Source organism: Sarcophilus harrisii, chromosome 3 (assembly GCF_902635505.1).
Source record: "Sarcophilus harrisii chromosome 3, mSarHar1.11, whole genome shotgun sequence".
In the NCBI taxonomy this organism is placed as follows: Eukaryota; Metazoa; Chordata; class Mammalia; order Dasyuromorphia; family Dasyuridae; genus Sarcophilus; species Sarcophilus harrisii.
This window is the reverse complement of record NC_045428.1, coordinates 457389246-457461334: the sequence shown is the minus strand read 5'-3', so window position 1 is coordinate 457461334 and position 72089 is coordinate 457389246.

The following is a 72089-nucleotide window of genomic DNA, read 5'->3' as shown; positions in this document are numbered from 1 at the left end:
AGTTCAAGTTAAGAAGACAGGTGTAGCAATCATGATCTCAGACAAAACAAAAGCAAAAAGAGATCAATTCAAATGAGATGATCAGAGAAACTTCATTTTTGTTAGAAGAGCCTAAGAATAATGAAATATTTTTAAAAATTATAGTAAGTTTCTCTGATAAAAGCTTCATTTCTCAAATATATATTGAGTGTAGAACTGAGTCAGATTTGTAAAAACAAGAGCCATTTTGCAATTTACAAATGTTCAAAAGATGTAAAGTTTTCAGAAGAAAAAAATCAAAGGTATTTATAGTCATATAAAATGTCATAAATCACTATTGATTAGAGAAAAACAAATTAAAATAAATTCTGAGAGATCACCTCACATATATCAGAAATTAAAAATGTTGGAGTAGATGAGGAAAAATAAAATAGGTATACTAATGAATTGTTGATGGATTGATGAATTGGTCCAACCATACTGAGAACAATTTGGAACTAATCCAAAAGAGCTATAAAACTCTGCATACCTTTCAACTCAACAATACCCCTACTATGTCTGTAATTCAAAGAGATCAAAGGAAAAGGAAAAGAACCTACGTGTACCAAAAATATCTTTAGCAGCTGTTTTGCACTTACAAAGAACTGGAAATCAAAGGATTATTTATTAATTGAGCCATGGCTGAAAAAGTTGTGGCATATGATTATGATGGAGTATTATTGTACTATGAGAAATAATGGGGGAAGTGGTTTCAGAAGAAAAAGACATATATATGAATTGATTGATGCAAAGTGAAATCACTATGCTCAGTAATACACTGTTATGATTATCAAGATGTGAAAGAGTTGGTTATTCTGAGCAATACGATAAACTAAGACAGTCCTCAAGTAGTCATGATGAAAAATTGCTATCTACTTCAAAAGAAAGAACTAATGAATTCTGAGTTCAAATTGAAGTATTAATTTATTGCTTTATTTTTCTTGTTTTTTATGTAAATGTAACAAATATAAAATGTTTTGCTTGATTTCACATATATAATTGATAACATATTGTTTTTCTTCTCGGTGGGTGGGGGGAAGAAGTGGGAGGGAGAGAATTTGGAACTCAAAATTTAAATAGAAAAGAATGTAAAAAATAAATAAATAATAATTTAAAAAAAAAAAGAAATAGAGGGTGGGGTTAAGAATTAGAAGCTACAGCTGTCTGGGGCAGAAGAAGAGGACTTATGATTATCTTCATTGCAATTATTTCTATTACAGCCAAGAAAACGAAACAACAACAAAAAAAGGAATTTATGGGAAAATGTGTTATCTTAATCCAAGACCTCTGAAGGTCCTGAGTTCCAAGAATCTGTTCAAATCATTGTCTTCCTATGATTAGGAGTTGTTTGCTAAGGATGTAGAACTTGGGATAATTTCTTCATGCTGAATGAGTATAAATTTAGCATAGAGATAAAAAACTCTATTTGGAACAAGAGGACCTTAAATCTGAATATAATTTTTTATTTCTAGTGTCACCTTGAGCAAGGAAATTTGCACTCTTAAAGGCCTCATAGCCAGGTTTTCTAACAATTTTAAGTAAACAATTCTGACAATTGAATGATTACAACCCAATGAAACATTCATAATAGAAAAAGGGAAAATACTCAAGGGGTTTGTGCTTGTAGAATTTTATTGCTACTATTATTTAGCTTCTTTATCCATCTTAAAGCACTGGACATGGGGCCTGCATCAAGTTTGACATGGTCTTTATTCTTATTGGTCAGTCAGACGTGTCCTATTTGGTCAGTCATCAATGTGCTGCTGAGGTTTTTTTTTTTTTTTTTTTTTTTTTTTGTGCACAAAAAGTGAATAGAGAACACCATAGTGTCTAGTTGTTTGGAGTTAAGTAATCATTTTTACTTTAGACTTACCAATTAGTAATTGAAGATGAAGGTCAAAGGAGAGATGTAGATTTTTGCCCTTCGAGATATAAGCCCAGTGGAACTCATGGAATCACTAATTGAAAAGTGGTGTTTCTAATAGTATTCCATAGCCCAAGGTTGGATTTATAATAGGATTTATCAAAATACCAGGATATGTACTTTAGAAAAGCACTGAACTGCCAGGTCTGGTTATCCTATTTCTTTGGTCCCTAGAGTCATCATGTGGCCTCTGCCAGAGAAATGATTAAATTTCACACTGCTTGGATAGTAGTGACTTTCTTCTCTGCCTCTAAGGCTCGTCTTTCTTTTTCTAGGCATCAGCCAGACTGATCTTGGTTTGATTTGAGTATTCTCTCTGCTGTGCAATAGGCTCAAATTCATTCTTCATCACCTATGGAAGTTCATATCTAATATGGAGCAAGCCTGAGACTGAAGACCTCTAAATGTTATGTAGTGGGTGACATAGACATTAAAGTAAAGAACAAAAAATGCTTTTGGTGGAAACCCAGTGGGCAGCTTGTGGGTAGCTCAAAAAGATAAAAGAAAGACCACAGCTTTTTAACCTAAAGGGATCTCAAAGGTGCTCTAGTTCAACCTTTTCATTTCATAGATGAAGAAACTGGGGAATTAAGTGAATTTCCCAGTCTCACAAGATAATATCAAAAGTAGGTTGTGAATTCAATCCATGTCTTTCTGCTATCATACTATCATATCATACTGCTTTGGTGTGACACATTATAAAGAACATTGGACTTAGACTAGGGCATGTATCCTGGCTCCATAATAATTTGCTGTAAGATCTTACTCAAGCCATTTAATATCTTCTGAAGTTTTGTTTCTTTTTCTTTAAAGTAAGGATCATAAGAAACACCAACATTATGCTACCCATGTATGTTATGCTCTTGCAAGATAATTACCATGGGAATGTGAGGCATTATTCTGAAATATTTGTATATTAGCATTGGAGATGTGCATGGTGAGTGAACAAATAGTAGCATATGACCTATGAGGAACTATGTAGACTAGGAATAAGATGTGGTGTGGAAGAATTCTTGGATGGAAAGAGAAGATTGGCTGTTCAAATGGCAAAAGTCAGGGTGACAGGTAAATAATCAGAGAGCTCTATTAATTCTCTTACAATTACTGAAAAAAAATTAGGACTATCCTAGGTACATTGAGATACTCCTATGGAAAATTTATAGGAAGACAAAGTCAAGAACTATGCAGGATAAATGAGCGTGAATTGGCAATGATTTGTATTATTTGCTAATTGATGAAATCAGAAACCCATTTGAGTATATTAGCATCATATTCCATTTTCACATTCCTGCCTAGTGCCCATCTATTGACCACTATTGCCTCCCTGATATTCCTTGTTTACAATTAGTAGTAAAGAAAAGGAAGGGAATGGGGAAATGATGGAAATAGTGATGGACAGTAGTTGCCATAAACAACTCATCAATCCTTGGAGAATAATCCAATTCTAAGACAGAACTGGGAGCAAAAAAGATGTTGGAAGCACAGCCAAATGAAGTTATGGTTCCATTGGAGTCTTCTTGAATCCCAAGTATAAGTCCCAATTACTTACATTTTTGTTGATATAACTTTTTCTTGGGCACTATTACTACAACATCCCTGCAAAGGTTTCTTAAAAGTTCTCAAAAGGAATGTTTCTGATTGAGTGTTGATGAATACCATTGTGTGGCCACTACTGTTATAAGTAGAAAAAAATCCATGGGGTTCTAATTGGAGGTAAAAAGGAAATAGCAAAACTAATTTCTATTGCCTTTAGTCATAACTTCCCATTATAAATCCTGATATTATTACCTCAATCCTGATGATTCCTTAGAACTCATATCCTCTTGATTATAACCATTATTTCAATCTTTTCCATACCTTCAAAACTTACCATTCCCAAACAAATCTCCCAGGGTTAATCATCCCATTATGTCTGATGCTCCTAGTTTTAGGAAGTAGTAGTAAAAGGAAAGAATACAAAAGAGGAAGAGAAGACACAAAACAAGACAAAAAAGTGTAGAATAAGGAGATGGGAGGAGATTTATGGAGTAGGGTGCACTTGAAAAATATAATTTAAACAGTAATAATTAAATGAATCTATATCCTCCCTCTGATCACTTTGTTCCCATCCCATCTGTATAACAAAAAAAGTTGTTTAGGATCAAATCACATCTTTGACAAGATTTCCTATTGAATTTCTTTTGCTCTTCCCTCATCTACACGGTGTATCAATGTGGATAAAGTTCTGGACTTGGAAATAGGAAGACTCATCTCCCTGAATTCAAATTGCCTCAGACATTTATTAACTATGACCCTACTCAAGTAACTTAATCTTGTTTGCCTCAGTTCCTTTCTTTGTAAAAGGACTAGAAAAGGCAATGGGCCAAACCAGTCTATATTTCTACAGAGAAAGTTGAAAATGGGATCATAGTTGGACATAACATCCTACATTACAGTTGATCATTGTACATCATATTGTATAATGATTTATATTGATGTATACCAATTTTTCCATTTTTATAATTTTTTATAATGATTCTGAGAAAGTAGATTCTATCATTCCCATTTTAAAGATGACAGAAACTGAGGCTCAGGACGATATTTTAGCTCAGCACATCCCTTTGCTCAGCAATAAGAATGTCTTGGAGTGTTAGCTGAAGCTGACAGTTCTTACAAGATAAAAATACCTAACAAATAAAAACCGGAACTAGGGAAACAACACTAAGAGAAGAAAACATCTTGGCAAATCTGATGTGAAATAAAACTGACGCTTGGTGAATGTTACAGAATGAAAATATTAGCTGAATAAAAATGCTAACTACAGGCACAAATGTTAACAGCAGAACATAGTTGGTAATGCTCAGCAAATAATATTTGCCGAAAGAAAAATATATTAACTGCTGGAGAAAAGAAAGGCGCTGGAGTGATTTATAACAAACAAACATCTAGCGTGGAGGATGCTTCCTATGGTAATAGATTGTTGTAGCATTCCTAGCTCAAGTGTCAAAACTCCTCAACCTGACTTGGCAGCTTTTTCATTTTCAGCTCTTGCAAGATGCCTTCTCGTCCCAGCCACCAACAGCTTGTATTCATTTATAAAAGGATTGTTCCCCGTGCTACCCGGGATTGTTTGCCAAATTGCTCTCATGTAGCTCCCACACCTGGCATCACATACGTGGGTGACACTGCTTCTCACCTCGTGCACTAGCAAGCGGGCTGGAATCGTTGGCTCGGGGGTCCCCGGGTGAGGGGCAGCACACCTTGTCCTTTATTGGAGAGAGCAGAATTGAAACAAAGGCCCCCACACCTTGCAAGCAACTTATCTGATCACTGGGCTCAATGGAAATAAATTGAAAAAAAGGTAAGGCAGCAGTCCCCGTCTATGAGAGGTAATTGTTTTGACATGTTGGCTTAATTACATGAGTGAAATGTAGAGTTTGCAATGCTCCTCTACGGCAAGAGAAAAAAAGTCCTGTGCATGTCTACACAAATTGACTTTGCAGTGCATTGTGGGAAATGTCAACAGATATGGTCTGGTTGGATTTTTATTTATTTATTTATTTGGTTGGTTGGTCTTGTGCTTGTTTTTTGTTTTTTTGGCAGCAAAGCTCAGATTCTGCATGTCACTTGTAGAGATAATTTTTCTTCCAAACATTGCATTTGTTTCATTAATCTGTTTTTCTGACTCTGGGAGGCTTACTACGACTGAAAGGTGAAATATTCAAGTTTAGACAAAAATCTCAATGATTTCATATTTGAGATGGAATAAATCTTGAATGGTTCCACTTGTCATGGATAGAACATTTAGACCCAGGCCTGGAAATTCTTTCTTAGAGTTTTTAATTTCCTGTCATCAATCTTTTGAAAGACAGCTGACAAATTAAGTGGTGTTTAAACTTCCCATTATATTTTCTTCTTTTTTCTTAAAGCAGGGAATAATACTAGAACACTAGATGCAATGACAGCTGACATAGGACAGAAGATAACTAGGTCTCATGCCCTTGCCACTGTGCTTGTCTATTAGGGAATAAAGGAGTTAATTCCTGTAATGTGCTTGGAAAATGGCTAATGCTGTGAGGATACCAGGGTAAATAATTACGGCTCTGTCTTTATGGGATGTTTTTCAGGCAGAACAGAAAAGATATGCCAGAATTAGTATTTTTTTACTCTAGGCAAGGGTACTTTGGGGCAAGTAAACCAGGCTCCAGGACAGAGCTTTAACTCTTGGCATCTACTGTCCCAGGAAAACTGGATCCAAGTTGGGGAGGAAAAAATAAATAAATGTAGAAGAGAAGAAGAACATTTGCTGTTTGCAAACACAATAACCTTCATTTAAAACCTCATTCCACAATGACAGGATTCTTTAATCATAATTATATAATATCTCTCAAATATGCTTCCTACTCTCTTATGTAATTGCTACCACTCTGATTCAGATCCTTATCCACTAATAACTAGATTACTCTAATAGACTGGTGGTGGATAAGCCTGCCTCAAGTCTCTCCCCACTCCAATTCATCCTCCATTTAGTCACTTAAGTGATTTTTCTAAAGTTCAGGTCCAAATCTGTCACTTCCTTACTCAATAAAATACAGAACTACTATCTTTTACCTCTATAATCAAATACAAAATGCTCTGTTTGACATTCAAAGTCCTTCATGACCTAGCCTCCTTTTATCTTTGCAGTCTTTTTATACCTTCTACTTAATATATACTCTTCAATCAGTGGCAACAGTCTCCTGGCTATACCATGAGCAAAACACTCTATTTCTCATTTCATACTTTCTGATTTCCTTTGAGACCCAACTAAATTTTCCCATCCTTTGCTCCTACTTCCATGGTAAACCTTCTCTAATCTCTCTTAATTCTAGTGTCTTCCTTCTTTTAGTTATTTCTTATTTATCCTGTATATAGTTTACTTTACATATATTAATTTGCATGCTATCTCCCCTTTTACATTGGAAGCTCCTTGAAGGCAGAAACTTTTTTTGGTATGCGCAATGTTTGGCACAATGTTTTAATAAAGCAGGTACTTAACAAATGTTTATTGATTGAGTGATATGTAATTTTAATTTTCCAATATTTTTTTGAGGAAGAAATTAACTGATGGATTGATTTTATTTACCAGGCTAGGAAAATGTCTGCCTATGCCTGGAATGAACTAGAGTGGTGACAATTAAGCTCAAGTTAAAGTAGCGCTTTACCTTTTTCTTTCTCTTGTCTTATCTCCCAACAGATTTAAGTTTGTATTTTTAATTTCTGGTCTTTTTTGGGGATAAAATTGAAATTTATTTTCCCCCTGACCCCTTATTCTCATCACTCAGCCTCATATAGCTAGGGAATATTATGGGGCTATTGGAATCTTGCAAGAATTCCGGATTTTTGCCCCAAGAAAACTGAGTGGGTTCTAGTCTTGCTTCTTACTATTAATATTTAACTTAGTATATGACCTTGGCCATTACTTAAGTTATTTAAAATTACTCTGTCTCTTAGTTTCCTAATTTATAAAATGCAAATATTAACTTTCTCAGATATATCAAGGAATTGTTATGGGGGTTAAAGGAGAAAATTGCCATTTTGAAAGTGTTTTTGGATGTGAGTTTTGAACTGAGAGTCTAGAGCCCTGAGTACTAGTCCTGGATTAATTGTTAGCTATCACCTTCCCTCCCCGTCCCTTAGTTATCTCATAGACAAAATTAGAAATTCTTGGTTTGGAAATAGTCTCCACCGATCTAGAGAACTGTCTCATGGAAATAAGGTTGTGACTTGCTTATGGTGAAATAGGTAGAATGTGTCAGATAATTTGAATTCAGGTCTCCATAATGTCAAAGTCGATTCCTCTCTCCACAATCTCATGTGTAGAAGATACTGTTTACATTTTTATGCATCACCTGAATCATCCTGGCCCCACTCTACTGCTTGGAACAGGTTCCCAATGTGTTTTTGTTCCTCAAATTCTTTGATAACAACAAAAACTGGTGTGAACCCCCAGGCTACTTTAATATCCTACTCATAGCATTCTTTACAATCATTTGATGCTTAAATTATTGTTCAATAATTCTTTGTATAAACTCCTTGGATCCATCACTGCAAACCCCCAAGAGGTTGATGAACGACTAGATGGGAACCACTACCTGCAGGATTTTGGAGGGAATAAAGGGAAGAAAAAGAATTCCGTTACAATACTGTACTTGGGAAGAGACATGAATATCTCTGGTATATTTCAAATCTGTATGGACAAAGAAAATGGAAGACTGACTGGAAATAAATGAACAAAACCTCAAACCTTTTTCTCAAACTCAGCTACTTGAGATGGTTCACTCCCTTCCTGGATCTGTGATTTTATCAATGCAAGTATTCTCTTCCCCAGTGTAGATGGCCAGTTCATATCTTTTCATTCTGGGTGGTCATTTTCCTCTCAGGTCTTCTGCAAAGGATTTTCTTAGCATACTAAATGCTATCTTCCAGTTGCTTTTACTGTTTTCACCTGTTTATAAGTTCTGCATTCCCCCAATCTCACTATATGACTAACTAATCTGCTTTTCCTGTAATGCATGTCTTTGATTATATAATTTATGCCATTTCATGGGATTATCAAATCTTAGAGATATCTTCTAATCCAGTCCTTATATGACAATGGTAGTACACAGGACTGGAGTTTATGGACCTGGATTCAAATCTCAGCATTGCCACTGTAGAACCTGTCTGCCTTGTTTAGGCAAATAATTTAACATCTCCAGGTCTCCATTTCCTCATTTATAAATTGAGAGTATTGTAATAGATTATCTGCAAACCCTCCTGAGGCTCTAAGTCTATTAATTATGAACAGGATTTTTATCTATAACATCAACTAGACTTTCTTTGAGGATCTTTAGTGAAAAAATTCGCTACCTCTTGAGGTATTCTACTCTCTTATGTTTACATTTTTATCCCCTTTCTTTATCTAACAGACTGCTGTTACTTGTTAAGCAACTGACAATGAGTGCTGAGGTTGAGAGTATCTTGCTCAGTTCAGTCATGAACTGTGTGGAACATGCTGTAATTCTTAACTCCACTGTTTTGAAATGTCCCTGCAATGGCTATAATAATCATCTTACAAACAACCAAGAAAAAGATCTAATTGCTTCTAATGTATGACGACTGGGATATGGGGAGAGCAGAGAAATGCTGACAGTCACAGTGCTGCTCTGATTATATGATAAGGGTTAAACTTGCTATGGTTCTTAGTAAACCACCTAGTCTCACTGTCTACTTGCTCTGCTTCATTGAGTATAATCATGTTCATTTCATTAGGCTTAAGGTACCATTCTTATAGATTTAGCCTATCAGACTCTTGGCTCAGTCTCCACTAATTGGAGACTGTTCTATTCCTTAGTATATTTCATTAGGCTAAAATAGGAATATATTATAATGAAATCAAACAGAAAACATGGCTGAAATGTATATAATGCTTTACTCATGGCAATAGAGACAAAAGAAATAATGTCAAAACTATTCAGATGATCATTTTGCAAGTTAAACACTTCTACCCCCAACCCTCAGGTTGCTTCAAACTGCATACAAATGACTTAAATAATAAATTTAAAAACAGTCATAACATGTGCTTGGTCTTCGATCTGCCCCTATTATTAGGGCAAAGAGTAAGAAGTATTAGTTATTCTTAGGATTGAGTTTACCTAGACACTGTAAACCCCTATAATTTTCTGATTCCATTGCTTTTAATCACATAGTTATCTAAATCAGAGATTTCAATATATGTTCTCCACTCCCATGAGTGGACTCTCACCAGCGTAGATTTCACAGTACCATTTAGTGATCAGGACAAAACAGTTACTTTGATGATATCAACATATCTCCCCAAATCACCAAATTTTCCTGTTTTTGATCCTTAATCTCACAAAGTTCACTTTCTAATTTTATATTACAGTATGCTGCTTCTAAAACTTGGCTAGTCCTGTCCTCTTCTCTGCTATGTATATATATATATATATATATATATATATATATATATATATACATTTTTTCATTGTTCCTCAGCACATAAAATTTGATGCATGTACTCACTTTTGGACAAAACCAAGGAGCAAAGTAAGCAGATGGTTCCAAGTATATTGAGTCTTAATCTGCTTTTCCTATTATTCTTATGTCCTTTAGGTTTAATTGGTATACTTCTAATCTATTTCCTGTATGACAAAATTTCAAACTCTTTAAGATAACTATTATGTGTCCTCCTCTCTAAACTTTGTTTTTCCAAGCTAAGGAAATGTATCTCTTTCAATCAAACTTAATGCGGTATCTGGTCCTCCTCACCATTCTCTTTGCTCTCATCTGAATATGTCTCAATTTGCCTATTCCAGCAGAGAACACTCAGAACTCATGGTTAAATGCTTGATGTTTGAAAATATATAAATCCATTACATGTCTCTTTATTACCCTTTGTTTCACCAGTAATGTTTATTCTTCTTTGATTATAGCTTTTCATGATTTGTAGCTACATGGATATTCCAAGAGAATATTACTTTTTAATGGATTTTTGTGGCAGCCAACAGCCTAAAAATATGCATGTTTTCCTAAATTCTCATCTTTGCAACTGAAGACTTAGCTCACTCTCTATCTGGAGTCCTTGGCCAAGATGTAGAGATAGATAGATATACAGATAGATAGGGAGGTAGGTAGATGATGGATGGATAGGTAGATTAACTCAGTGGGCTGTCCATTAAGTCTTTTGAGAGTATTTTCGTCACAACCACCATTGATAGTTGAGGAGATGACAGTCCCTCATGATGCTTCATCCTATTTTGGAGACAAAGATGTTCTTCCCTTCTCTGTTGCTTTAGGGGAGGGCTCCTGTGAACAGGGTTTAGCCACAAAGAGATTAAAAAATAGACTTACTGCCTTTTACTACTTGAAAATGCTCCCAGAGGTACCATATAATCAGAGCAGCACTGTGACTGTCAGCATGTCTCTGCTCTCCCCATATCCCAGTCGTAATACAACATTAAAAGCAATTAGAGCTTGTTCTCGGTTGTTTGTAAGATGATTATTATAGCCATTGCAGGGACATTTCAAAACAGCGGAGTTAAGAATTACAGCATGTTCCACACTTCCAAAGCTGTTAATGGGGGTGGTTCAGAGAAAAGCGTGAGAAATTGGGAAAGACAAGAATCAGATTGTCCACCTTTGTCAACCATACCAGCAGCCTATATATTGTTCTTTTGTGATATGCAAGAGCCAGAATGTCACCAACAATTCTTGCCTTTTAGTATTGCATAGTCAATGAATGTCTGAAACTGGGAGGAAGGGGGGACCTAGTTTATCTTTGAAAACTAGTTCTTATTCTTTATCCTCTCCTTTATCCTAACACCCCTAAACTGTCCCTCCATATTTCAGTATCAGACAGTCAAAACATATTAGAATTCAAAATAGGCTCTGCTTTAAGGCAACTTCATCTTCAATTCCTATGAGAACTTTGCCTGAATTTTTAGTGATCCCTATCTATTTAGTTATTCAAATACTTAATAGTACTTACACTAAATATTATCTTTGCCTAATTAATTGCATTTCAACAAATATTTATTGAGCATCTACTGTGTGCAAAGTATATAAATGAGTGGCAGTACTGTACAGTGGATAGGGTCTTTGAGTTAGGAGAACTAAGTCTAAAATTTAATTTTTATATGTGTTAAAATACTAAACCTGCCTAATACTCCCAGATAACCCTGTTTTAAGGGACAAACTGATGATCTCTATTAGTGAAAGAAATTTCCACAATTGAAGCTCCTTACAGAGATGAAAACATGGTTCTATTCCACTCCTCTCTCCCTCCAAATTGGAAGTTAATAGGGATTCAAACATTTATCATATGTCCAAATTAAGATCACTTCCTTTTACTTAGAGGACAACTGGTCACAAAAGCCATTGTTTATGTCTTAAAAGTTCATTATTAATGAAATCATTCCTTAGCCAATTTTTCTCTAAACTAAACCATCTCCATAACTTTAACCTGTCAATCTTATCAGTCAGTCCTCCAATCATCTTCCAGAGCTCACTACAAAGTTTTCACATCCATCTGTGGAGTCCAGAACTCTGTACTCTAATCTTGGTCTCAGTAATTTTACTTATTCATGTCTTTATTGTATTTCTTCTCTTTGCCTCTGTTCTGATTTTAGTGTCCATTGGTGGACACTATTTCTGTCTTAGAGGTTGAGAACGCTGCAGGCAAGGAATTGGGACTGACTGAGTGATTGAAAGAGCTTGGAACAAATCAGGAAAGTGGTGTTCTCTTCAACCTTCTTATATTAACTCAGTATGTGACTCTGAGCAAGTGATTATTTTCTTTACTTGCACAATATTTTTTACTATTTTCTCTTCCTTTATATTTCCATCAACATTCCCACTGGAGAAGGTTCTTCTCCAGTCTCTCCACTCTCCGATACAACTTTTATACATAAGGAAGTCATGTTCCCAGACTGTGGGTCCACTACTGACATTGATCTGATGAAAAATCATCAGTACCTCTCAATGATCTTAAGGAGAAAATTCATTTACCTTACTTTGGCAGCAGAAAACCAAGCCTACTTTTCTATCTTTATTTCATTCTCCTTATTTCATAACTCTACATTCCAGCCTCACTGGACAATTAGCCATTCTCCAATATGACTTCACCCTTTGCATATTTGTGTAGTCGAATTTCAGTAATGGACTTCCTCCACATCTCCATCTGTTGAAGAAAACATTCCTTTAACTTCAAGATAGAACTTAGGGGCAATATCTCCTTTGAGTGTTTTTCCAGTTTACCCAACTTAGGTGTGATACTTCCATTCTGGATTGGGCTTTTACCTATATTTTTCCTTTTCATTTTAAATTTTTCAGTACTTTTGAACATCTATCTTCCCTTTGTTTTAGCTCCTACATTTTAGAGACTGATGCTTTTCATTTTTCTATCTCTAATACTGACCACAGTATTTTTGCATGAAATAATAGTTATTATTGTTATATATTATATAATGTTATATAAATACAACATTATTATGTTTCTCAAATTGAAAACCTATGTATAATTCTCTCTTTGTAGTATTAATATATGCTTTTAGATGCTGAAGTTGAAACATACTTGATGTGTTGCTTTGAGATGTTTTCTATCGGTGACAGGTAAAGGTGACATTTAGATGTGAATCTAACCTAGACTTGATAAAACATTGCCAATATGATTTGAGAAAAATTAGGATTTAGTGCCAATTAGTTTCAAGCTTGATTTCTATTATATTAATACTTTATATATTTTTTCAACTTTGGGAAAATATTTTAGCTTCTTCATCTGTAGAATGGGATGATTACATTATTTCTATGATTCTTTCTAGCTCTCGATTATAATATAATAATAATAAAATAATGCTTGATCAGAAGAGCATCTTTTCCTCTCTTGGTAGCTTCACTTAGCTTGCATTACCTAGTGGCACAGTGTAGTTAAGTAATATTTTCTAAAACCAGACCTGACTTATACGGCCAGATGAAAGGAAAATTAGCTCTAGGACCCCAATATCTATAGATTCTGTAACCATCTTAGGAAATAGTATGGAGTTTGGAGGCAGGATCAGTACTAGTCACTTATATACACAAGTTTCATTTCCTCATGTGCTTTCTTTCTTTCTTTTCTTTTCTTTTTTTTTTTTCCTTTTGGGAAGGAGAGAGGCAAGGAAGTTGCGATTAAACACCTGTCACACAGCTAGTGAGTGTTAAGTGTCTGAGACTGCATTTGACCTCAAGTCCTCCTGACTTCAGGGCTGGTGGCCTATCCACTGCAAAATCTAGTTGCTCTCTCATGTGCTCTCAAAGTGCTTAAGGCTTATCTCTTAACTGGAGGGGCTGCTTTTAGGTCAGGGACTCTACAAAAGTTTTGCTTAGTAGTTAGTGAGCTAGATTTATAATCATGAGACCTACGTGTAAATCCTGGCCTTTTTATTTAATAATTGTGTGACAAAGAGCAAACCATTTGCACATTGTAGGTACTTAATGAATGTTTGATGAAATGAACTAAATTGCATCTGAGTCTCAGTTTCCTTATCTGTAAAAGGGAGTTAATAGTACATACTCTGCTCACTGACTGGTTTTGGAAAAAAAGTGTTTTGCAAACTTTAAAGGATTCTAGAAATCTGGGTTGTTATTATACCTGCCTCATATTCCAGTCATAAGAATTTATGTCTCCGTTTGCCCATCTGGTCATAAGAGTTTACATCTCCAAACAACCATCCGGGGAATCTGATAGATTTCCATTCTTTTCTACTCTGTCTGTATGCACCACACCATGAAAAGCCACCAGTGGCCATGTGGCCCCAATTTCAACCCTGCAGATGGGACTTTTGGTAAGGGGGACGAGTTGCTAAATAAATAGAACGCATTGTAAGTGTTGATAGATTTTCTGTTTTATCCTGGCATTGTGCTCAGTGGAGGATTACTGCTGTGTGTGTTTAAATGTGACAGCTGTTTCATTCACTCCCTGGTGTGTTGGAGAAGCCATGATAAAGCCAGTGATATGCCTTCAGAATCCTTAAAGTAAAATACTCTGGAAGGGTTGTGTGTGTGTGTGTGTGTGTGCTTCTATATGCATATGTGAGCATGTGTATCCCCCCCCCCCATCTTCCCCATCTTCCTTGTCTCTATTTTCCATCAGATTCCTTATACACACTTTATTTCTTCATGCCTTTGTTTTCTGTCTGTCCTGCATTAGAAACATATATAGAAGGACCTTAAACCTTTGGTTACTGGGTATCCCTGAAGCTATCGGCTTTATTTTGGTATCCTGGCCCCAGAGGAAGTACAGAAGCATTTATAAACCTTAATTAAAGGACATTTAGGAAGACAGACTGATGAGAGGCAAGATTAGCAATAGATTTCCTTGCTGCCTGCATACTCTTTCTGTTTAATTATTACCGAAGGAACAGTGGTAGCTGAAGTTGTTAAGTCTGATGGTGAACTACATTGACCCGGATTTCTGTTTCATTAGATTCCACTTAATTCCAACAAGGAAGGCAATTTCTTTCTTTCTTTTTAGAAAAAAAAATCATACCTCATATGTGATTCTTTTATTTTATAGTTTTTTTTAATTTTATTTTCCTCAACTACATGCAAAATTTTAAGAAAAAAAATTGTTTTATAAAATTTTGAATTCCAAATTTTCTTCCTCTCTCCCTGACCTCTCCTAACTTTAAAAGGCAAGAAATTTTAAATATATTAACCATGTGAAGTAATGAAAAACATTTCCATATTTGCCATGTTACAAAAGAAAACATATCTAAAAAGGGAGAAAAGGAAATTTAATAAAAGTGTACTTCAGTCTGCATTCAGACTTTATCAATTCTTTCTCTGAAGGTTGATAGCATTTTTCATAATAAGTCCTTTGGAATAGTTTTGAATCATTGTTTTGCTCAGAAGAGCTGTCATTCACAGATGATCATTATACAACATTACTATTGCTGTGGATAATGTTCTCTTGGTTCTACTCACTTCATTTTGCTTCAATTCATAGGACTATCCCCACATTTTCTTGAAACCATTTTGCTTGTCATTTCTTATAACACACTAGTATTCCATAACAATCACAGACCACAACTTGTTTAGCTAATTCCTAACTGATGGGCATTGCCTCAATTTTCAAATCTTTTTCACTATTAAAAAAAAAAAGAGCTGCTATAAATATTTTTGGTATGTAACATCTTTTTCTTTGGTTTCTTTATCTTAGAGAACTAGTACTAACATTGTGAGTGAAAGACTATGCACAATTCAATAGTCCTTTGGAACTAATTACAAATTGCTCTCAAGAATAGTTTAATCCATTCATACATCCACCAAGAGTACATTAGAGCCCCAATGTTCCTACATCCTCTTCAATATTTATCAATTTCTTTTTCTGTCATATTAGTCAGTTTAATAGGTTTGAGATCATAAATCAGCATTGTTTTAATTTGCTTTCTCTAATCAATAGTGATTCCAAGTATTTTTTCTTATAATTGTGGATAACATTGATTGCTTCTGAAAATGACTATCCAAATCTTTTGACAATTTATCAATTGAGGAATGACTCATACTAATATAAATTTGACTAACTTTTCTAGATACTGGAGAAATGAAGCCTACCTCAGAATCTTACCATAAAATATTTCTCTAGTTTTCTTGTTTCCTTCTCATTTTGACTGCATTGGTTTTATTTGTGAAAACCCTTTTTAATCGAATATAATCAACATTTTCCATATGATAATGTTCTTTATCACATTTTTGGTCACAAATTACTTTTTCATCCACAAAACTGGCAAGTGAGATTTTCTTTGCTCCCCTGATTTGTGATTTGTTTATGATATCATTCTTTTTATCTAAATCAAGTATACATTTTGACCTTATCCTATTAAATATTATGAGATGTCATTCTATATTTAGATTCTGATAGACTGCTTTCTAGCAATTTTTGGTAAATACTGACTACTAGTCCCCAAAGCTTGGATCTTTGGGTTTATTAAATATTGGATTGGTAAGTTATTAATTACAGTGCATTGTGTATTTAATCTATTCCATTGATACCTCCCTCTATTTTTAGCCAGCATCAGATTTCTTTGATGATTATTGCTTTATAACACAATTTGAAATCTGATAATAGTAGGCCTTCCTTTTATTTTTTTTCATCGATTCCCTGATATTCTTGACCTTCAGTTGTTCCAAATTAATTTTATTATTTTTCTCACTTTATAAAATAATTTTTGGTAGTTTGCTTTATAAGGCACTAAATAAATTAATTTACTTAGAATTATAAATTTTTATTATATTGGCTTGGCCTCACCAAAAGCAACTGATATTTCTCTAAATTTTTGATCTGTCTTTATTTGTATGAAATGTATTTTGTGGTTATTTTTATATAGTTCCTAGGTTTGTCTTGGAATATAAACTCCCAAGTATTTTATATTTTCCATAGTTATTTTAAATGGAATTTCTTTTTATTTTTTTTACCATTTTACTTTATTGATTATGTTGAAATGCTGATGATTTATGCAAGCTTATTTTATATGCTGCAAATTTGCTGGTTGTTAATTATTTCAATTAGTTTTTAATTGATTCCCTAGAGTTCTGTAAGTATATCATTTGCAAAGAATAATAGTTTTGTTTCCTCACTGCCTTGTCTTATTGATTCAATTTCTCTTTCTTTTCTTATTGCAATAGCTAAAATTTCTATTACAATATTGGATTAAAATTGTGATAATGGGCATCCTTGAATTACTACTGACTTTATCGGGAAGATTTCTAGCTTGGTTCCAGTACAGAGAAAGCTTGTTGATGGTTTTAAATATATACTAGTTATCATTTTAAGAAAAAGTCTGTTTATTCTTATGTTTTCTAGTTTTTTTTGTATGTATTTTGTCAAAAGTCTTTTCTGCATCTATTGAAATATTCCTATGATTTTTATTGATTTTGTTATTGATATGGTCAATTCTATTGAGATTTTTCTTAATTTTGAACCAGCCCTGATTTCTTGGCATAAATCTTCCCTAGTCCCAAAGTAAGCTCTTTGTGAAATAATGTTTTAATCTCCTTGGTAGTATTCTATTTAAAATCTTTGCATTAATATTTGTCAGGGAAATTCGTCTATAAATTTTATTTCTCTGTTTTTGCCATTTCTGGTTTAGTTATTAGCACTGTATTTGTGTCATAAAACAATTTGGTAGGATACTTTTGTTTATTTTTTTTCAAATAGTTCATGTAATATTTGAATTAATTGTTCTTTAAATGTTTGTTAGAATATGCATGTGAATCCATTTAAGTCCCTGGAATTTTTTCTTCATTTTGTTTTTCTAAGATAGGGTTATTTAAGCATTCTATTTCCCTATTTCCCTTTTTGATCATTTGGGATAAATAGATAGATCCATTTTACTTAACATTTCAGATTTTTGACATATAATTACACAAAATAGCTTCCATTAATGGCTTTAATTTCATTTTAATTTACTCTTTTTTATTGCTGCATCCCATAAATTTTAGTATGATGACTCATTATTGTTATTTTCTTTAAAAAATAATTTTTTTTGAGAAATAACAGGGCAAAAGGAGAGAAGAAGTGAGAGAAGGATAAATGGGGAGAATATATAATGGTGTACACAGTTGGTACTTATAACAGTGATTATAACATGAAAAACAGCATAAGCATTCAAAATTGTGAATAAGATGAACTCACTAATAAAAATGGAAATGGATAGCAGAATGATTTAAAAACCAGAAATGAACAACATATTGTTTATAAGAAAATGTACTTGAAACATTCCATAATTTGTTCTTTGGCTGACTCATTCTTATATTACTATAATTATTACACAAGATTATTATTAAATTATAATAGGATTATACTATTTAGTTTCCATTTAATTTTAATCTGTTTCCAAAGTCCTTTATTAAATATAATTTATTTTTGCTTTATGTTCTCTGAAAAGGATTCATTTAATATCTATTTCTTTGCATTTTGTTGTGAGGTTTTTATGGTCAATTTTTATTGAAGTGCCAACTATAGCTGAGAAAAGTTGTATTTCTTTGTATTTCCATTCAATTTCCCCCACAGGTTTATTATATCTAGCTTTTCTAAAATTTTATTTGTCTCTTTCATTTCTTCCTAATTTTATGATTATATTTATTTAACGCTGAGAGGGGAAATTTAAGGTCTTCCACTAGTTTAGTTTTACTATTTCCTTCTGTAACTCATAACTTTTGCCTTAAGAATTTGGATGCTATCCATCTTGATGCATATATGTTTAGCATTCATTGCTTCTGGTACCTTTTAACAAAATGTGGTTTACCTGCTTATATCTTTTAATTAGCTTTTTAAAATTTTATTTTATTTTGATTTGCTGAGTTCATGATTACTACTATCCTTTTTTCTTTCTTTTTTAATCCCACTTAATGCATATTAGATGGGCTCCTGCCCCTTATTTTTATTCTCTGTTTGTTATCCAGTTTCAAGTACATTTCCTTTTGCTTTTGACTACATTTTTTTAAAATCTGCTTTCCCTTGTAGCACCCCCATTCCATCTATAATTACCTCCCCCCCCCACTTAGCTTTAGGGTAATATAGATTCCTATATCTGACTTAGTATATATGTTATTCTGGATTTGAACCAATTCTGATGGTTCAAGCGTTTACTCCTGTCTTTCCTTCTATTTTAAAAGCTCTTCCTTTTGAAGCTCTTCTCTGTAGGATAAATTTTCCTTATTCTTTCACTTCCCTTTGCTTTCTCCCAGTTCATCTTACTTTCTAATCCCTTAATATTATTTTATTTTTGTAACGTCCTATTATAATCAATTCACACCTGTGACCTCTGTCTATGTAGACTCCTTCAAATTGCCCTAATAATGATAAAGTTCTTAAAAGTAAAAATTGTCATTTTATCATATAGGAATATAATTTGTTTTCCTTATGGAATTCTTTATGATTTTTCTTTCTTGTTTATCTTTTTATGCTCCCTTTGAGTCTTGTATTTGAAAGTCATTTTTTTTTTTTATTCAGGTCTGATCTTTTCATCAGGAATGTTTGAAAGTACTCTATTTCATTAAATATGCATTTTTCTTCTTGAAGGAGTATACTCAGTTTTTCTAGGTAGTTTATATTTGATTGTTACCTCACCTCTTTCGCTTTCTCAAATATGTTATTCCAAGCTTGCAGAGAAACTTAACATAGAGACTGCTAAATCTTATGTGATCCTGACTATGATTCCACAGAATTTAAATTGTTTCCCTCTAGTTGCTTGCAATATTTTCTTTTTGACCTAGGGAGTTCTTGAACTTGTCTTTTAATTTCCTTGTATTTTTTAATTTATTTATTTTTATTTTGGTAATCTCTTTCACAAAGTGATCTATTGATTCTTTCAATTTCTAGAATCCTATGGTTCTTGTCAGAGAGTTTTCTTGATAATTTATTGAAATATAGTGTGTATGTGTATGTGTGTATGTCTGGGTCTCTCTAAATTTATGGTTTTAGCTTAGACTATTTTTTTTGATAATGGCTTTCTGGTAATTCAATAATTTTAAAATCATCTCTCCTGGATCTATTTTCCTGATCAATTGTTCTTTCAATGAAATATTTCACATTTTCTTCTTTTTTTCTTCTTTTGACTTCTAAAAAAAATATTATTAATGTCTCATGGAGTCATTGATTTCCACTTGCCCAATGCTGAATTTTAAAGTATTATTTTATTTGGTGAGCTTTTGTATCTATTTTTTCCATTTCACCAATTCTGCTTTTTAAGTAGTTCTTTTCAGTAAATTTTTGTGCCTCTTTTACCATTTCAATAATTCTGTTTCTTTGCTATGTGTGTGTGTGTACCTATTCTATCATACTGTTGACAATCCTTTTCATAATTTTCATACATAACTCTCATTTCCCGCCCCCCCCCCCAGTTTTTCCTCTACTTCACTTACTTGATTTTTGAAAGGCCTTTTAAAAATTTTTTTCCAGGAATTCTTGTTGAATTTGCATCTAATTCACTTTTCTTCTCTTTGGGATTTTGTTTGTAATTGTTGTTATTATCATTGTCTTTTTTTCTGAATTTATATCTTGATCTTCTCTATCATCATAGAAACTTTTTGTGCTCAGGTTCTTTTGTTGTTGTTGTTTATTCATTTTTTTTTTAGAAATACTTCATTCCTGATGATCCAGAATTGCATATGAGCAATGGAATAGGGTGCTAAACCCAGCTTCCAGCAAAGTGTCAGCCTCTACAATATCTTTTTGACCAATTATATGGCCTTTTACCATTTGTAGAGTTCTAGAATCTGTAGGTGCTACTCTGTAGCTACTTCCGAAGTCTGTTGCTTCAATTGCTGGGCTCAGCCTGCACTACACTCTAGGTATAGCATTACACCAGTGTAATGGACCTTTCCTGCTGATCTCCTAAATTATCTTAGACTTAGACTTAGAGTTTAATTTTTGATTCTATTACTTCAAATCAATGTAAGTTGTTATTTTAAAGACTTTTGGAGAATTTGGAAGAATTCAGATAAGTTCTTTTCTTTACTCTGCCATCTTGACTGCCCCTTCAGGCAATTTTTTAGACTCCATAACTGTTGGAATGTCAACCTTAAGGAATATACCTTGGGAAAATAAGTAAAATCTATACCTGAACTCTGCCTATACCCCACAAAATATCCAAACTAAAATGAATCCTTGTCCCTTTTCCTAATTTCCCATTTTCTCTGGAAAAGATAGAATGTTTACTTTGGCTGCTAGAGCCTTAAAAGCTCTCTATATAACTTCCCCAACTAGGTTGATAGAAAATCCTATGGGATTTATCCTTCAAATAGTATCATTCCAATTTTACAAATAAAGAAGTTGAGATCACAATGAGGGAATGGAACTTAGCTAAAACTACTAGTCAGAGAATTTAAAGCTGAGAGAGATCATCCACTTTCATACCTTTAGATTACAAATGAGTATACTGAAATGTAGAGGGAAGTGAATTGTGCAAGGATACACAGGCTTAAGTTTCAGGGGCAGGATTCAAGCCTATATTTCCTTCCTTCAGGCTTCATATTCTTGGCAAAATTCTTCATATTGTAGATTTAACTGACCAGATTAGAATCTAGATTAGAATCTGGGATTTATTTTAGTTTGTGAAGGAACAAAAAGAAAAATTCCTCCTCACTGGATGTGGAGATAGGAGAGGAAGTAAATTCATCCCTTCTCCCCTTCATTTTTCTTCTGCCTCCTCTGAAATGAGTAGATTTATTTCCATTCACCCCCTGGGAATTCCTTATCCTCTAGGTAGTGTGAAGGCTGAAAAATACCCGTGCTGCATTTTTATTTACATCCTAAAGGAATCCAGATGGGATAGGGGTGAGAAGGGGGACTTAGAAGCCTACAGCAAAATTTCTATTGTCTTTGCTTCTCAATTTGGCCTCTTTCTCCTCTGTAGAGCATAGCATCAAACTAACTGGGCTGAGCAACACTAAGAAAACATTAAGAGAACACGGGGTTATTCATCCATTGAGTTATTTCAGTCTTATTTAAAGGGAAGGCAAAAAGATGCTGTACCCTTGATGAATGCAATGCAAGGAAGATTCTTTAAGTACACTGCATCACCCTAAGACAGAGAAATAGAACAAGATCAAAGGCAATACATCCTGCATTTGTTTCCAGGAAAGTAATCTGTTGATTTTTAAAATGGAACTTGTGTCTCTTAGCTGGTGTTGAGAATTCTATAGCAAGAACCCCAAGGGAAAAGAGCCAAAACAATTGTTCAATAAATAACATTTATTAAACAAGAACCTCCCATGTATCAAGACTGCTCTAAATATTAAGGATATAAAGAAGTAAAAAAAAAAAAGAATCAGTTCCTACCCTCAAGGAACTTATAATTTAAAACAGATATGATTATTAAAATTTGATATTATTGAGCTAGAATCTTAGAATTGTTCTTGTAATCATGTAATCATAATCTTTCATTTTATAGTCAAGAAAGAAGCTAAGAATGAGGGAAACAGATAAGTTGAGATGGCAGCTAAGTAAGTAGAGACCTGAAATTAGGAAGACCCTACTAAAAATCTGTCCCTAGATATCAAGTAGTTATATAACTCTGGGCAAATCATTAACTTTTGTTTTCCTGTTTCCTCATCAGTAAAATGGGGATAATAAATAACATTTACCTCCCAGGATTGTTGTGAAGATCAAATGAGATAAAAATTGTAAAGCACTTAGCATAGTACTTGACACATAGCATGTGTTATGTAAATATTAGCTAATATTATTATCATTATAACTCTGGTCTTCTGACTTTGCATTCCACATTCTTCCCACTATATCACACTGTGTCAATTTGCTAAGAGTTCAATTCAGGTATGTTCTTAAATTAATAGCACCTACCTCCAAAGGTTGTTTTAAGAATCAAATGAAAAAATATTTGCAGAGCACTTTGCAAATGTTAAAATATTATATAAACATTAGTTATCATCAATGTTTTGAGCATCACCATAATTGTTGTTGCTTATTATTGTTGTTATTTTATTATTGATCTTTGGCACTGAACTTCAAGAAGGTGAGTTGATACTAGATTAAGGACAAACCTTGCCTCATAAAATAAAGCTGGTAGAAGTAGCTATTTATTCTGCATATTGAAAAGAATTAATTAGCTTTCATTCACATGTTAATGTTTATATAGTTATAATACTATTCAAACCTGTTGAAAGAATGAAATTTGTGATTCCCTTATAGTCTCTCAGACCCAGACCATTTTGTAGGATCCCTGTGAAGAGATCTTGTAAATAAGGAAGGGAGGGCACCTCTGGAAAATAGGATGCTGAGTGCTGTTTTATGGAATCATTTTTATTAATACAATATGTATATTCATGACCTTTTTTAGTTTAGAAAGATTCATTCCACTGCACTTGCTTGGAGAATCCAAGTTACTTACTAGCTCATTTCAAAAGCTTGAGGGTTGGGGGTTACTAGCTCAGACCATCCCAGTGTGCCTCTGAAAATAAAATTGCTCAGCAGCAATCTGGTGACCTCAGGTCACCCAGGTTTGGCAGAGTTTTCCTGTCACCCAGAGACAGACTCAGAGACTTCTCATAGACTAGGAGAAAGCCTGAAAGAACATTTTGTTGTCTTATACTGTACATCACAGGCTTCCAGATGGGGCAATCACACCATGCCTCAGAGATTGGGGATGCTCAGTAAATATGAGATGATGATGGTGATGGCAATGATTATATGTGTGCATTGCAATAACAAGGCCTCCTGCCGAGGCAGGGAGATGGGGTAATATGGGCAAGTCATTCCATATGGGGAGAAAGAGGCCTGACATTACAAGCACCAGAAGTCTGGCTTTTGTTTGTAAAATGACCATCAGTGATTGGAAATAAAATAGACATGGCTATAAAAATGTCATTTTAATGCTGTCTCTTCTGAGTTATTGACATGCATGCTCTTAAGAGAGACTGTGCAAAGGATTAGATAGAGGCCTTGTCTTAGAGTCAGAAAGATAGGGGTTTAAGTCCTACACAGGACATATATTGTGTGACCATAAGCAAGTGGTTTGACTATTGTGAGCCCCAGGCCACACTTTAAGACAAGTAGGGAAGAAGTCAAGGATCTAAATATGTTTGATTTTTTTTTCTTTTTTTAATGGAAGCTTTTTATTTTAGAAACATATGAATGGATAATTTTCAACATTCACCCTTGCAAAACCTTGTGTTGCAAATTTTCTCTCATTTCCCCCCACCTCCTCTCCTAAATGGCAAGTAATCCAATATATGTTAAACATGTGCAATTCTTGCATAAATGTTTCCATAATTATCTTGCTACACAAGAAAAATAAGATCAAAAAGTAAAGAAAAATAAGAAAGAAAACAAAAGGCAAGCAAACAGTAACAAAAAGAGTGAAAATACTATGTTGTGATTCACATTAAGTTTCCACAGTTCTCTTTCTGGGTATGGCTGGCTGTCTCCATCACAAGAACATTGGAATTGTTCTGAATCACCTTGCTATTGAAAAGAACCACATGCATCAGAATCAATCTTTGTATAATCTTGTTGCCATGTACAGTGATCTCCTGGTTCTGCTTATTTCACTTAGCATCAGTTCATGTAAGTGTTTCCAGGCCTCATCTATCATAACTTATTCAGCCATTCTCCAACTGATGGGCATCCACTTAGTTTCCAATTTCTTGCCACAAAAAAGGGCTGCCACAAACATTTTTGCACATGTGAGTCCCTTTCCCTCCTTTAAGATCTCTTTGGGATAAAAGCCCAGTAGAAACACTGTTGGATCAAAGAAAGTGACCTTATTTTTGTACATGGTGTTAGGTGTGGGTCAATGCCTAGTTTTTGTCATCACTAATTTCCAATTTTCCCAGGATTTTTTGTCAAATAGTGAGTTCTTAGCCCAAATGCTGGGGTCTTTAAGTTTGTCAAACACTAAATTACCATAGTCATTGACTATTTTTTTCTATTCTATTACTGATCAACCTCTCTATTTCTTAGCTGGTTTTGATGACTGCTACTTTATAATATAGTTTTAGGTCTGACATAGCTAGGCCATCTTTATTTACATTTTTTCATTAATTCCCTTGAAATTCTTGACCTCGACATATTTAACATGTATAGGACTGCTTGCCATCTTGGGGAGGTGGTGGAGGGAGGGAGGAGAAAAGTCAGAACAGAAGTGAGTGCAAGGGATAATGTTGTAAAAAAATTACCCAGGCATAGGTTCTGTCAATAAAAAGTTATAATTATGAAAAAAAAAAAAAAAGAAATTCTTGACCTCTTGTTCTTCCAGATGAACTTTATAATTATTTTTTATAGCTCTGTAACTTCTTGGGAGTTTGATTGGTATGGCACTGAATAAATAGATCAATTTACGTAGCATTGTCATTTTTATTATATTTTATTATGACATTTATTATATTATTGGTAGACTCAACCTACCAATGAGCACTTGATATTTTCCCAGTTGTTTACCTGTGTGGCAAGTGTTTTGTAATTGCGTTGATATAGTTCCTTACTTAGCCTTGACAGGTAGACTCCCAAATATTTTATATTATCTACAGTTATTTTAAATGGAATTTTTCTTTGTATCACTTGTTGTTGGATTTTGTTGGTAATATATAAAAATGCTTATGAATTGCTGTGGATTTATTTTGTATCCTACAACTTTGCTAAAGTTGTGAATTATTTTTAGTAGTTTTTAGTTGATTCTCTAGGATTTTCTAAGTATATCATCATATCATCTGCAAAGATTGAAAATTTAATTTCCTCATTACCTACTCTAATTCCTTTAATCTCTTTCTTCTCTTATTGCCAAAGTAATATTTCTAATACAATATTGAATATAGTAAGTTTGACAGTGGGCAACTTTGTTTCACCCCTTAACTTATTAGGAATGGTTCTAGCTTATCCCCATTACAAATGATGTTTGTTAATGGTTTTATATAGATGCTACTCATAATTTTAAGGAAAACTCCATTTATTCTTATATCCTTTAGTGTTTTTAATACAATGGGTGGTAAATTTTGTCAAATACTTTTTCTGCATCTATTAAAAAAATCATATGATTTTTGTTAGTTTAGTTATTGATATAGTCAATTATGCTAATAGTTTTCCCAATATTGAACCAGCCCTGCATCCCTGGTATAACTCCAACTTGGTCATGGTTGATTATCCTGAAAATAACTTGCTGTAATCTCTTTACCTACATTTTATTTAAGATTTTTGCATCAATATTCTTTAGGGAAGTTTGTTTATAATTTTCTTTCTCTGTTTTGACTCTACCTAGTTTGCATATCAGCACCATATCTGTGTCATAGAAGGAATTTAATTGGACTTCTTCTTTCCCTATTTTTCCAAATAATTTGCCAAGTGCTGGGATTGATTGTTCTTTAAATATATGGTATAATTGACATTTAAATCCATCTGGTGCTGGAAATTTTTCTTAGGGAGCTGATTAATAGCTTGTTCAATTTCTTTTTCTAAAATGGGACTAACTTATTTCCTCTTCTGTTAATCTGGGCAATCTATATATTTGTAAGTACTCCTCCATTTCTCTTAGATTATCAAATTTATTGACATATACTTGGGCAAAATAACTCTTAATTATTGCTCTAATTTCCTTTTCATTTGTGGAAAGTTCTCTCCATTTATGAGATAGTTTGATTTTCTTCTTTTTTTTTCTAATCATATTAACAAAAGGTTTATCTATTTTATAGGTTTTTCCATAAAACCAACTCTTACTTTTGTTTATTAATTCAAAACTTTTCTTGCTTTCAATTTTATTAATCTCCCCTTTTATTTTCAGAATTTCAAATTCAGCATTTAATTGGGGGTTTTAAATGAAGGTTCTTGGTCCTATGTTCTGGTGCCAAAATATAATATTCTTCTCTAAAAATGTAATCTTTTTTTGTTGAGGTTACCTTGGGGTCTCTGGAGGCAGCCTTAGATTCAGTTCAGTAATCACTCCAAATGCAGCTGGATATTAAAGTCCAAATCCTTTATAGTCTCTTTCCAAGTCTTGTCTCCTTTCCTGCAACCCAGTTAGCTTTCTTAGAGGCCTTCTATAGTCTTGGTTCTAAGAGCTTGAGCTCTGGCTTCTGAATCTACCCAACTGATTCCTGATTGAGGTTCCTAGCTTATATATGCTCTCTTAAAGATATGAATCTTGTGGAACTATAGTAAGTACTAAGCACATGTACTGAACTAGAGAATTGTCAAGCATTATGCTAAACAACCATTGTCTCTATCAATTCCACTGACTTAACACCTTGTTTTAAGGTCTGGCCTATAACATCTTTCCAACTTGTGTCTTCAACTAGAGTACTTAACTAAAGTGCTACTTTCTTCTGTTTAGAGAAGTGAGAGATGTTATTGCTTTTTTTGGCTTTTCTTCTATAGTTCTTTTAGAAAGACAAAAGCCCAACATGCTCATTCATTGGATATGGGACAAAGAAAAGTAAGGAAGGGGGAGAGAAATAGCTTCCAATGATTATTCTTATTGAAAGAAGGTCTCCTTCTCCAAATATTGGTTAGAAATGGAAGATTTTCTTCAGAAAAAGATTATTTATCCAAGATGTTAACCTATTTGAAACAGAAAGTAGAACTTTCCCAATTAACAAGTACCTTCAGGAATAATCTTGGGGTTTTTTGTATCCTTATTTTTTGGTTGCTAAGGACTATGTAGTTGTTAGGGACCTCTGACTTTAGATTAGAAAGTCTAGGTAATTTACTACTTAATTTGCATTTATTAAACTGCTTTACATCAACATCAATTTTGACTTTACTCTTGTGGTAAACTTTCAAGAACTCTTGGGATTCAGGGGAACATTTTTTTCAAACTCAAAACTCATTTATTTTACATATAATTGAAAGGAATAAGGAGTGAAAGGCATAGGAGCTCATATGTGTCCAGGCAACAGGTTTTTATTGAACTATATACATTTCCAGGTTTTTATTCTACCTTATATGATTTTAAGAAAAGAGTGAGTAGGCAACAAATTATTTATTATTTATAGTTATGACTAACATCAGGGAGATATTCAAAGATTCCAGTCTAAATGTGTAATATATGAAGCAAGAAGTCATTTTAAAACTGAAAAAGGTTAGACCTCCTTTTCTTATCATCAGAACCTTTCTTATTTCTTTCCCTGTTACATTGAGACAGAAGAGAATGATAGACTAAGGATCTATAAAAGACATGACACTTCTTGGAGACTAATCACTGTCCCTGTGAATGCTTCTGAGCAGTAAGTGCTGCTTACTTTCCATCAATTTAACCTGAAGCCCCTCATGTAGGAATGCTTAGAATGGAAAAATCTATTTATACTAAAGCTTGGGTACAGCTTGACGTACAGATTGTGCAGAGCATGCAACCATAGTTCCCTGTTTCTTTAGTTTTCTAACTTTTAATCTGTTAAAGACACACAAAAGGTATAAGGAAAGAATTTCTTTAGTTTGCTTTTAGAATTGATGTTGTCAACTCCCCTGTCCCTGTCAAGAAATAAAGGCTTAATTTGTTTCTAGAGGAAGTATGCAGAATGATGGGTTCTGGTGGGTATACAGATACTGGATCTCATTGAATACAGTTGAATCTGGAAAGATTTCTTGTTACTCTTTGCTGAATGAAATGTAAAAGGCATGGAGTAAAGTGTGCTTGCCTTAAGCAGAGCTCTATGACTTGGGCATTAACTAAGAGAACTGTTCACAAAACTTACCTCATGGCATTTATTTTTGCAATTATGATATAATAGTAAGAGTTCTGGACTTTGAGAAATGGTTATTCAAGTCCAAGCTCAATCACCAATATGGGAGCTTATGTTTAGCCTATTTGAGTCGCACTTTTACAGTATCACTTTTAAAATTATAGTCATGGAATCATGGGAATGCTGAGTTTGAAAGTATGCAAGATAAGTCATGAGGGGAAAGAATTTGACCAAGCATAGAGATGATCATAAAAGAGAAAATGGATCAAAGCTGATTAGGTAAAATTGAAAAAGTTTTGACACAAAAAAAATCAATACAGTTAGAAGGGAATAGCTAAGTAGGAAAAATCATTGCAGGAAATTTCTCAGCTAAAGATTTCATACCCAATATATGAAGAGAATTGATAAAAACATATAAAGACAAGTTGCTATTCAGCAGGTAAAATATAAAATATAATTTTAAAAAGAAGTAATATGGTTATTGACAACATGTGAAAAATTGTTCCATATCACAAATAATAAAAGAAATGTAAATTAAAGCAAGTCTGAGGTTCTACCTCACCCAGCCATCAGAATGGCAGAAAAAGAAAATGGCATTTGTTGGAAAGAATTTGGAAGGAGAAGCACACTATTATTGGTGGAACTATAATTTCTAAGTTCTAAAGAGGAATTTGGAAGCTCCCACCAAGCTCCAAATCACTAAATGGTTCAAAACTTTTGACTGAGCAATTATGTAGCATGTGTATCCAAACATCAAATTTATAATTATAAATTGACTTTCTTCAATTTATAACAGCCTTTTTTGTTGTAGCAAAGACCTAGAAATAAAGTTGTTCCCATTAATTAAGAACAAATTCTATTGTATAGAGGTATATAATTGCAACATAAGAAATTACGAAAGAGGCAGATTCAGAGGACTGGAAGAATTTGTGTGAACTGATTAGGAAAGGCATAAATAGAATAAGGAGAACAACCTATAATTTGAATATAATAATGTAAATGAACGAACTTTGAAATGCCTAAGACTCTGACAAAGGCATTGACCATTGGGACTCCAGAAGGTTAATGATGACGGATCCTTCTCTTGTTTTGACAAAAAGATGATGGACTAGAAATACAGAATTCAGCATATATTTTTAAAATGAACATTTATTTCATTATTACAAGAGATATCATTTTTAAAGGGGAGGAAAAAGAATTGTGGTCAATGTTGATAGTAATAAAAAAAAAAAACAAAAACAAAATATTATCAATGAAAACCACAGTACTATTGAGAGTTAAATGCTAGGTTTGAGCTCAGGCTTCCTTGATCCAAGTCTAGTACTCTATACACTGGTTCTATAACATGAAACATGTTCTAAAGTCCAACTGCAAGGTCTCTCTTTTGTCTAAGACAGAGGAGGACTGGGTAGAATGATAATAGCAATGTCAATAGCTAGTCACCCTTATATAATAGTTTAAGGTTTGCAAAGCCCTTTTTTCACTCCAACTCTGGAAGTAAGGAAGGAAGATTTAGTAAAATAGTGCTTTGCCTGAGTTCACTTGTATTTAAGCAGGGATTTTGTGTATATTATTCATATAAAAATAGATCTCTTTATTCAAATAAATTTAAGTAAATGCTAAACAGATATTTAATGCAAACAGACTCTACAACAACACTATCAACTTTTACTTAGATTTTACTTTTTCTATAAAAGCTTTTTCAAACTTTAATGTTATACTCAGATTCTGAATAGCCCATCTTATTTATTGCACTATGAATTTAACTTGATTTCAAAACACGACCAAGATCCTATTCTGGTCTGCCTTGATGATGAAGTCATTCATCTATGAATTCTTCATGACAAAGAAATATAGAATTATATTTCTATTACATAAATACACATGAAAACATCACACAAAATGTGTATATACATGTGTGTACATATGTCCATACATAAATATGGATGTATATACATATGTATATGCACATTCATATATAAGCATATATACATATGCATATACAATTCACATACACAGATGTACACATAGATATAGATATAAATGAACATACATATGTTTTGAAAGTTATCTTTCCCCCACAAAGATTTGAGAAAATTTTAGGATCCTGGATTTGAAAACCACCTCAGAAATCATCCACTAGAACATCTTACTACTATTTCTTGCATATTCTCTATGAGTTTCCTGACAGATGGAAATCAAGTCTTTATTTGAATGTTTTCAGTAAGAGAGAAGGTGTGATAGGAAATTCAAAATACAGGTCATTCTCCTTTTGGGTTGTTCTAATTTTAGAATGTCCTCTTTTTTTATATCTTCCTACTGCTAACTTCTCTCCATTGGTTCATGTTTTTTTTTCCCTATGGAACTATAAAAGTAAGGCTTTTTGTTCTTCCATGTGACAGTATTTCAAGTACATGAAGACAGCTATCATGGCTTAATAATGGCTTCTCTTGTCCAAGTTAAACATCACAGTTACTTCAAACATTCCCCATAGACCATGTTTATTAGACTCTTTACCACTCTGGCTGTTTCGCTTTAAGTCATCAACGACTTGTCAATGTCCCTCTCAAAATATAGTGCTCAATCCTAGAAGCAAGCCTTCAGATGTGACCTATGGAATGTACTCTACAAAAACAAATGCTTCCTTTGTTCTTTCTCATTGTTCTTGGTCCTCTTGCTCTATCAGTGCAAATTAGGAACACAGCTGTATGAGTAGCCACAACATCAGTTTAATTAATTCCATAGGAGCTATTGTTGTCATACTTTCCATCTTATGTTGATACAGCTGAATATTTGACCATTCATTCTATTTTTCATTTATTGTGTTCAGTTTAGCTCGCCTTTCTTCCCCATCAATATTTTTTAATAGCTAAAATATAAAAGTATAATACCTCATATCTATTCAGTGGGTGGAATAGTATTTTGTGTATTATCTCATCAGATTCATTCAATAACTCTAAAACCTAGACATTCTAAGTATCATTATTTCTATTTTACAGATGAATAAACTGAGACTCAAAGATGATAAGTAATTTGTCTGTTATCTTGATTGCCAGGTAACATAGGAGGTATTAGTTGAACCCAGTCTTCTCTTAAAAATGAATCCCACATTTTCCACTAGCTATGTGATCTAATTTTGTCATCTAAGATACTGAGTATTAACTCAGCTTTGTGTTATTTGCAAATTTAATAACTTTGCCTCCTATCTCTATATTCAAGTATTTGATAAAAATTTTGAATAGGATAAGGTCAGAGACAAAACCCTTTAACGTATCATGGGAGAATTTTCACTCTTTGGGTGGTTATCCAGATAGCTATAAATCTACCAAATTATGTTGTCTTTCATCTCACATTTTTTCAATTTTTCATCAGCATATGTAGTGGGAAGAAAAAATAATGCAAAATTTGAGTGAGGTACAACCATGGCTCCAGAACAACTTTCCAACTTTTGGTATTAATTATCATTACCCTTTATATATCCCATGATCCAGACAAACTAGCCTATGCCTAACACAGAATATTCCGTATCTTAACTCCATGATTTTACCAGCTGTTCCCTTAAAGGGAATGAATTCCCTAATAATTCCATTTCTGAGAAATCTTAGCAACCTTGAAAACACAGATCATTTGCTATCTCTTATATCTATATTCCCTGATCTCCCAGTTCCTGGGGCTTTCTCCTGCAAACAACAGCAAGCAACAACAGCAAGCAACAACTCTTGTCTTTACTTTACATATACTTATCTGTAAACACATTTTTCCCAATGGAATATAGACTTTTTGAAAACAGGGAATGTATGGAATTTTTCCTTGTCTTTTCAGTGCTTAGCCCAGTGCCTGGTACATAATAGTGTAGATGTACCTTATAAATTCAACACCAATTTAGAATTTTTCTAAGACTCAACATTAAAATCATTGGTCTAAGGAGTTTTTGTTTGTTTGCTTGTTTTGTTTTGTTTGGGCTTACTAGTCCCCAATTTTTAAGCTTTGAGAATTTTAAATATTAAAATTTTTACCCAACTATAGTATATTCTGGTAATTCTTCTATTCTCCACAATTTTTGTAATATTACTGATGGTGGTTTTTTTTATCATTTATGCAAGTTCTTTCAGTAACCTAGGAAGACTTAAAAAAAATCATTTTCAAGAAGTTAGGTAACTTTTTACTATGCTCTCAATGATGTGGAGCTTTAATTACTGATCAACTATTATTGTTCTCATTGTCCTGTTTTGGAGATTATCCCCCTTGCAATATGAGACCTGACATTTTCTTTTATGATGTCAAGGTATTGGATTTCATTGATTGATTGATTGATTGATTCATAAATACTTCTTCTGCCAGTTCAAAATATATCCATTCAGTCTCCCATCCAACTCTTGTCTAATAATACATAGAGTTTCTATGCCATTCATGAAAGGTCTTCCTTCTGTTTTTTTTTCCATTTTTATTTTTATAGATATGAATATGACACTCAGGCCACCTCTCTGTTATCTAGCATTCTTCCTATAGGAAAGGTTTACCTTCTTTCTTACTTCTGCATGGTTTTGGAATTTGAGAACTTGTATCTAAATTCTTCCCATAGGAAACTGGGCAACTCACAAAATTCAGTCAATCAGCAACTATTTACTAAAAGTACCTACTATTGTCAGGTACTGTGCTCTGCACCAAGCATAAAATCTCCTACTTGTATTTCTATTCTGATGAGGAGACAGCAATTACATATATAAGCATATACAAATTAAATACAAAAAGAATAAATACATATAAGTTAAATAAAAACCATTTAAGAGGAAGAGCATCAGAGTTTAAGGGAATGAGGAAAGATAATACAAGAATTTTTCCTTAAATAAAGAGATTCTTTGAAGCAAAATGAGGAAAGAGTGCATTCTAGGTATTGGGGACAATGGATATGAGTGCAAAGGCATAGATATGAGAGAGAGAGAGAGAGAGAGAGAGAGAGAGAGAGGTATTATATGTGAGAAACATAAAGAAGTCCAGTTTGGCTGGATTGCAGAGTACAGGAAGGTGGTATTGATGATGGTGGCTTGGGGGATGAAGTAGAGTAGTATAATAACACTTGAAAAATAGGTTGGTGCAAGGTTAAAGAGAGCTTTGGTTTTCAAAGCTTTATAAGCTAAACAAAAGAGTCTATATTTGATCATAGAGTCAATAGGGAGCCTCTGGAATTTATTTAGTGGGAAGAGTCACTTGGTGAGATCTGTATTTAAGGAAAATTGTTTTGACAGCAGCATGAGGGATGGAGTTGAGGGGGAGAGATTTAAGGCACAGAGACGCATGAAAAGACTTTTCTAATAGTCTAGGTGAGAGGTGATGAGAATCTGAGCTAAAGATAGAAGTGTATAGAGATAGGGTTGGATGGGAGAGATGTTGTGAAGGTAGAAGTGGTTATAAACCTGAGAGAGTAGAAGAATGGTAATGTTTTCAAGAGGAATTGCTAAGTTGAGAAGAGGAGTTTGTTTTTGGGATGTGTTGAGTTTGAGATGTCTATGGGATATCTAGCTTAAAATAACCATTAGGTAATACATGATACATGATTGAAGCAGCCTGAGTTTGGATCTTTGACTCATGGAGTCTATTTGAATAGAAATTTGATAGTTAATATGGGGTTTAGATCTTATCCCAGAAAATTACTGGCTGTGTTATGCTAGACAGGCCACTTAACCCCTTTCTGCCTCCGTTTCCTCATCCATAAAAGAGGGGGTTAGGTTAGTTTCTGAAGTCCCTTATAATTTTAATTCTATATTCTTATGAATCCATAGGAGCTAATTAGGTCACAAAGAAAATATCAAGAGTAGGGGTCCTGGGATAGAAGTGTCAAAAACATCCAGTTAGTTTTCATGACCTCTTTGATGAATGCACAAAGAAAATTAAAAAGTGGTTAAACATAAAGTGAGGAACCAAGAGAAAATGGTGTCCAAAAAACCTAGAGAGAAAAGAACACATAGGAGACAAAATGGTCAATAGCAAAAAATGTGATAGGTCAAGAAGCATGAAGATTGAGAGAAAAAATGCATGTTAATGAATGGTTGGTAACTTTGGAGTAAGTAATTTTATTTGAGTGGTGAGTGAGCAGAAAACTATAGTGAAAAGGGCTGAATGAAAATTAAGTTTAAATCAGGTCTCAATTACTGGCTTTGTGATACCAGTTAGACCACTTAACCCCTTTCAGCCACTGTTTTCTTATCTATGAAATTGATGGTTGGATTAGATGCTTTCCAAGATCCCTTACAACTTGAAATCTATAATTCTATGAAATCCATAGGATCAAAAGATGTCACCAAGAGAGTGTCAAGAGGGAAGAATAGTGATTCTACAATAGAGCTTTGGAAAGCTTTTAGTTTAGTTGCATAATGTGGATGATGAACTAGCAAGGGAAGAAAAGAAAAGTTAGTTAGAAGGTGAGGAGTTAGTGAGAGAAGAACTAGAAGTAAATATAGAAAGTATTTCTAGGAATTTAGCTGAGAAAAGGAGGAAAAATTTGGGATGCTTTCTTGGGTTGGATCTAATCAGTCAGTCTGAGTGATTAGTTAAGCATTTAAGTTTTTAGTTTAGTTTAGTGTTTAGTATCTAATATATACCAGATACTATGCTAAATGCTATTGATACAAAGAAAGCTAAAAAACGGCCCCTGGAGAATGCAATGGAGAGTGCAAAATGCAAAAAAGTATCTGCAAACTAGATCAATACAGGAAAAAATGAAAAAAGATCAAAAAAAGAAAAAGTCCTAGAACTAAGGAAAATCAAGAAAGCTTCATGTAGGAGATGAGATTTTAGCTGAGACTTGTGAGAAACCAGGGAAACCAGGCAATAGAGATGAGGGGAGAGATATTTAAGAGGGGAGACAAGTGAAAATGTTCATAGAAAGTGAGGCAGAAAGTTACCACTGAATTATGGAGCACATGGGAGAGGAGGTTGAAGATATAAGAAGACCGAAATAGTACCTATGATTATGAATTATCATTATAAAGGGCTTTGAATTCCAAAAACAGAATTATATATTTGATCTTAGAAATGATGGGGAGCTACTGATGTTTATATAATTGTACAAAATGATCACTTTAGGTGGATCACTTTGACAGCTGAGTGGAGGATATGTTGGGATGGAGGGAGAGAGACTTGTGGAAAACAGGCTAAACAATGGGCTATTATTTTTAATTCAAAAGAATTGAGCATGTTTGGGTCAGTAGAGAAGGAATCAGCATATAGGGTGAATTGTTATGCCATAGTCTCCTTGAACTGTTCTACCTCAGTTTCCTTGCATTAATTTCCCTGAATTATATCTCCATTGTCCTGAGTGCTGGTATGCAACCCTCCTTTTTCCTGTCACTTAGGTCTGCACTACCCCCTCTAAACATTCCAAAAGATAAGACTATCTGGGATACCTAATTGACATCTTTACTTCTGTTTGTTCAGACATCCCGACTCTGGCTTCCTAGTAAGAATTTAAAGTTTCCCCTCCATCCTGCTAGAACCAAATTTATGGTCCTGAAACTTCCTGCTCTTTGATTCCTGCCTTTGTTTCTCTTCTTACTAGAGTCCTATTAAAAAACCTGGAATTCTCACATTCAACACTGGATACTTTGAGACGAGTCCTGTCCAGTCAATCAATTAAACTCTCCAATAAATAAAATATTGAAACTCTCTAATCTCTATCTTGCCTCAGTTTCTCCGGCATTACAAAGTTAAAGATTAGAGGTAGGAGGAAGGAATGAATAAAGTTGAAATCTACTAGAGAAGATGGGAAAGGACAAAATTGAGGGTACATATAGTCAGATTGGATATGACAAAGAAAAGAGTCATCTTATTGTCAGAGACTGGAGGAAAGGAGACAATTGTGATTTACATCAAAGACTTTTGAGATGAAGGAAAGGGACAAAGAGAGGAATTATATAGAATTGTTTAAATTTTCTCAGCAAAGATTCCAACTTCTTTAGTTGAGGAGGAGGGAGCCCCAAGGAATGTTTGAGGGCAAAAGAGAAGTTTTGGAAAAGCTTTATGGGAGAATGAGATCAATTAGGTGTGAAATGAATCTAGATGACCTTTGAATTCCTTTTATGCTCTAGATTTGTGATACTCTGTGTGTATATGTCTGTGTGTATGATTTCTTACATGTAAATCACTGTTGCTAGAATGATGCTTTCAACTCATATCTACCAGTTATCTCACCATTGTTCTCAGGGTCACCTCCAGTTGTGACTGTCCTGAATCAATTAGGGTGAAATGAAATGATTGCTTTGCTATAATGAGACCACAGTTGCATTTGTATAATATAAATTGATAATATATCTACTCAGTATGGTTATATGCTACCTCGAGCTTCATTTAGCAGCACAGCTATGAAGCAGAGAAAGTATCTGGTAAGAGTAATCAGGCTAATATTCATCAACAGATGAACAACAATAGCACAAAGGAGCAAGGAATTCAAAAGTAGAGAGTGGTACAGAATTGAATTGAGCAACTCGGGGTTTAAGGAGGAGGAGAGAGATTTTAGAGCAGGACTAAGAAAAAAATTGAGTTCAGGGATTGTAGGTGTTAGTGAGGGAGAGGAACAAGTTTAGGAGTGGATAGTCAAAAGGGTGATAGTAATGCAGTAAATTATCATATAGTGAAATATCAAACATGTTCTAATAAAGGAAATACAATATTTATGGATAAATATGAGATTTAATGTGTGTACAGTTCTATATGAGGTTAAGATGGAGAGAAAGAATTGGTCATAAGATTGTAAGCGACTAAAGAATTGAGAGGATAGGGAATTTAAGAGAACATTAGCATGGATATTGAAGAATTTTAATATAATGGCAGAATTTAAAGAGGAAAAGAAGACAAGGAAACTGGTGTTGAATTCATTGAATTCAACAACGTTCATTAAATACTTAGCTCTGTTCTAGGAACTATGTTAAGCACAGAGGATAGAAAGAGGAGAGATATTGGGAATTCCCTGTTCTCAAGAAGCTCACAGTTTTAAAGGGGAGACATGTCAACAACTATGAACAACTTACATAGATACACATATGTATGCATATTTTGTGTATGTATGTGTACATGTGTGCATATGAAAGTATATACATATAATGAATTGAAGATAATTGCAGAGTAAAAACATTAGTATTAAGAAGATAGGGAAAGGTTCCTTGTAGTAGGCAGGGTTTCATCTAGGACTAGAAGAAGGCAGAAATGAAGGAGAAAATTCCAGGCACGGGGAATAGACTGTAAAAATTCAGTCAGGAGTTGAAGAGTCTTGTTGGAGGAACATCAAAGAAGTGCATGACATTATATCACGGAGTTATTTAGGGGAGGGAAAATAAATCAGAAGCTTTAATGGCATCTAAAGTCCCTAATGATGCTAGCTGGTGATATAGTACAGTGGAAAGCGTATGGCTTCAGAGCTGAGAGCTATGGGTTCAAAATCTATCTAAAGTGCTTATTAATTATATGATTATGGCTTGTTAGTTATCAGTTTCCTCAGATGAGAAGTTGTGAATTAGACTAGATGACCTTTGAATTCCTTTTATGCTCTAGATTTGTGATATTCTGTGTGTATGTATGTGTATGATTTCTTACATGTGAATCACTGTTGATAGTTTGGTGCTTTCAACTTACACCTGACAATTATCTCACTATTGTTCTCAGGGGCACTTCCAGTTGGGACTGTCCTGAAATCATGTTTTCCTATAATAGGAAGAATGTCACTAGGAGGATATTAGTATGAAAAAAGATGGATTTATTGAGCAGAAAACAGCTTTGGACAATAGATAACCATTTCTATGAAGAAAAAAAAATGGAGTAGGGTCAACTAGTGTCTTTCTCCTAGGTACTATGATCTCCTTGTGATTCATTTCTCTCCAAATACATGTTTTCCTTTTCCTTTACTATTTGGTTAAAAAGTACAACAGGACCCTTTTTATCTCACCTATTTCAATTTTTTAACCCCTGACTCAGTATGCAGATAATAGTGAAATTACTTATCTAACCCCTTTTTGTTAGGTTGCCCCTAGCAACAGCTAGAGATACTGACAGCTTATAGTCAGTTTAAAGTGACTGTATCCTACAACACATAACAGAATATTTTGAACAGAAAATAAGGTGGTTGTATCATAGGTACTCACAGCAACTTTCAGTTTGATTCTAATGAAGTTTAAAGAGATATCAGAATACGGTCCTGTCATATTATCAGGTGAAATGGAAAAGTTTTTTTTTCCTCACAACTAATTTGCAGCAATATGTGTGTGTATGTATGTATGTATGTATGTATAATTTTTGAAATTATCTGTAGCTTATGAAAAGATTTAGGTCATCCAGGTAGTCATCCATCCTAAAGCTTATTCTGAAATGATTTTTTATAGATGGCAGCTCGGTGGCATTGTAGATAGTTATTTTTGTAGGTAGGAAAAAATGAGTTAAATCCTACCTCTGACACATGTTCTATTAACCCCTAACAGCTTCAGTCACATAATTTGTAAAATGAGGATAATCACAGTAATTAATGTCACAGAAATGTTACTGGAATTAAAGCAAATAACATAAAGCATAAAGTGCTTTGTAAACCTTAAACAACTCTATGTATGTATATATATGTGTGTGTGTGTATGTGTGTGCTATTATTACTATCCTCATTTTGCAGATAAGGAAACTGAGGCAGATAGAAGTTAATAGCTTTTGAGATTCATACAGCTAGTAAGTATTGAAAACAAATTTGAACATAAGCTCTTATGACTCCATCCATTGTGCTATCTACATGTCCAAAAAGGTAGGCTAGAAAAGTAGGAAGAGATCAGATGGTGATGTTCTTCAAATGCCAAATAGAAAGATTCATATTGAATTCTAAAGGCAATAGGAAATCAAGGAGTTCTTTGAGTTGGGGGAATAACATAGGTAGGCCTGTTCTTTAGGAAAATCACTTTGATAGTTGTGTGAAGGATGTTGTAGATAGGGAAGAGTCTCTAGAAAGTTAGAGCAATCCAGATTATAGAATTTATAATCTACTATAACAATAATCTAGTAGTAGTACTAGTATAAAGGCCTTGAGAATAAAGAAATAGAAGTATAATTGATAAATGGTCTAAGGATATGAATAGGCAGTTTTCAGGAGAAGAAATCCAGGCTATCTTTGGACATAGGGAAAATGACAAATGTTGGAGGGCTCTTTGGGCACATTGAAACATTCCTAATAGACCTGTGAATTTGTACAAGCATCCTGGCAAGCAATTTGCAATTATACATAAAAAATTACTAAACATTGCATATACTTTTTGATTTAGCTAGGTCTCTTCTCTACCTATACCCAATGGAGAATAAATAATTAGTGAAAGGTCTCATATGTGATTATTTAAAAAAAAATTATAGCAACTCTTTTTGTGGGGAAAAAAGAAAAAAAAGGTGGAAATCAGGATGGCTACAAAGAAATGTTATAATATAATGAATGTAATACAGTATTTTTGTGCTGAAAGAAATGAAGAAATAGGTAATTTCAAAGAGACACAGCAAAGTTTGGATAGAAGCAAGTAAGTGGCATAGTAGATAGATCATCAAGTTTGGAGCAGGAAGAACAAAGTTCAAATCCAGCCCCAGATTTGTTAACTGTGACTCTGAACAAGTCATTAAATCTGATTCAGTTTCCTTATCTATAAAGTGAGGATAATAAAGAGGTTATTGTGAGGATTAAATAAACAATTCCTGGCACAAAGTAAGTGTTATATAAATGTTTCATATCATTGTTATTATTATTATTATTTATATGAACATACAGAATGAAGTAAGAACTAGAAGGATAATTCATAAGATGACATTAATATTGTAAAATTTAACAAAATTGAGGACTTTTATAAATTGATAAAGAATGAAATTACCACAATTAAGAGAACAGTTTATACATTAGTGTCACTGTTTAAAAAACAATAAAAACAACAAATTTTTAAAGCTAGAAGAACTCGTAAGTAGAATAACCATTCATGATTCCAGAGGATCAGTGATGATCCTATTCACCTATTGGCATACTATAAACATACTATTCACTTATTGACAAAGAAGTGATAGATTTAGTTTAGAATGAAATATACATATTTCTTAGACATACTCAATGTGAGAATTTATTTTGCTTGATTATGTATATTTAGTATGAGAAATTTAATGTTTCTTTTTAATAGCATGGTTATGGGAGAGAAAATAAATTTATGTTAACTGTTTTATTACAGCTATCATTTTTTTTGTTTGTTTGGAGAGGTTAGGGGATTACAGTATGGAGAGTGGCATAAACTTTCAGATGAAGTCACCATATTTTTTATTTTTCTTATTTCATTTTGTTATGAGTCCTTTTATAGAGTGAAGGTAACATGAAAATGTCTATGGTGTATAAACAAAGTACATCAATACAATTTACAGATATGAAGAGATAGAGTAGAAGTAAAAGATATTGTAGAGGTTGAATTCTCAATTATTATAAACTTATTGAATATGTAAAGTATAAACATATGAGATTGAATTTGGAATTGAAAATGACTCAGTTTGCAAAATTGACAAACTGGAAAGATATTGATTCCCCCAATAAAAATAAAGAAATTTGAGAAAGGGATAAATTTTGGGGAAAAATAATAAGCCCTGTTTTAGACATATTGAGTCTTTAAAATGTCTTTAGTATATCCAGTTCAAAATGTCCACTGGGAAGACAAAGTGTCTCTGTAGATGCTTGGTAAAATTCCATTCAGGGATTTCATATCATTCCAGGTTTGGGCAAAGAGGTCAACGCTAAAGAAATCCTGTTGCTCTGTTCTTTTTCTTTTTCCAGGGTGTGAGTTGCCAGAAGAGTTATGTCAACTCTGGGATGCCAGCGTTCCCAAGGGCTCCTGGCATTATGCTTCTTCTCTAATTGTCCCTGATGACAGCAGATTGCCCTCTCCCAAGTCATCCCAAGAATATCGTGGCATAATGAGGCAAGTGCCAGAAGTGATTAGGACGAATGACACTGCAGTCCCCCAAAGGTGGACAGGCAAGGGGAGGTAGCAGGAGCAATCAGCTCCTCTTAAATGCAGCCCAATTTTGAATAATATAGCTGCTTACCCAATAGCTGCCTGAACGCAAACCTTTGGCAGCTAGTCACCCTTCAGTGCCTCTGGGATGGGGTCACCAAGGGCTGGAACACACTTTCTGAATTGAAGCAGTGGACTGTGAAATAGGAATTACTGACAGCTCTTAAGTATATCAAGAGAACAGCCCTATTCCTTAATACAGAGCCACTAATAGACATCCAGAAACCTATAAAACAGACAATTCCTCTATATCATCCTAGTTAAATCAATGTAGTTATATTACCCTCATCATTTTCCCTTTAACGTTTATTACATTTTGCCACAGTAATTTATTTTTTCATATCCATCAGCCGATTAAAGACTTTATTCTGAAGATACACACAGCCTTGTGACCTAGTTGAAACTGACCTGAACTGTTAAGTAAAAGCAATTTGGTGGAGGAGGTTATATTCTCTCTTTGTCTCTGTCTCTCTGTCTCTGTCTGTCTCTCTCTTTGTCTCTGTCTTTCTCTCTGTCTCTGTCTGTCTCTTTCTCTCTCTCCTCCTTTTCTCTGTCTCCTCCCTTCCTTTATCACCCCTCAAGAGTTTTCTGAAAAGGCATTTCATCTAGTATCAGTGGATGCTATCTGTATGCGGTTTATGTTGTGTGAGCATATTTTTTTTTTTACAAACTTCTTTTATAAGAAATCTGACAATTTTCCTGACTTTACTGAATTTTTTGAAGTCAGTCCTCTTAAGATTATCTTTATCTCACTCTTTTTGTTCTCCTCATCCTCATCCTCCTTGTCCTCATCATCGTGGTCATGATCCTGGTCCTGGTCATGGCATGGTCATGGTCATGGTTGTCATTATTGTCATCTTCTTCTTCTTCCTCCTCCTCCCCTCTTCCTTTTCCTCTTTCTTCTTGTCCTCTTTCCCCTTCTCCTCCTCCTCCTCTTTTCCCCTTCTTTCTCCTCATCTCCCTCCTCCTCTTTCTTTTCTTTCTCCTTCTCTTCCTCATCCTTTCTCCTCCTCTTTCTTCTCCTCCTCCTTCTCCTTTTCTTCCTCCCCTCCTCCTCCTGCTCTTCCTCTTCCTCCTCTCTCCCCCCTTCCTGCTCCTTCTCCCCTTCTTCCTTCTCCTTCTTCTACTCCTCTTCTTTCTCCTCCTCCTTCATTTCTTCCTCCTTTCCTCCTCCCCCTCCTCTTCCTCTTCATATTTCTTCTCCTCTCTGTTCCTCCTCCTCTTCCTTTTCCTTTCTTCTTCCTCCTCCTCCTCTCTGCCCTTCCTTCTCCTACTCTTTATCTTCCTCCTTCTTCTTCTACTCCTCTCTCTTCTTCCTCCTCCTTCTCTTCTTCCTCCTCCTTCTCCATTTCCTCCTCCTTTTCTTCCTTTTCTTTTCCTCCTCCTCCTCCTCTTCCTCCTCCTTCTTTTTCACCTACCCCCTTCCTCCTTCTCCTTTTCTTCTTCCTCCTTCTTCTCCTTCTCTCTCTTTTCTCCTCCTCCTCCTCCTTTCCTAGACATTTTCTCCAGCTCTTCCTTATATCTGGAATACCCATTCTCCTTTACTGCAACTACTGGCCTACCCAGCTTCCTTAAAGTCCAAAATGAAACCCCACCTTCTAGAGGGCACCTTCCCTAACTCTTCTTAATTCTAATACTTTTCTACTTATTTCCTAATTATTCCAAATATAGCTTGCTTTGTTTCTATTTGGTTGCATGGTGTCTCCCCTACTAAATTGTGAGTATCTTAAGGATAAGGGCTGTCTTTTTACTCTTTTTTTGGTATGCCCATTATTTAGTCCAGGGCCTGCACATAGTAGGCATTTAACAAATGTTTATGGAATGTATTGATGATTGTCAATCTTAAAATATGTTTATGGGACATCCAGGAGGCAGTATCCCCTATTAGAATCACATACTTTGTTGCACCATTTCCCCTCTCCCTCCCCTTCCTGCTAAAGGTTCTTTCTCAGTAGAATGCCTCCTTCACTCTGTTCTATGAAACTCCGCTCTCCCTAGGGTAAATACATTGACTGGTGATGTTTGTCCTCAATTTTCTGTGGCATTTACTTATATTCCAACTGGCGCATGTGTGTTGTGTAAACATTTCTTTCGTCATGGGCTGTGCACGGAGCTAGCCTTTTGAATTAATTTACAAACAGTAATTAATTTGTGCCAAAGCTTTGCTGAGGTGTTATGGGAATTTTTTAATCTTTCTTTGACACATGGGAAGCCAGAGAGCTGAAATGATATTTGAAGTAATCACATCATAAATTAGTATCTTGGAATCATGGTGAGATTTAAAACTTTTGTATATTATACCCTGGCTTCTAGGTCCTGAGGCCTTACCTATATTGCATATTTGTACAAGAAAACCTCTTCATTTCATTCTACTTACAAAGAAATCCTATCCAAAGCCGAAGGATCTCACAGTTGAGATAGAAGGTCTATGGAAGCCAATACAGCCTCCCACTCATAACCCTACTTCTAAAACCTAATGATTATTAGACTTCCATCTCAGCCTCCTGAGATTCATAGTTGCAGTGCTTCTTGTTATTCTTCATGAGTATTTGCTTTGAAAAAAGCATTTTATTTGATGAAGCATAACATTATCTTAAAGGTTCTTTTCTAACAAAACATTTTCCACATATATATCAAAATCAAGGAAGATTCCTTAAAATGTATAGAATAAGGATATACATTTAATTATTAAGATCAAATAAGGAATAAAATATGGAGATGTATGTTCCCTGCAAGTGTTCACCCCTTTGTTGGGGCACAGTGAACAAACAGAAGCAAGATTCCCTCTATATGGTGAGATCTTCACATGCTCCTATTTGTGGATGATATTGTATTGATTTCTTCAAATGCCCTAAATGTGGGACACTAATGTGTTGTTGGTAGAGTTGTAAAACGATCCAACCATTCTAGAGAGCAATTTGGAACTTTGCTCAAAGGACTATAAAACTGAACATATCTTTTGACCCAGCAGGGCCACTTTTAGGTCTGTATGCCAAGGAAATCATAAAAGAGAGAAAAAAAATCCATGGGTGCAAAAATGTTTGTAGCAGCTTTTTTTATGATAGCAAAGAATTGGAAAATAAGTAGATACCCATCAATTGGGAAATGGCTGAAGAAGTAGTGGTATATGAAAGTAATGGAATATTATTGTTCTATAAAAAATGATGATCAAACTGATTTTAGAAAGGCCTGGAAAGATTTGCATGAACTGATACCGAGTGAAATGAGCAGAACTAGGAATACATTGTGCACAATAGCAGCAAGAATGTGTAATGAACAACTCTGAATTATTTGGTTCTTCTCAGTGGTTCAGTGATCCACGGCAATCCCAATAGACTTTGGATAAAAATGTCATCTGCATCCAGAAAAAGAACTGTGGAGACTGAATATAAATCAGTACATATTATGTTCACTTCTTTTTTTCTGGTTTTTTTTCTCTCCCAAGGTTTTTCCCTTTTGTTCTGATTTTTCTCTTCCAACATGATTCATAAAACAATGTGTATTAAAAATAAATTAATTTTAAAAAACAAAAACCCAAATGTTCTAAATATTGGCTATAATTATAATTTTATACACATACATATTTATATAGACACATATTAAATATAAGCATGTATACACATATAAACATTCACATATGTGTGTATATCTATAGATATAGATATAGATATAGATATATGCATGTGACTATATTTGAGGCAACTGTGGAGTAGAGCAGTAGATAGAGTACAGGATTTAGATCATGAAGATGTTAATTAAAGTCTCACCTCAGACACATATTGGTTATGTAATGTAGGATGATTCACAACCTCCTTCTAGCTCAGTTTCCTCAACTGCAAGATGGGAATAATAATAGCATCTACTTGCTAGAATTTTTGATAGCAAGTCAATGGAATTTTTTCATCCCCATGTATATCATAAATAGATAACAAAAATGGAGAACTAGATGGGCCAGAAGTTAAACAGAAGAAAATATGTTGAATTCGTAACTCTTTTCATGATTCCATGCTTTTACATAAAACAAATATCCATTATCTAATATTATATTCTTTAATATGTGAAATACTGTGGTATAGTGAATAGAGAAAGTCAGGAAGACTTGGGTTGAAACCTTGTCCTTGAGATATACTAATTGTGTGACCCTAAGCAAATAATTTAATCTCTTTGGGTTTTTAAGATGATAAATGACAGTGAAGGTCTTGATTTGCATTGGTAGAGGCAATTCCTCACCATGGATTCTACATTGATGAAATTATAGGTCTGATCAAAAAACAATGACAACATCTGAAATGAATCTAGTTATCTTGTGTGGCTGTGAGTTGTGGAACACTATGGCCTCCAGATAATTGAAGTTTAGGCCCTCTGTAAGGTGAAGGAAAAGCATACATGATAGGTATGAACAAATTATGATACATTATATAAAGGAGATAATACAGGAGAAATGATTATTTAAAGGATATCATCAGCAGCAGGCAAGACCAGAAAAAAAAATTAAGCCAGAAAGTTAAGGAGGGCAAAAGAAAAAGCTTGCTTTGTTAGTATCTATAAAATTACAAGAGCATTAGAAGAAAATTTTTAGTTCATTGAGTGGATCTCAACTTCTTAGGTCAGCTATATGGGAATCTGGAGAAAAGGGACAAATTGAAATCTCAATCACTAAAGTGATTATCTGTCAATGAAATCCAAGGTCTATTGGAAACTAGAATACTAGAGATATTATAACTAAGAAAGATGAAGAGCATGTCAACATTAGCTGACTTATCTTTTCATTAACTAAAATTAATGGTTATAGACAAAAACACAGATCTAATATCAGTTTCCAACACAAAGCAAATTTTAGCACACAATTCATTGAATATTTTGCTATTAAGCATAGCATTAATATTACCTAATTAATATACTTGATGCCAATATTCTAGGTTATTCCAATACTACCAGTTTATAATATAATCCTTTAGTGAGAAGCTAAATCAACCAAAAATATTCATTGTATCTGTAACTAATTCAATACCTCCTATTAATTGGTATCTTATTTGTTTGTTTTCTTGGAAGCTCAAAACTTATTTTGACTGAAGACTTCTATTTTTTATTTTACCTTTTTATTGCATTTCTATTACTTCTTCTTCTTTTGATAGCTCACCTAGTACAATTCTATATTTTCTCATTAATTCTAGGTTTGACTTCTATACTCTGCCTAAGATACCTTTTCTAGTAGCAGTAGCAGCAGCAGCAGCAGCAGCAGCAGCAGCAGCAGCAGCAGCAGCAGCAGCAGAAGAAGAAGAAGAAGAAGAAGAAGAAGAAGAAGAAGAAGAAGAAGAAGAAGAAGAAAGAAGCAGTAGAAACAATAATAGTTATAATAGTAGTAATACTTCAGTCACAAAGGTAGTTATTTTATCTACTTGTGCAATGTTCATAGGACATCAAATGTTAAATAATGATAGAGGAAATTAAATTTTCTTAGGACTGCTCTATCTGAAACCCATAAACAAAAATGAGAAGAAATGTAATGATAACCAATAAATTTTATTGGGAATAGACCATTATAAAAAATGAAACTTTTCCAAAATTACCTTAACATGACAATAATTTGTGATGCTGATTTAAACATTTTCATATGTGTTGTCACATCCAACATTAGAAATATAGACATTTGACCAAAGAGATCAACATCATGAGACTCAAATATATGTATATATATAATATATGCATACGCATATATTCCACATTGTCCTGTTTGCTAATGGAGTTGTAAGATGAATTTAGTAATCCTGCAGAAAATGACCTTATATTGTAATATTTTTACTTATTTACAAAGAGTAGCTATTTTTTCCAACAGTGAAGTAGTTCATAGAGCATTGGATCAAAAGGAATAAATGACACTTGTTCTAGGTTCATTCATTCTGAAACTCTCAAAACAGATGAGAATAGAATAATAATACCAGTGATGATTGAGATAATAATGATGATGGCAATGGTAAAATTTCACAAATGTAGAGTGTTTTAATATTTACTAACATTCTTTCCTCATAGTAAAATTTTTTTTCATCATATGTCTTCTTTTGTACTAAGTGAAACTAGCATTATATGACAGAAACAACATTAATGTACATACAGAGGAACTAGATTCAAGTTCTGGTTCTTATATGTATACAACTACTTATTTAAGCTTAAGTATATTGCTTAAATTTTCCAAGTCTCAATTTTCTCATCCACAAAATGGATATAAATATACTTACAATTCCCAGCTAATAGAGTAGTTACTTAAGAAGAAATATTCTTTCCTTCATGATTGGCAGACCAGAATGGTCTTGTTGAAACCTTACTAGGACAAAGAGAAACAGTGGAATAAAGTTACACTTTTGTCACTCATGAAAAAAGAGTTTGATCCCAAATTTCATGGGCAATTCTGTCCTTCTGAAAGGCAACCATCAGGAGAGCTTGTTGTTGACCAAGATGGTGATTTCCTTTCTAATTTAGTCAATGACTTAACTTGTGACCTCAATCCTCACTTCTAGGAACTTAACATCTGTAGACCGGAGGACAATATAAAAGTATTGTCCCACTGGGAGAAGTGTATTTCAGTGACAAGGGAATAAATATAGAGCCACAGAAAATATGGCTTTCCCATTCCTGAATTCTGTGATAGATGATAGAAGCACATAAATCCTATTGATGTTCATGGTACTTTCCTTATGAAGATTTATGATTCCATTCCTTAATGATTCTCTTGGCCATCCTAGGCCAGTTGGGCTTTTAGCTGCAGAAATACTTGGGGAAGGTAGGGGTCAGAAGAAAATGATTTCAGTGACTTAGCAGGTTCCTAACAAATTTGGTCTGAGAGATTCCTAGCAGTAGAGCAGTCACTGGAGTTTTAACACAGCTCGTTGTGGGCAGCTATGGATAATGTATGGGTTCCTTAAATTTTGTAACAGCTTCTAGCTGCCACAGTGCGAGGTGCTCAAGAAATGTAGCCCATGAAATAAATGAATAAATACAATAGAGAAAACATGCAGTATTGACACAATATTCTATCAGCCTAGACTGGTCCTGTTCAAAATACTGTGCTGCTGGGCATTAAGGATATTACTTATATAATAATACACAGCATCCTTAAAACCCAAATCTCAGCAAATGTAATAGGCTGTCAAACTTCAGTGAGGATGTGTTGTGAAATCACTGTACTAGGCTAAGGCAGTCCAGCCTTCATTTTTATTCTACTAAGTTTGGAATAGCTGATCTACTGTCAGGGAGGCACTGTATTTTTCCCTCTTCATTGTTAGTGTTTCCTTTTTGTTAGTAAGGGAATAAAAAGATTAAAAAATGCCAACTTGTCTATGGGGCTATTAAACAGAAACCCAAGTAAATACCATTGCCTCAGAAACTTGGCTCTCTAGCCATTAGGCCATGTCCAATTTTTTCTCAGCACGCTGTTTTGGCAGGCTCTTCTGCCTCCATCTTCAGGGACAAGGAAATAAACTAATAAAATACTTTGTAGCTGTGAGAAGGCTGAATGAGAAATACTAAGACCTCAAGAATCAGAAACTCCATCCAAGACTCTTGTCCTTAGAGTATATGGAAAGTGATCAAATCATGGCACTGATGGTCACCTGGTAGTTTGTTTTCATGATTGAACTCAGCATCAGGGTAAGTATTCCTGGGGGCCTTGAAAACTACATGTAAATGATGATTTTATGCCAAAAGGGCTCAACAACTGAGAAGAATATGTTGACTTTTTCTCATTCATTTGGAAATATATCATGAGCAACTTCTCGTTGTAAGGTGGGTAGATAAAAATAACTACAAGATATAGTTACTGTTTTCAAGTTGTTTACGATCTAATGGAGGTGATAAGATAAATTTTCTTTTTTCATTGATTGAACAGATTTTTGTTTTTCACTACTTCTGAGGGAAGCAGCACTATATGATGAAAAGAGTACTGATTGAGAGCCAGAGAAACATGATTTAAGTCTTGGCTCTTTTTCTTAGTATATCATGGAATCAGCATGTTGGGCTGAGGTACAGCTCGGCTAAGGCATCCAAGGGCTTCCTTTTTATTCTACACAGTCTGGAGAAGATCTAATATATGTATAATTCTGAGCAGGTTGCTCAACTTTTTTGAGCCTTTACTTTCTTATATGGAAATTGGGCATAAGAATATCTGCAGTAGCCAATTAATAGGATAGTCATTTGAGGAAAATATTTTGTGGAAGGCACTTGAAAAGAATTTATAGACACACGTGTATATATACATACATGCATGCATATATAGGTATGTATGTTTACACACAAATATATATTCTTGAAAGTAGAGACTTTAAAAATATTTTCTTTATATTTCATATACTTAAATGTGTCTAACTAATTGTATGTGGCTCTTTTGTCTTTCCTAGATAGACAATATAATCCTTAAAGGCAAGGGCTATTTTTCTTTATTCTTGGTAATCCCAGTGCCAAACAAGAAACCTGTACATAGTTTGTATTTGTTGATTGATTGAGAGTAGAGTAGGCCCTCAATAAATGTGTGTTGAATTGAATTCACTTAAATACAAGACACTAGTCCTAACTTCACAAAACTTAAATTCTGGTGAGAAAGATATAGCCCCAGATAACTAGTATAAAATAAGACTTTATGTCTTATGTTATATAACTCATATGGACTCAGTTTTAGGAATTCAGGAGACAGAGATATTTGGAGGAATTGGTCTGAAAGAAGGCTTCTGGAAATGGGTAAAATCTCTTCTGGATATTGAAGTTGATATTTCAATAGATAGAGATATTTTGTTTTTTTTTTTTCTTGGAAGAGTTGATCCATGAACAAAAAGGGGAAAAAAAAAAAAAGGTGTGACTTTAAGACAGTGGCTCTTTTTAGTTTGATAGTAATGTGAAATTACTTTAGCAGGATGAAGTCTAAATAGCTTTGTGGATCTTTATATTTTGTAATATAATGATAATCACTATTCACCATGTCCAATTTACCCCCCCCACCCTCTGCCGACAATAATATTATGAACTCTCACTTCCAACTTATTCTTCTTGACTTCTCTTACTCTCTCATCAAGCCTTTTCACTATAGATACTATTATCAGTCAACCAAAACTGCTCTCTTTAAAGTTACCAATGACACTTTTTTCTATGTAGTAAAACCATGATAATCAGGGATGTCAATGTACTCCCTTTTATACCTAGACAAATATAATCACATCAAATATATCACCATATGTATGTGTATTGTATAAATGTATGTATAAATATGTATATGCATGTATGTCTATATGTACACATACACATATATATGGGGGTAGTGTGGGAGTATATTTTATAAATATAACCATATTTTGTTTAAACATTCCTCAAATGGTGTGTGTATGTGTGTGTATAGATATATATGCTGATATATAAACACACATAAATATATATATATATATACATATATATGTATTCACTCAGAGACATGCATATATATTTATATATATAACATAAATATTATTGTGCTGCAAGAAATCATTAAATGGAAAATATTTCAGGAAAAAACTGGGAATATTTATGAAGAAATTTATATAGAGTGAAGTGAAGTTGAATGAGGATATCAATTTCTATGATATCAACCATAGTGTTAAAAAAAAAATGAAGGATTTAAGAATTCAGATCAATTTAATGAACAACCACTATTCCACAAGACTGATGATGAAAACTGTCACCTACCTCCTGACAGAGAGGGAATAGACTAAATATGCAAAATAAGATGTAGATTTATTGAACATGGCTGTGTGATTTTTTTTCACTTCACTATGTATTTTTGTTATGAGATTTCCCTCCCACCTCCTTTATTCAGTAAAAGAGAAAGTTATGAGGGAGAGAGAAATAAATCCCTGTTAATTAAAGAAAAATACAAAAACAGAACATAAAATTTTGTAGTTTTCTACAATTTTGTACAAAATTGTGTAGTTTTGTCATTTTTTTTTTTGCACTTTGTATTTGGAAATGTCCATGCTTGTTAGTGTTTGCTAAGTTCAGAATTACAAAAAAGATTTTAAAAAACTGGAGAAAGAAAGAAAAGAAAGAAAGAAAAAAAGAAAGAAAGAAAGAAAGAAAGAAAGAAAGAAAGAAAGAAAGAAAGAAAGAAAGAAAGAAAGAAAGAAGGAAGGAAGGAAGGAAGGAAGGAAGGAAGGAAGGAAGGAAGGAAGGAAGGAAGGAAAGGAAAGGAAAGGAAAGGAAAGAAAGGAAAGAAATCTTCCCCCCTCCTCTAGATGGCAAGCAATCCAATACAGATAAAATAAGTGCAATTGTTCTAAACATATTTCTACATTTATCATGTTGCACAAGAAAAATCATATCAAAAAGGTAAAAAATAAGAAATAAAAAGAAAAGCAAATAAACAACAACAGAAAGTTGAAAATACTATGTTGTGATCCACATTCAGTCCCCATAGTGCTCTTTCTGGATGCAGATGGTCCTCTCCATCACAAGTCTATTGGAATTGGCCTGAATCATCTCATTGCTGAAAAGAGCTTGTTCATCACAGTTGATCATCACACAATTTTGTTGTTGCTGTGTACAATATTCACTTGGTTCTACTCACTTCACTTTAGCATCAGTTCATGTAAATCTCTTCAGATCTTTTTGAAATCCTTCTGCTGATTGTTTTTTTTACAGAACAATAAAATTCCATTATATTCATATACAATAACTTACTTAGCCATTCCTCAAATAATGGGCTTCCTCTCAATTTCCAGTTTCTTGAAAATACAAAAAAGACTGCTGCAAACATAAATATTATTCTTTAATGATTCTGATCCATTAATGAACACTCTTTGGGTTGAACTATTCAACAAATTGTGATACAGATATAACAAGCAACACTTTGAGGAAAGGTTTAACTATGAACCTAGTTTATTATTCTTTAAAGTGATAATGTTTTCCAAAGTATATATCTTTTTTGATCATAGGTTGTCTGAGAAGATATATTTATCCTTTGAAAGTGGGATCATGGGATCACAGAGTTAGAGCTTGAAAGTGAGATCATGGGATCCTAGATTCAGAGGCAGAAGCCAGAGGTATCTCCTTCAACTCTCTCAATTTAGTGGTAATGCAATTGTCACCTTGATGGCAAAGTGGACCAAGCCCTGGTTCTGGAGCCAGGAAGATTTAAATTCAAATCCTGCTTCAGACATTATTAGCTGTATGATCCTGGGTAGATTACTTAACCTCTACGTGCCTCAGTTTTCTCATTTGTAATGTGGGATAATAATAGCATTTATTTTCCAGAGTTGTTTTAAGTATAAAATAAGGTAACATATATAAATTGCTATATAAATGTCAATTATTATTGAGTCCTGGAAAAGCTAAATGAATTATATGAGATCACACAAATGGTAGTAGTGGAAGGATTTGAATCCAGATGCTATGAATCCAGCTCTGAATCTATAAGTAAATCTATCCTAGGATTCAGAATTCATATTTACATCCCTGATACTATGCTTTCTAAAACAACCCTACATTTAAGAAAGAATGAAAGGGGGGTAATAGGGTCTCATAAAAGAGGTGTTGGGCTTTGTCTCTGTTCAGAGACTTTTAAATGGATTTTCACAGGCTAATTCCCACTTGGTTTTTCTCTTCCTTTCTATCTTGTTGCTTTCATTATCTAGCAATTGCTTTCCCCACCCCCTGCACTGCAGGAGGCTCTAAGAATAAAGCTAGGAAAGGTAGGATTTGTGCTATGTCTCAACCTCAAGAGAAAGCCAACTAGAATGGGAGGATAGTTGCCCTCCTTAGCTGTACCCATATTGCTTCTTCTCTTGAATCTCAGCTCACTAAATCTCTATCTATTGAAATATCAACTGCAACATCCAGAAGAGCTTTTACCCATTTCCAGAAGCCTTCTTTCAGACCAATTCCTCCAAATATCTCTGTCTCCTGAATTTCTAAAACTGAGTCCATATGAGTTATATAACATAAGACATAAAGTCTTATCTGGGGCTATATCTTTCTCACCAGAATTTAAGTTCTGTGAAGTTAGGACTAGTGTCTTGTATTTAAGGGAATTCAATTCAACACACATTTATTGAGGGCCTACTCTACTCTCAATCAATCAACAAATACAAACTATGTTCAGATTTCTTGTTTGGTTTCTTGTTTGTTACCAAGAATAAAGAAAAATAGCCCTTGCCTTTAAGGATTATATTGTCTATCTAGGAAAGACAAAAGAGCCACATACAATTAGTTAGGCTCATTTAAGTATATGAAATATAAAGAAAATATTTTTAAAGTCTACTTTCTCCAGTCCTTTAGTCAACTTCCCTTTGTGTCTTTCCATCCCCAACACACTTGTAAAGAATCCTCTATTTGTGAACTCAGGGGAAAGTACAATGGAAACCTTCTTCAGGGATTTCAGTAGTTATTTCTTGTTGAGTGTTTGGAACATAGGAGGGAAAGATATTAGGGAAATGGATAACGAATACAGCAACAGTTCTTGGGTAAAGAACAATCCTGATGTCTGATTGAGGATACGTATCAAGCTCCCGAAGCAGCAAAGCCCAAGTTTCTGACAACTATTCTCTCTGAAAGGTAAATTGCTGGGGAAAATTCAAAGATTCTGATTTCACTGCAAGAACTTTAGGGCCATTGTGTGGGTTCTCAGGCATAGGAATGTCATTGTGAAAATGCTTTGGATTGTTTTAGCTTCCAAGTACTGCTTTCTGTAATTCTACTCCCCATGGTCTTTCCAGTGATATGCTGATATCCCTGGCTATGGCTCTTGGTACATGGAGCAGGGCAAAGATTATTCTGGAATGGCAAAAGAGTCTTAGCTTTTCCCATTCCAACCAGAGGTGCTTGAAAATGGGGTTCCTGACTCTATTTTCAGTATTTTCAGCCAATCATTAGCTCCTTGTATTTTTTTTTTTGTTTGTTTGTTTAATCTTTGCCATTATTTTTTAGTCATGTAAATCCCTTGTGTCTGAATTACTTCTGATAAGCTTGTGCCTGTAAGGAATAAAAAGGAGTAATACCAGCCCATGTCCTGGCCTGCCTTGCTCACAAACACACAAAAACTCCATTAGTCCATGTGCTAAGAGCAACCAATAGTTTCATTTTTCTAGGAGACCCTGCTACACCCTCACACTAGCATTCCAGCATTTTTGACCTTGACTTGTTCTCCTTGACTCTTCTCATTTGGACCCCTCTCCTGCCTGCCCTCTCAATCATCCTGACATGGATTTTGTGTTTGGGTATTTCTATTTTTTCAGTTCTTTTGTTTCAGCATCTTCCTCTATGACAACTGGTTTTGATCTTGATTGGTTCTGGGTCCTGTGTTTCATCTTTCCTCCCAGTTCTGAAGTTCCATTTTCTTCTGCCATACTATGAATAGCTGTTAGCATTTGAGAATCAGCAAACCTTGCTCCAAACCCCCATCCTAGGGCCTATCATTAGTCACTGACTTTCTCTAAACTCCCTCAACAGCAAAAGGTGATGGTGAGAAATTTGAGAATAAGCATTGTTTCTATTCTGACTGTTCCCATTTTTTATCTTGTGCTTCTTCCTGTTTATTGGATGGTGATGATAGTATTTCAGGCTGCTTTGGGGCCTTTCTTTTGAACCACAAAGGTCCCTTCTCTATTTTTCAGCAACAAAAGGAAGTATTAGTGTTAGTGGAACAAGTTGGACAATAAGAATTTGTTTTATTACTGATTAGATAAATTCTGGTTTTACCTTCAAAGAGTCAACACCATAAAATGCATTTGCTATTAAATTTAACCTTATCCATATGTCTCCTTTTTATGATTTCTCATACAGTATAAGCTTTCAGAAAACAAGGATTGGGTGCTAATTATTGTATAGAAACTAAAACACTATACCTTTGAACTGATTGTTTAACAACCATTATAACCACCATGCTAATAATGAAGATGATGATGATAATCTATTTCCCATAATACTTTACGGATCACAAAATCATCAATATTATTATATTATTGTTTTTAGTTTGCCATTGGTGGAATTAAAGTTTAGAGAAAATTGATGGTGTTCCTATAATTACAAGTGAAAAAAAATTTGGGCCTGGAATTTGAAGCTAAGACTTTTGGGGGCTGTGGCTCATCCCTACTCCCCTTCAAACCCATTCCCAAAATATCAGATTGTTTCTATAATTTTGTAAAAGCTACTTCATTCTTCCTCTGGGCCTGACCTGGATTGCAATTGTTGCTTGCAATAGCAATGACATTGTAGCCTTGATGTCAAGAAGTTTCCCCATTTCCTAGATTTAATAGGTGAGTCCATAAGACCCGTAGATGTTTGTTTGGAGAGCACTCTTGTAATAGAAATATGATTTTTCCTAATTCATGCAAATATAATCTTTCTTGGTAGCCTGCTTGGTAATTGCAGACCCCTGATGTTGGCTGGTCCATAGGTTTATTTCTAAAAGGCCCCTTTTATATAACAACACAGGACTCTGAAATAATGGGGTTTGATTTCACTCATACTTCCCTCTGGTGGCCAGATCTTGCCTGGAAGATATCAAAACAAGGCTATTTCAGGGTAGCTCTTTCTCTAGGATTCCCATATTATTTCTTTTTAAATTTCTTGGCAATGCAAAACAGGATTTTTTTAAAAATAAAATTAATAAAATTAGCTATTTAAAATCCAACAGCTCTTTTCCTAGCAGATTATAATAATTTGAAAGTACCACAGATTAAATTTGGGGATTCTACTGTGTCCCCAGCCTTGGTATTAATTAACAAAGCTTGAAACAAGCCATGATTAATTGCAAGTCCAGGAGAGAGACGCAGTTTGATGAATACGTTGAGCTTTCAGGGAGAAAAACATTCAGACGGTTGCTTGAGGCAGGCGCCTCTGCAATAATAACCAGTTTGGTTTCAAAAATGTGTCTTCGCCATACAAATTGCAGAGTTTATCATCCCTGGAGTGAAGTCTGCTGATAATAGAGTAGAAGTGGATATCAGGAACCATCTGCATGGCAAGAGATTTGTAGAGAGTTTTGTTGTTGTTATATTTTGTTTTCTTCTTTTCCAAATGATCATTTTCAAAAGTGGAGACAATCAGAAGGGGAAGGAGGGGAAATGAGGATGAAGACGGACATGAAGATGAACAAACACATTAAAAATCGAAAAACAAAGATATTTATCCACACAACACACCCATGACAATATTATATCATAGAATAATAAAGAAGAAACAGAATTGAGAGATTTTCCCTTTCCATACCCTCCATTTTACAGGTTAGAGGCTCTGATATGTTCACAGAACTTCTCAGGAGGTGGTTGGATACTCATAGATTGGAATCAGCACGAAATCATAAATACATAGATGGTTGGTGGTGGAAAACCTTATGTATTATTTCATCCAATTCCCAATCCCCATATCCTCCATCCCCTTGCTTTCAAACACCAGGGAAATAAGGCCCAGGAAAGGCATATAACTTTCCTGACATTGTAGGCTGCACATGACCAGTGCTGGAGAAAAACTGGACCTCAGATCTCCTGATTTTTAGTGTTTTAGGCATTTGTATGGTCCCATATTTCTTAAGGATTCTTCCTGGATAATTACACAGCTACATCTTGGAGTGTTCACGCTTTCTCTTCCTTCTGGAGAATAAGGCTCTCAAAGGATCTAGTAGTGATGAAGGCTTAAAGAGAAACTGCTAATTAAAGATAAGAATGAGGGCCTAAACTAAAAGCCATGGTGCATGGTGAAATAAGAAAGTGATTAGCAATATTCCCTGGAACTATGTGCAGTCATGGAGAACACAAAAATGGCCCTGCTGGTGACTTTTCCCTATACTTGCACAATCATAGGTTTAAAAAACCAAATAAACAAACAAACAAAAAAAAAAAAAACACTGACCTTAGGCAATGCTGTCAAGGATGGTATGTTGTACTGGATGACCTCTGAGGTCCCTTCCAACTGGGAGATTCTATAATTTCTCATTTTTCTTTGGTTTCCCAGTTTCTTCTTTCTGTAGCATTCTTTCTTCTGTTGTGTCCATTCTTTATCAAAGGAAAATTATGGTTACACATGGAGTAAAAATACTCTTTAGATATGCTGGGAATAAAAAGGAAAGGGAAGGGTGGGCCATTGATTATTAGATCCTTATGCTTGTCAATTAGGGTAGGGAGAGTCCTAGATAAGATTGGAAAGTGGAACTTCAAAAGGGACATTGGTGGTAGATACATGAATTGATGAATTATGTAGATACACACACACACACACACACACACACATACACACTCACCCCTATGTCTGGGTTTCTTATTGAGAAAGAAAGGGCAATTATTATGTCTATGGGATTAATAAACTCTGCTTGGGGAAAGCCTGGATAATTCGTGATTTTGAGATTAATCTTTTTTTAACCTAAATTTTCTCACCTATAAAATTAGATTAGAAGACTCCTATAGTTCTTTCCAGATTTAAATTTGTCATCCTAAGACCTTTGTCTTTTAGTGAGGGTCAAATTATTTCACTCAGACTAATGATTCATATTATCAGAGTATTGTTACCTTCAGTACTCCTTATCAAGTATGACAAACAGGAGGGAAAAAAACTTACAAGTAGTTTGGACTGCATACGAAAAATACTCATTATAATTACTACTGTTTACCATTTTAGTTAATTTGTGCACAATGTCTGTCATACATTTTGTTAATAGGTAGCAAATTCATTTTATTGTCGATTTTATTCAGTTATAGCACTAAGCTCTATTCCTATACGTTCAGTCTTCTGTTGCTCATGATTTTTTGATTCAGGTTGAAAACCCAGAATTTTAAAAATATTTATAAGAATGTTGGTTATGAGTAGTTAGATAGAATAAAAAAATGAAATTATAATTTAGCAAAATACTTTTAATGTAAATAATTATTTAGCAAAATAAGTTTAAAGAGAAGACAGATGGTATAAAATAATAATGATAATAAATTCTAAATAAATGAGATAAAATGTGTAAAGTGTTTTTCAGTTCTTAAAGTGCTACATGCATGTAAGTGATTTGTTGCTTGTAATTGTTATTATTCTAGTTTTGTTAGTTACTGTGTGGTCTTGGACTTCCATTTCTACATCTGTAAAATGAGATAGATTAGATGATGTCTAGGGTCCTTCCGAGCTCTAAATCCTAGGAGAATTATATGAAACTGCCACTTTTTTTTTTTTCATTGCTGAGTTGAGCCCTTTTAGAAGCTTCTTGGACAAAATTCTGAATACTTTTGTTTGAAAGTAATCTTGAACCAGACACTGTGTATATATCTTCTTTCCCTCTTCAGCCTTCTTTCCTTATTCTCAGTCTATGAATAGGGTAGACTGCTATTTTGGCATATTCCCTCTCATTTCAGTGAATCTGAAAGAGGCAGTCAAAATCAGAGCCAAGGAGGAAAGGAAAGGGAAAAAATTAAGAATGAAAATTAATAAAAATGAGGTGTTATTCTGAGGTGTGTACAACTGATTAATCAGATGCTTTACTTCATTTTAGCTTTTCCTTATATTAAAACAATGTATCCTTTACAACTCTTTGTCCAAATAAGAATCTCTTCCTGCCAAGAAAGATGGATGGATGCCTTGGTGTGAAGATGTATCATCAATAGAATCTGCAAGGTCACTCATCCTCAGGACATTCACTTTTTAGGATTAGTACTACATCAAGGCCTCTGGAACTGTAAGTCCTATCTTAGAAAATTCAGTCTATTTTGGTCATTGAGATACTGCTCAAGATGAAGAGTTAGGTGTTGAATGTCTATTTTTTCCCATAGACTAATACTTCATAAAATTGTCTTTTATGGAAAATCAAGTCATCTCCAAAATTATCTGGGCATACTCAGAAAGGATTACCGGGATTTTTTCATAAGATGAGAAAAAGGGAAAGGAGGGAAAGGAAAAAAAAAACAGTAAGGACAAGAGGAATGACTTAGATTTTGTTACATTAGAAGGAACACTGGATTTGAAGTTGGAATGCTTAAGTTATAGTCCCAGGTTTTTGGTTTTTAGAGATGAAAGGAAATGTAGACTTCATCTAGTCCAATCCCCTCATTTTACTGATCAGGAAACTGAGACTGAGACGTACAGGCAAAAAATCACTTTCCCAAAAACACATCAGTAGTAAGTGAAAAAACCAAGATTTGAATCTAAAAGTCTTTTCATCATATCATCATGCCTGTGATCTTGAATATTATTGTATATCCTGGACTTCATTTTCTTCAAATGTGCAATTAAAGGATTGGACTAGGTCATCTCTAAAGCTGCTTCTAGCTCTAAAATACTGTGATTCTATAAATAGAACAGTTTAGTACACCAGACAATGATTGCTCCTATTGAGAAAGGAGGCAGGGAAGAGAGATCCAGGCTTTTTTTTTTTTTTCCATTTGGAGGTTAGGAAAAAATTTAATCCTCAAGTCCCTCCAGGGCTCTAAGTCCCAAATCCTCCAGAAGATGCTTCTGTCACTAGAGCATTCTTTTAAAGATACTAGGAATATAACATGAGATCTCAAGAAACTACACTCTGTATAAAAGGAAGAAAATGAGCTGATTTTTTCCCTTGAAAGTTTCCCTGTGGTGCAAAGGGACCCGATTAGCCAGAGAAGGTGAACGAGAATAATTCAGCATTCTCTACCATTTCCCCATGGTGGTTCTTTCAGCACTATTTGTCGATTGGTGTTTTTGAAGACTGGGCTATGCCATTACTCCCTCTAGACTTTGGTCCCTTTCATCATTCCCTGTGTGGGGCTGGATATGCTAAATATGTCTAGGAAGAGACAGAAACACATGAGCACTGCAATTAATGCAGGGACATCAAGATGGGGGACTATACTAGGAGATGAACACTCAAAGGTTTCTGTGTTTGAGATCCCACTTTTCTCATGCTTTGTAGTTGCAAGGAGAATGATGTCTTCTTTTTCTTTCAGTGTGACAAACAAGATAAAATCCAAATATATTAAAGGAAGAAACAAAATTTGATAAATAAAAATCACGATACTCCCTATTTTCTGGGCAATAGCCTTCCATTAATTTCAAGTCACCTCCATAATGTCCCTTGACCCCAGACTAATAAAAGTGGGTGGTAGTCATTCCTTTCTATAATCTCTCCTACTGTCACCCCATGGATAAGTTTTTCCTTTGGTTTAATGATAATACTTTTAATAATGATAGTTTATATGTACATAACACTTTGCTATTTAAGTAATATATATATATATAATAAGTGTATTAAGTTAAAAACAACAGTTATCACACTGTCAATCCACAAGCATTTACTATATGTTAACTATGTGCCAGGTACTTTTATAATTCCCTAGAGAAACAAAGAATAAAACATTACATATCCTCAAGGCTTACATTCAACGGGGTAAGCAATAGGCAGCCATGCATATAAACACAAACCCAGTACAAAGTAAATATAAAGCAATGGTGGAGAGGAGGAACTGTAGTGACTAGGGGAATTATTAATATTGCAATAATCCCTTTGGGCTCACTCCTGCAAATTATACTGTACTCACAGGTTAGTTCCCTAGAAAACTGCTCACACTTTTTTCCCCATTAGGGATACACAGAGTTTCTAGTACTAGTATTTCCTGAACTCCTGTGGACCAAGTGTATCCTTTTCAATTGAACAATTAATCTCTATTAGCTTTAACAAATGGAATTTACAGAATAGAAAGAGCAGAAACAAGATGTTTTCTGCAAATCAGGGCCAGATCATATGATTTCCCTCCCCACACTAAGTCTCTGGGGAGGGCAAGTTCTGACATCTTTGTAGAGAACACATGTGGTATTTGTTTCTTTCATAGATCCTAGTTACTGGGAAATCCTTTACTTTCTTCATAGAGTGCTCATGAGGTTCCCCTTAGATGTAAGGGTGCTAGTTCAAGATCTTCAGTTATTTATGTATAGAAAAATGACTTCTATAGCGAATATCCACATATTCTGTCTAACTTACCAGGAAAAGCAAATCAGAACATCTTCTGAGTATCAAATATTTACTTGCCAACTTTCTCTGATAGTAATAGTAGTTGTAGTAGTAGTCACAGTCATAGTAGTAGTAGTCAGTTGGGCTGGTAGGATAGTAGTAGCAGTAATAGTTATAGTGGTAGACTTAATAGTAGTAGTAGTAGTGATGATGGTAGTAGTAGTGGTAATAGTATTAGTGATAGAAGTAAAAGTAATAGTAATGATAGTAATGGTGGTGATGGTGGTGGTGGTGGTAGTAGTAGTAGTAGTAGTAGTAGTAGCAACAGCAGTAGCAGCAGCAGAAGCAGTAGTAGTAATAGTAACAGAAGTAATGATAGAAATAGTAGTAGTAATGGTGATGGTAGTGATGGTGGTGATGATGGTATGGTAGTGGTGGTAGTGGTAATAGTAGTAGTAGTAGTAGTAGTAGCAGCAGCAGTAGTAATAGTAGAAGTACTAATAAAAGTACTAATGGTCATGGTAGTGATGGTGGTGATGGTAGTAGTGGTAGTATAGTAGTAGTAGTGATAGTAGTAGCAGTAGCAGCAGCAGCAGTAGTAGTAGTAATAGTAGTAGTGATAGAAGTAGTAGTAGTAATGGTAATGGTAGAGATGGTGATGGTGGTGGTATGGTGGTAGTAGTAGCAGCAGCAGCAGCAACAGCAGCAGTAGTAGCAATAATAGAAGTGGTACAAATAATAGTAGTAATGGTCATAGTAGTAATGGTGATGATGGTGGTATGGTGTTGGTAGTAGTAGTAGTAGTAGTAGTAGTAGTAGTAGTAATAGTAGTAGTAGTAGCAACAGCAGCAGCAGTAATAGTAATAGTAGTAGTACAGATAATAGTAGTAATGGTCATGGTAGTGATGGTGGTGATAGTGGTATGGTGGTGGTGGTAGTAGTAGTAGTAGTAGCAGCAGCAGCAGCAGCAGCAATACAAATAGTAGTAGTAAAAATAATAGTAGTAATGGTCATGGTAGTGATGGTGGTGATGGTAGTAGTGGTAGTAGAGTAGTTGTACTACTACTACTACTACTAGTAGTAGTAGTAGTAGCAGCAGCAGTAGCAGCAGTAACAGTAATAGTAGTAGTGATAGAAGTGGTAGTAATAATGGTGATGGTAGCAATGGTGGTGGTGGTAGAATCATAGTCATAGTAATAATAGTCAGTAGGGCTGGTAGTATAGTACTAGCAATAATTGTTATAGTGATAGACTTAATAGTAGAAGTAATAGTGGTGATAGTAGTGGTAGTGGTAATAGTGTTAGTGATAGAAGTAATAGTAACAGTGATGTTTGTGATGATGGTGATGGTAGTAGTAGTAGTAGTAGTAGTAGTAGTAGTAGTATTGTAGTAGTAGTAGAGGTGATGGTAGTGATGATGGTGATGGTAAGTGGTGGTGGTAGTAGTAGTAATAGTAGCTGCTGTGGTGGTGATCATCACCATCATTTGTATCATGCTTTAAGGTTTGCATTTGCACCTCACAAAAAGGTCTGATGAGGTAGGAATTTTAAATTCTCCCTCCTTTAGCTGGTTCCTGAGCAGATCTTCTTGGTGGAAGTAGGTGGATTCTAAGAAACTGAAGCAATGTGGGAATGGATGGTTTATGCAAAAGTATAAGATCAGATCTGGAATGTTTTATGTGAAAAGCAACATTTAAATTTTATTGGAATAAGAGAGATTGTATGGTGGAGAATATTAAGTCTAGAAAGATAGCTCACAGTGTACTGGAAAGCTTTAGATGCCAAACTGAGGAGTTTACATTTTATCCCAGGGATAATAAGGAACCCCTGGAGTTTTGTTCTTTAGTTTTCTTTTTTGGAGGTAATTGGGTTAAAGTGACTTGCCCAGGATCATAAAACTAGTTAATTACATGTCTGAAGCTAGATTTCAATTCAGGTATTCTTTACTCCAGAGACAACAGTCTCTCCACTGCATTACCTAGCTACCTGCTCTGGACCTTTTTAAGTAAAAGAGGGACATTTTCAGATCTGAGACTGAGGAATACAGAAACACCAGTTGAAACATCTTTTCTTGCAAGAAGTGGAAAAAGCTCTATTGTTTGTAGTCAGGATCTCTGTGTTTAAATACTGTTTCTGACTTTTAACAGTTTGAAGGCTTATCAAATCACTTAATTTTTCTAAATCTCTAAATCTCTTACATCATTTGCAAAATGGTGTTAAGATTACTTCTAGATTCTTCCTCATAAATTTTTTGTGAACCTTTAAGCATCTAAATAAATAGATATAAAATTATTATGTTTTTGAAAGACAGATTTCTGGTGTGTGGTTGTTTCCTTTGTTATTGGCAGTTTCTCATATTGTCAAGTATTTACCATAATATTTTTTTAAAAAATTATCTTTGTATACTATTTGTATACTAACCTATCCATCTATGTCTTGGAACCATCATATGATAGAAAAAAAGAGGACTGAATCTAAACTTGGAAGATTGAGATCAGGTCTCCCTATTACTTACTACTTGTATCACTGTGTGAAAGGCTGTTTACTTCTGAAACTTGGTTTCCTTACTGGTAAAAAAGAGGGCCATACTACATACACTAGTGACCTCACAGCTTTTTCTGAAGAAGTAAACCTTAGTAAAATGTAGTCACAATAATTGCAAACTGTAATATACATATAAGCATATAAAATATATTATGTTAAACATAGAGATGTTATACAAATACATTATAATACATATGTTGTAATATATATTATATCTTTAAAAGTTTTAAAATTATATGTGTATGAATTGTTATTACTATGAAGGCAAGAAGAATCACATGGTCTAGTAGAAAAAAATCTTTTAATAAGGCTTCAGGGGTCTTAGTTGCTGATGAAAAAAGATCTAATACTAATTTGTTGTGTTATCTTGGATAAGTCCATTTATTTCTCAGATCTCAGGGATTTCATTTTTGATATTAGCTTGATGGACCAGAAGATCTCAGCCCTTTTTTATAAATCTATAAATATTTGAATAGTCTCAAAGGTTATTTTTGCATGTCTATGTATAACACAGATTTGATCATGTTATTTCCCTGTTCAGGAAATTCCAGTGGCTTCATGTTATTTGTAGCATCAAATATAAACTTGTCTGTTTTACTTTAGATAATACTTCATAATATAATTTGATTCAGAAAGAACCAGATTACCCGCCTTAATGTGTAGGACATCCCTTCATGTACTATTTGGTCCACCCACACTGGCTATCTTCTTGTTCCTCACATGTGACATTCCATTTCTGGTTTCTATGCTTTTGTCAGGTAATACATTCTCTCCGCAACACAATCTCTCAGAATCCTGGTTTATTTAAAAACTGAGTTCCAATATCACCTTCTGCATATCTTTTCTGATCTCCCCTCCCCTGCCACTCCCATGTCTACTAGCTGCTGTCTCTTCTACACACATGAATAAGCACACACACACACACACAAATACACATACACACATGCACACACACTCACACTTTGTATCTCTTTGGAATTTATTTCTTGAATACATATTGAGAGAGGGGGAGTAAAAATGTCCCTATACAATCTAAGTTACATGAAGGGAGCTATGTTTCATTTTTGAAATATATATATATATATTCCCAGTACCTAATAAATTATAGCTTTTTATTTTCAAAATATATACATGGACAATTTTCAACATTCACCCCTACAAACCTTGTGTTCTAATTTTGTTCCCTCCCTTCCTCCCACTCCCTCCCCCAATCACATATAATGACCCAATATATGTTAAAACATGTGCAATTCCTTTATACATATTTCCATAAATATGCTGCACAAGAAAAATGAGAACAAAAAAAATGAGAAAGAAAACAAAATGCAAGTAAACAATAACAACAAAAAGTGAAAATATTATGTTGTTGTCCACATTCACTTCCCACAGTCCTCTCTCTGGGTACAAATGGCTCTCTTCATCACAAGACCATTGGACCTGGCCTGAATCGCCTCATTGTTGAGAAGAGGCATGTCCATCAGAAATGATCATTGTATAATCTTCTTGTTGCTTTGTACAATGATCATCTGATTCTTTTTATTTCACTTAGCATCAGTTCATGTAAGTCTCTTCAAGCCTCTCTGTATTCATCCTGCTGGTCATTTCTTATGGAACAATAATATTCCATAACATCCATATGCCATAGCTTATCAGCCATTCTCCAGTTGCTGGGCATCCACTCATTTTCCAGTTTCTTGCCACTACAAAAAGTGCTGTCACAAACATTTTTGCACACATGGGTCCCTTTCCCTCCTTTAAGATCAATTTGGGATATAATCCAGTAGAAACACTGCTGAGTCAAAGGATATGACATAGAATATATTTTAAAAATGCTTATAGTTGATGGATAGATTGATTTTCTCTCCATTTAGATTATAAGCTCCATGGGTGAAGGGAACATTTGTTTTTTTATTCACTTTTTTTTATTATTCCCATAACATTTATCCCAGCTATAGTGTGCTCTATGAAAAAAGTTTCATTGTTCAATTGACAACATTTGTCTTAGTTAACTCTTTCGTATATTACTATTCCCCTGTGTATTGTAAATTCCTTAAGGACAGGGACTCTCTGCATGTTTATAACCAGCACCTAGACTTAAAATATGCTTGCTGAATTGAATTACCTTCTTTATGTGGAAAACAATCTCTTAATCACATTCTACAAACTTTTAAAAAAGTATGGTGTGGTCTCACATCTTGCTTCTCTCAAGGGAACTGCTAGATCTTCCTTTTCCTACTGGGGAAAGAGCTTCCCATGTCATTTACAATACCCTTAGGATGTCTGGGTTTCTGTATTGATTGCTGTCATATTTCTGCAAAAGCACATTGGAAGCTGGTACCAATTATTGTCAGAGCATCTGGGCATCTACCCAGAAATTAAACACAACTGGAAAAACATTAGCATCTTCCAGGGATACAAATGATTGGATGAAATTAAGAAAACTGCCTGGGAGTTGATGATTAAATAAGGCCTTGAGGAGTGTGCTGAAATTCCCATGTTAGAGAGAAAAGTTTGAAAGGGGATAGCCTGAGCAGTAACCCCTTATCAGGACCTCTAAAATCCAGCTCAAAGGTTTTAACTCCTTTTTTTTTTTCTTAACTCCCCCTGGGAAACTTTATTGAGTCATATCAGTATACTTGGATCACCCCTATTACATTATTTCACATCCTCTTACTACATAGATATTCTTTTATGAGCCTTCTTAAGCACTATTCACTTCAATGTGATTCACATTCCCTACTGAATTTTAAACTCAGGACTGGATTGATGATGGGTTTTAGTTGTGTATGTGTGTGTGTGTGTGTGTGTGTGTGTGTGTGTGTATTTGTATGTGTATGTGTGAGACTCCCCTAGGATGGGGCAATGAAGGACTCAGTCAAAGGTTTTGCCCTTTAAACCAGTGCTTCTCAAAATTCTTTATTATATAACAGAATAACAAAAACTATTTTCAGCATGAATCCCTAATATGTATAAATTCACTGTTTTATAATTTATAAAAAATGCACCACTATATAATACTTAAATTTACCCCCAAATGGATATCAATAAAGGATGATGTCAATATTGGATTGTATTCTAGAATCAATAGGGAAACATTGGGGTTTATAAAGTAATAGAGATACTTTTAAAAAATAGCTTTTTCCCCCAAAATACATGCAAAGACTTCTGGGGAATAGAACCAAGATGGCAGAGGGAAGCCAAGAAGTTGTTTGAGCTCTCCCAGGAAAAGCTACATGGAACCAAGCCTCTGAACAGAATCTGAGGGAATGAAACTCCTCTCCAGCTCAAAATGGACTGGAAAAACTTTACCCCAGGAGCAGAGCTCAACTGCAAAATAAAAAAAAAAAAAAAAAAAAAAAGGAAATACCAAAAGAAAAATGAGCAAGAAACAGAAAAGACTCTTGACATAGAAAGCTACTATGGTGTCAGGGCAGCCAAAACACAAACTCAGAGAAGGACAAAATATACATAGAAGAAATGTCAAAGAGTGATATGAATTGGTCTCATGAAAAAAGAGGCTTATTGGAAATGCTCATAAAAGAGTTCAAAAGGCAAATAAGAGAGGTAGGGAAAAAATGAGAAAGCAAATGAGAGGTATTGCAACAATTTGGAAAAGGAAGGAAAAAAAATTATTGGCTGAAGAAAACAACAACTCTTTACAAAGTAGAATTAACTGATGGACATGGCTCTTTCCAACAGTGAGATGACTGAGGAATTTTCCAATGATCCTGTGATGAAGAAAGTCATCTACACAGAGAGAGGACTGTGAGAACTGAGTGTGGACCACAATATAACATTCTCACTCTTGTTGATGTTGTTCACTTGCATTTTGTTTTCTTACTCATTTTATTTCCTTTTTGATCTGACTTTTCTTGTACAGCAAGATATTGTATAAATATGTTTACATATATTGGATTTAACATATATTTTAACATGCATAACATATATTGGGCTGCCTGCCATCTAGGGTAGGGGGTGGAGGGAAGGAGGGGAAAATTTGGAACACAAGGCTAGGCAAGGGTCAATGTTGAAAAATTATCCATGTAAATGTTTTGAAAATAAAAAAAAAAACTTTAATAACAAATAAAATTAGAATTAATCAAATAGAAAAAGATATACAAAAGTTAACTGAAGAAAATCACACATTAAAAACTACAACAGGGCAAATGGAAACTAATGACTCTGAGACAGCAAGATTCAGTTGAATAAACTAAAAAGAATAAAAAAAAGGAAGAAAATATGAAATACCTCATTTGAAAAATAGCCAACCTGGAAATTAGGTCCAGAAGAGATAATTTTAAAATTATTGGTCTACCTGAAGGTCATGACCAAAAACAAAAGACTGGATAGTATTCTTCAAGAGATCATTAAGGAAAACTTCCTCAATATTCTAGGAAAAGAAGAGGAAATACTCATTGAAAGACTCTTATCAGTCACCTTTGGAAAGAGATCCTATAAGGAAAACCCCAAGGACATTGTTGCAAAACTCCAGAACTACAAACTCAAGGAAAAAATACTACAAGCTTCCAGACTAAAAAAATTCAAATATTAAGGTGAAACAGTCCGGATTATCCAGGCCCTGACACCTTCAACAACAAAGGATTGGAGTGTCTGGAATACCATATCCCAGAAGGCAAAGAACTGGGGTTTCAACCAAGAATTAACTACCTAGTGAAACTGAGCATCATCTTTCATGAGAAGTGATGGACTTCAATGAAGAAGAAACTTTCAATCATTTCTATTGAAAAAATCAGAACTAAACAGAAAATTTAATCTGTAAAGGTAAACAGGAAAAAATACATATACATATATATAATATCTGTAACTCTTAAAAAGTATCTGTCAGACAGAAGGGGGCATCACATGGACTGAGGGTGTGGTTGTGAATGGATTCTGATGTGATGACATCAAAAAAAAAAGACATTAAAGATGGAAAAAAAAAAAACTGTCCGGAAAAAAAAAAGGAAAGGGGAACTATAAAGGGACAGTTCACACCAAGAGACTTAAAAGACCTATTACAATTGAGGAGAAAAAAGGGAGGAGGATGAGCATTGTCTTGATTTCATCTTGGGATGAGCTTGATCTCATCAGTTTGGGCTCTAAGAAAGAATAACTTTTATAAATAATAACTTCTTAAGAAAGAATAATCATTCATTTGGGTATAGAAAATGTTCTAACCCCAATAAAGATGTTGGACAAAGAGGAAAGAAAAGGGTAGGACAGGATAGAAGGGAGAGCAGATACACTAGAGGAAAAGGTGAGAGAAGGGGGAATGATTTGATAGAAGATAAAGTAGTGGGTGGAGTGGGTTAAAAAAATTAAGACTAACAGAACAAGAAGGGGTGGTTTAAAAAAACACTAATAAGTGAAGCAGGGGAATAATAGGAGATAAAATAGTGGGTGAGGTAAGTGAAAAACAAACACAGGACTAAAGACAGCCTGGAAAGAGAGAAAAAAAGTACATATAGGATAGACAATAGGATGGAGGGAAATACAGAACTGGTAATCATAACTGTGAATGTAAAGAGGATGAATTATCCCATAAAACAAAAGCAAATAGAAGAGTGGGTTAAAAAATAGAATCCTATAATATGTTGTTTACAAGAAACACATTTGACACAGAGAAACATACAGAATAAAGGTAAAAGACTGCAACAGAATTTATTATGCTTTAGCTGAAGAAAAAAAATATATAGGTGTAGCAATTCTGATCTCAAATAAAGCAAAAGTAGAAATAGATCTCATTAAAAGAGATAAGGGAGAAAAGAACATCTTAATAAAGGATACTGAAAACAATAAAATAGTAAAGTTACTAAATGTATATGAACCAAGTGGAAGAGCAGCTGAATTCCTAGAAAAGATTTTATGCCAGTTACAGGAAGAAATAGAAAGCAAAACTATTCTAGTGGGGGATGTCAACTATCCCCTATCAGAATCAGACAAATCTAATCACAAAATAAACAAGAAATAAACGAAGGAATTAAATAGAATTCTGGAAAACCTAGATATGATAGATCTCCGGAAAAAACTGAGTAGGGATAGAAAGAAATATACTGTTTTCTCAGCAGTGCATGGCACCTACACAAAAATTGAACATGCATTAGGCCATTAAAAACCTTATATCCAAAATTCAGAAAAAGAGAAATAATAAATGCTTCCTTTTCAGACCACAATGCAACAAAAATTATATTCATTGAAGGGCCAGGGAAAGATAGTAAAAAGCAACTGGAAATTAAGTAATCTAATTCTAAAGAATTAGTGTGTCAAACAACAAATCACAGAAACAATTTACGATTTCATCCAAGAAAATGACAATAATGAGACAACATACCAAAACCTATGAGATGCAGCCAAAGCAGTTCTTAGGGGAAATTTTATATCTCTAAATAGCTATATGATTAAAAAAGAGAAATAGAAGATCAATATTTGAACCTGCCATCTAAAAAAGCTAGAAAAAGAACAAATTAAAAACTCACAATTAAGTACCAAATTAGACATTCTGAAACTCAAAGGAGAGATTAATAAAACTGAAAGTGAAAAAAACTGTTTAGCTAATAAATACAATTAAGAGTTGGTTTTATGAAAAAACTAACAAAATAAATAAACTTTGGTTAATTTGATCAGAAAAAGGAAAGAAAAAACCAAATCACCAGTATCAAAAATAAAAAGGGTGAACTTTAATACCAATGAAAAAGAAATTAAAACAATAATTAGGAGCTGTTTTGCTCAGTTGTATGGCAGCAACTCTGATAGTCTCACTGAAATGAAGAAGTATTTACAAAAATATAAATTGCCCAAGTTAACAAAAGAAGAAATAAATTAATTAAATAGTTTCATTTTATAAAAAAGAAATGGACCAAGTCATTAATTAACTCCCAAAGAAAAAATCTCCAGGGCTAGATGGTTTCATAAATGAATTTTGCCAAACATTTAAAGAACAATTAATTCTAATACTATATAAACTATGTGGAAAAATAGGTAAAATGGGAGTACTGCCAGATTCCTTTCATGACAAATATGGCACTAATACCTAAACTAGGAAGTGCCAAAACAAGAAAGAAAATTACAGATTAATCTTCCTAATGAATACTGATACAAAATTAAAAAAATATACATTAGAAAAGAGATTACAGCAACTTTTCCCTAGGAAAATACACTATGCGCAAATAGAATTTATTCCAGGAAGGTAAGACTGTTTCAATATCAGCTATTACCATAATTGACCATATCAATAACAAACACAACAAAAATCATATAATAATTTCAATATATGTCTTTTGATAAAATGTGGCACTCACTCCTATTAAAAACATTAGAGAGCATAGAGATAAAGGGAACTTTTTAAAAAATAATAAGCAGTATCTATCTAAAACAAACATCAAGAATTATTTGTAATGGAGAAAAGCTGGACACATTCCCAATAAGACCAGGGGTGAAAAAAGGAAGCTCATTATCTCTACTATTATTCAACATTGTACTAGAAATGTTGGCTTTAGCAATAAGGAAAAAAAAAAGAAATTAAAGTGATTAGAATAGGCAATGAAGAAATAAAACTATAACTCTTTGCAGATAATATGATGATATACTTAGAGAATCCTAGAAAATCATCCATTTCACATCTTTAGCAAAGTTGTGGGATATAAAATAAACCCACACAAATCATCAGCATTTCTATATATTACTGACAAAGTCCATCAGCAAGAGATAGAAAGAGAAATTCCATTTAAAATTATTGTAGACAAAATGAAATACTTGGAGCCACACATGCAAAAATGTTCTATAACTAGAAATGCTAATTTCTTGTCTGAAAATTGTCTGTTTATATCCTTTGACCATTTATCAATTGGAGAATGGCTTGTATCATAAATTTGAGTTGATTCTGTATATATATTAAAAATCAGGACTTTTTCAGAACCTTTAGGTAAATTTTTTTCCCAGTTTTCTGCTTTCCTTCTAATCTTGGATGCAT